The sequence below is a fragment of the Neomonachus schauinslandi genome, chromosome 3 (assembly GCF_002201575.2).
Source record: "Neomonachus schauinslandi chromosome 3, ASM220157v2, whole genome shotgun sequence".
Classification (NCBI taxonomy): domain Eukaryota; kingdom Metazoa; phylum Chordata; class Mammalia; order Carnivora; family Phocidae; genus Neomonachus; species Neomonachus schauinslandi.
The window spans coordinates 129,225,562-129,297,650 of record NC_058405.1 but is presented as its reverse complement, the minus strand read 5'-3'; the positions used below and the strand labels follow the sequence as shown (position 1 = coordinate 129,297,650).

Sequence of the window (72,089 nt, the reverse complement as noted above, 5' to 3'; positions counted from 1 at the left end):
AGAGATTAGCAAAACATTTTGAGAAACTGTAAATGGTTATAAGAAATTATGTAAAAGGATGTGCATTTGTTCATAAGCACTATATCAACAACAACAAATCAATGCAGGTATTAACAAAATTCAGGAGTAAAATGCATAATCTGAATATTACAACTGGTAACATAAATGTTATCCATTTGATAATAAATATTTATCCAACTAATGTTGTTATTAACTTATGACAAATATGTATTCAGAGTTGGTGATTTTGATGGCACTAAAACTGAACATGTTGGCTTGCTAAAAATAGCCTGAACAGCATTGAAAACTGCTGATATTGATATTTTCATAATTTGGACATTAACTATTAAACACATACTCACACACTAACATTCACACATACAAACATATGCACTTAGAGTATGAAATGTAGAAATTAAGACTTAAAAGAGGTCAGTTAATAAATTTTTTCATTATTTGTTCTTAGACATTGCCAGCATTAATTGTGTTTTATATATCATCTCAGTTACAAAATCACTGAAACTTTTATCATACAATAAATATTTTAGGTTGGATAGAGTTTAGGAAATAAATTAATTTGAAATTGGCTTTTTAATTAATTTGAGGAAATTTCTATATGGGCAAATAACGATAATATAGAAAGGTGTGTTCAACAGAAATATCCTTTAACCAGTTTGTCCTTCTCCTAAAGGAAATGGTTTAATGGGGATGAAAGGAACATCATGATAATTAATAAATAAACATCTGCCACCATCTTATAAAACATGCAGTAAATTAGAGGATGGACACAGTAGTGGTCATTACCAATTACTGCCTCTTTGAACCTTTTAAATCATCATTCATCAAAAACAGGTTAAGTTAAAATGATAATGAGATGGATGGATCCAAGCACAACTGGACACCTTCCCTTTGTTCCTGAAAAGAACCTGTGCTTGGTAAAGGACTTGCTGGCAAACTCACAAATCGAGTTGCATGCAAAGAGCTCAGAGCAAAACCAGTACATCCCTGCTCCTCTGTATCTGGCACATGCAAACTTTTCTTGGAACTGCTTAGCTAAAGTGCATAAATGGCTCTTGGGCATTCCCCCAGCTTTCTGTATTTTAGATCCCATGGGGTCAGGGTTGGGGGTCCATCAGCAGCATGAAGTGGGGTACCTGTGGCCATAATGTCCACACTGGCTGTGGAGTGGATCCACCAGCCTTGGAGAACCTACGCATTACAAGGGACTGGATTTTGTGTACTGTCTCTTCTTGCTGTAAGTAAACACTACACCACTAGAGCCTTCCAGTGCTCTCTCTTACTCTGACTCTTTGAATATAAGACTTGCTTTGACCATTAGAAAGAGGCAGAAGTAATGGTGTTCCAACATCTCCCTTTCTTTTCTTTTACTTCCGCCTTCACCATGAGAAGGGCATGCTCGGAACAGCTTACTGGTCACAGGAAGAGGATGAAAATCACCTAATATAGAGCTATTCTAGCTAATGTGCCCCAACCAAGCACAGCCTAGAACACAGTTCCCAGCAGACTTGCTGATGGTTGAGTGAGGCCAGCCAAGACCAGCAGGAACACCCAACTGAGCTGGAGAGAGGTGTCTGCATCATTTTTGAATAGAAGTGTGGATACTAACCCTTAATAGGTAGGAACATGCCACTTCTATAGGCTCAGAGGGTTCAGAGGATTCTGGGATTTCAACATTTTTGTTGAAAACTTATTGCCATCCATGTTCTGGATCCCATTCTTTTCCAAACAAGTCCCTGACCCTGGCAAAAACCTTAACTTTCCATGGGGGCTCAGCTACTTTTACAATTGTTGATTGACACCTTCAGCTTTTTGTTAATTTTTTTCCTAGAGTGATAGGGGTTAGCAATGAGCACTCAATTCAATTTTCATTGTAATTGCTATTTCTCCTCCATGTCTCAAATATTTGATACATGGTACCAGCTATGCATTTGCTTCAACCATTATAGGCATCCTTGTTTACTACTGCTGAGAATTTTAACAACTGCACAGCCATCTTGTGCCCCTTGTCAGCCAGGAACAAATAGTTCAGCTCTAAAATATCATCCCAGTGTCTGCTTTCTTGGGCCACTCCTAGCATCAGGTTGCCAAGGTTGGGTTCACAAAGATGTAGATTCTGAGACAGAGATTAATGTGGAGGAGGTTTACCAGGGTGTGCTTTTGGTATCAAGGGAAAGGAAGGGACATGAATAAAGCAGGAGAAGTTGGATGGTGACAGAGGCTCAGTGGAGGCCTCAGCCAACCCTATAGGGATATTTGACACTGGAGTGACCCTTCTGAGTTCTGTGGCGCTCTCCTTCACCGAACACTTATTGAAACAGTCCATGTGGGGGAAGTGTCTCTCTTCAGCTAAAGCAATCCTGGTTGGGGCCTGAAAGTTGAGTTTTCTGTGGGCAGCACTCCCAGCATCTGGGGAAGTCACTCCTTTATTCCTGAAGGAGGATCTTGATTGTGCATCATAGAGTCTTCAACCACATAATTACATTAAGTAAATTATGACTGTGGCACAATGAAGACAGTTTAGCTTTTAAACTGGAAATTTTTCACCTATTTATTTACTATTATTCTGAAGTCTTCTAATTTAAGAGAACTCTTTGTGGCTATACATTTCCCTGTGTTGATTCCTTCTACATACATATCAACTCTGATTCATTTTTTTGAATGCCTCTTTTTCCAGTTGGAGAGATTACATGGAATAAGCCATGATTTTTCCTTTTAAAAAAAGCCACTCTGCCAACAAATACCAAGGGCTCCATAATATTTGTTGAGTTGCTGTCGACTGGATGATACCACAATGTTTATTTGTCAGGCTTTCTATCCATTAGTTTACTTTCTACAAAAAAGTAGTATATCAAAAGATAATGACCACACTATAGAAATTCTACTACTATTATTTTTTTCTACCACCTTATTTGCATGCCTAAAGTTTTAAAATTTCTCATGGTATTTTGGGGAAAACATCTACAGTAAATGGACCATGTTAAATAGATTAAATTAGCCTTTCCAAAGGACTCTAACAGAGCTGAGATTAAATTACTTTTAGATTATATTTATCTAAAAATATCTTTTGTCTTCTATTAGAGTCAATTTCCAGGAGACTGAGGCTTTGCACTGATCAGCACCTCTCATATGCTCTCAAAGCTCTTATTTTGAATCTATCATGTCCATAGCCTATTTCTGATCTCCATGTAAATTAGATTTTTCTAAAATACGATTCCACATTACGGTTAATACCTGCAGATTTCAAAACTTTTACATTAGATTTGGAAATCACCCCTGGTTCTCAATAACATTTTTGGAGAGAGAAAAAAATATTGCACTTCTCTTTCACTTCAACATCTGTGATTATCTTTCTCTAAGTTCATTTTCTTGGCAACGGGAAAATTTTCTACTCCTCAATTGGATAGTAACCAGTAGCCAGTAACTATCAAAACACAGCCGAGAAAGTATTCTTTTTCCTACCTTCCATTTCCTTAAAAAATTGATGTGCCTTTAGAGATTACTCTAGAGATGTTTATAGAAAATTGTTAGTTTGGGGACAAATATGCCAGATGCACATGTTGGTTGCACATTAGGGAATGGGTGGTAGGTTTGCATTCCGTAGTTTTACTGCACTGTGGGAAAACCATTGTTCTAATCCAAAAAATGTGCTTCCCAGAGCCCCAAACGTGTCACAAGGATTGATTGTATGGAAGCTGCAAAAGACAATTCACAATTTTCTGGGGGATAAGACATTTTTACAAGATTCATTGGAAGGCCCAATCTCAGATAAATAATGCAAAGCCCCTTACATGCCAAGCTCTGCCATCACACAGCCTCCTCTGGTAAAGCATTTGGTCTATCATGGGCCCATTTTGACTCCTTTGAAAGAGAATTATCCTCCTGGAAATATTTTTTCTATAGCATAAATGTAGATATGATATAGATTTAATCTGTGATTAAATCCCAAGTGAAAAATAATTGAGACATTGTTTCATAACATTAACAGACAAATGTAAAAAAAAAAAAAAAAAAGACAACCCTAAATGTAAAATGTGGTTTCTTGATGTTATGGGTTGAATTGTGTTATCCTAAAGTTAATACGTTGAAGTCTGAACCCCTAGCATCTCAGAACATAACTGTATTTGTGGTCTTTAAAGAAGTAACTAAAATAAAAAGAGGTCACTAAGGTGAGTCCTTAGTGTGGTGTCCTTATAAGAGGAAGAACTTTGGACTCAGACCCATACAGAAGGAAGATCATGTGCAGAGAGAAGCTGATCATCTAAAAGTGAAGTAGATAGGCTTCAGAAGAAACTGACTCGCCAACTTGATCTTAGACATCTAGCCTCCAGAACTGTGAGAAAACAACTTTATGTTTGTTTAATCCACTCAGTCTAAGGTATTTTGTTATGGCAGCCCTAAAAAAAATAGTAATGTGAGTCTTAGATCTATTTGCTGAGAACATACTAGCAAGAATTTGTTATATTTTCTAAGGAGAAATAGTTTGCAATAGTACAATGTGTTTTCATACTTAATAGAAAGTCAGTGGTTTGTATTTACATTGGAGAATAGGGGATAAGGTCCGTTTTCACTATGTACACTCCAAATGAATGTGAAGCCACTCATTTATATTCACATTATTTTTTCCTCTCAGAATCATCAAGTGTATTTACAAGAAGGCAAAATCAGCAGAAAATTCAGAGGACAAATTTTCCAAAGACTGTTTTTGTAATGGAAAAACTTAATATCCATCAAAAAAGATAAAAAACCTGACAAAATGTAGTAATAATATGACTTGTATATTTATTGATTACATACGGTAAGCAATAAAAATGGAATGTGCATAATTTATTTAAGTAACTTCCAAAATCCTTGTCACTCAGTTGATTTCTGAGTATGGACTCCACATTACTTTGAAGAAAAATTGATATTTTTCATTAAATGTTTATAGATATATTCCATGATAATTTAATATAGGCAATTATTTTAAAAACATAATAATCCTCATGTCTTTAAAAATACAGAGCAAATGGGGCACCTGGGTGGCTCAGTCAGTTAAGCCTCTGCCTCTGGGTCAGGTCATGAGTCTGCTTCTCCCTCTGGCCCTCCTTCCTCTCATGCTCTCTCTCTCTCTCTCACTCCCTCTCTCTCAAATAAATGAATAAAAGCTTTTAAAAAAATAGAGAGCAAACAAGAAATGAAAATTTTATATATTCTAATAATACCATGTCTTTGATTTAGTATTTAGTTTTTTCCAGGATTATGTGTGTGTGTGTGTGTGTATGTGTGCGTGCGTGTGTGTGTGTGTTAAATACATGCCCCTGAATAGACAGTTCCTAAATTATGGAAAACATATATAATTAAAATGTCAATATATTTGGAAAAAAGTTACAGAGGTATTTTGGTTCGCACTCCAGGTGATTTCATTTTATTTCAGCAGAAATTATAGAGAAGGTATAAGAATTGTGATAAGTATCAGAAGTACAGCATCTTGCCAGTGATGTTTTCCATTATCCAGCATGTTGAAAAACAGAGCAATATCCTTAAGTGCCATATGACAGGAAAACAGAGCCATATTGTTTCATCTTTTCATTCCATTCAGAATACAAGTAGATTCAAACTGATTATGGAACACATTGTATAGCTTAACAGAAGGAAAATCCTGTTGTGATAGACATGAAATTTCTGAACATCAAGTTTACAACAAGTTCAACAAAAGGTTATCAAAATCTCTAGTCTTATTTCGAGACATCGATGTTTCTCAGTGCCTGAGTGTGGATGACAAGTGGCCCTCGAGAGATGTTTTACTCAGGGTCACTGTAGCACCTATTCCTTTTAATTTGCTCTTCCACAGTGAGTTGTTCAGACTGGACCTCCGCTCTGGGAAATGAAGGCTTAGCTGCACATTCACTGCTCAGAGCACCAAAACTTGGATTCCCATTAATGGGGGCTGTACCTATTGCTTCACCATGCCAATGTTTGACATCCTTCCCAAATTCTCTTAAATACAAACATGGCATATTTTTCATTTGGTCTACAGAACCTATGAAGTCAGGCTCAGAAGTATTCTCATTCTTTTTGGAAAAAGCAGCGATTTTCATGGTATTAGAAAAGAAGAAGTGTAGGTTTTTGTTATTTGCATGGTTTCTTTTGATGTTTAAGATATTTGTATCGGAAGAGGCTATGGACCTTTCTTCCCTTACTATTAACCCGCCACTGAGGCTGGGTTTGGGAGCAGACTGCATGGGACTGCCAGAAATAGCTCCGTCAGCCTGTTTTCGGAGAGCCATAGAGTATGCCTTTTCAGATTCAAATATGCCAAGTAACTCTGAGATTCTAGATGCACTTTCTAAGTTTTCAATTTGATATTCAGTTGCAGTGTAGTTTGCTTCCCTTGACAGTGGTAATAGGTTAGGAAATTCTAAAATAGATGTCTTCTGCCTGCAATTATTCAGACACAAGACGGCCACATAATTGTTATTATTATTCTTATTCAAATTCTCTTTATGATTTTCTGTCACCACCTCATCATCAGTGTTAGTAACCTGTAAAACTTCTGCACCATCAGGTTCATTAGTTTTTTCATTTTTCTCCTTCTCAGCACTCTGCACAACTACATTATTGTTGTCATTAAGATCCATTTCACTTTCCCTTTTATTCTTTGTGTCTTCAGCCTCATTCAGCTTATCTTGCACATTCTTATTTCCTTCCTTCTTCTCATCTTTATTTGCTTCATACATTTCCATTTCTTTGATTCCTGTAACATCCTCCTTCTGACATGTATGGATGGACTGCGGATATGGCTGCAGGAAAGAAACGTTATCTTGCTCTAGTCCTTTATTTTCCAGAGTTTTAATGTGTTCTATTAGTGATTCACTTGTGAATTCAGTGGATGTAGCGACTGTCATTTCTGGTGGCCATTTAGGTTTACTCACTTTGAGCTCTTCCTCAAGGGGGAAGGTTTTCTTAGGCATCTCCCTGGAAGGGGGCCAAATGATTTTTAATTTTCCCCTCTCCCTGAATTTTCTCAAATCATCTCTTTGCCCTTTACTGTTACCATCATCTAAATGTTTATTAGGATCCCCAAGTATGGTGGCGTTTTCTGCACTATTTTTACACATATTTGTTTTTTCATTAGGAGTAAAGTCCACTGAGCTGCTTTGATTTTTGCAATTCCATCGATCTTTATGTTGTTTGTGTCCAAAACCTTCATCATAATTCCCTTTAGATTTGAAAAGCTGGTTAAAGTGAGGTTTACAATATATTTGTCCATGAAGTGATGCATAATTTCCCAAACTGCCAAAAAGAAAAAAAAAAGAAAAAAAATGTTTAACATTCCATATATACACTGCAAATTCATAAGGAATTGGGTAACTATTTCAAGAATGAGTCAGAGATTCAGTGCAGTTAACTTACTGGCAATAGGAATGTGCTTATTAATTAAACATCCTTGTTAGATAATAGTTACCACTAGTACCCCACATGATACATGTTTTATAGTATTTAGAATTTCATGCTGTATGTCAAGTATTGATATAATAGGTATTATAATATAATGTATGTGTGGTTATAGATGGTGCAAAATGATAGGACTAAATCTCTGCTAATTCAGTGATTTATGTGAGGGGCCACAATTTTCAATAAATCCTGGATAGCACACACACACACACACACACACACAAATCAACCATTTAAATTTCCTCGTTAACTAGATTTTGAATGAATTGGAAAGCTTGCCTATGCAATTGTTTATTTGGCCTCTTTGGGGAGATTAACAAATAGTGTGCCTGTTTGTATGTGGAGATTGAGAGATATGAAAAAATGATGCCTTTGACTAAACTGATTTTAATTTTAACAGGCACACCAATTAGATAACAAAACTTAAACCCATGGATAAAATTTATAACAAAATTAAGTGACAAAGTATCCCCACCAACCCCAAAACACAAGGAGGAAAGAACAAACAAACAGCTATAGTAACATCTGTATAAGTGATAGCAGAGGGAGCAAGGAAGGTGTCTGAAAGACCAGAAAATATAAGACCACAAAAGAGCCATCCATTATTTCCTGGAAAGTATCACACACCAATCAGAGAATAGTAGCTGAAACGAGGAGGGATTTTACCTTCTCCATTAGCCAGTGAGTGCAAGGGCCCTGTGGTAGGAAAATCTGAAGAGGACAGATAAGTCAAACTCTCAAAGCTGACCAATCGAGATCCCCTTTTAGGACAAGACTTCACACTGACAAAAAAATATGGGAGTGGAATCAAATTGTAATTGGATAATGATGACAGCAAAGAAAGGAAGGTCCTGACTAACATGGGGGAGAGAAATCAAGGCAGGAAATCCCAGGAATCAAGCAATTATAGGTTTTTGGACAGTATATGAAAACTGGAAGAGGTAGCTCTTTTTTTTTTTTTAAGATTTTATTTATTTTTTTGACAGAGAGAGACATAGCGAGAGCAGGAACACAAGCAGGGGGAGTGGGAGAGGGAGAAGCAGGCTTCCCGCAGAGCAGGGAGCCCCATGTGGGACTCGATCCCAGGACCCTGGGATCATGACCTGAGCCGAAGGCAGACGCTTAACGACTGAGCCACCCAGGCACCCGAGGTAGCTCTTTGAAGTTTGGGAAAACCATCCTGAATTTTGCCTCCTTCTAAGATTTGGGAAAACTAATGCCATACAAAAATAAGCAACAGAAAAGTATCGAGGCCAAATATTATATAGAGTTATTATAAGAAAAAACAGAGTAAAGAGCATTTTTAATATCCCTACAGACAATGAAAACATGCTAGAGAAACATGTTCTCAACATCAAAATTTTAAAAATGGGCTAAAAGACATTAAAACATGATAAAAAGACTTGAAAGAACAGCATGAATTATAATTAGAAAATGTCATAAATGAGGTGCTAGAAATCAGGAAAAAAACAAGTAAAAGAAAAAAAAGTCAGTGATAAAAACTAAACTAAAAGAAATATAAGAGCAAATAAACACAATAGAAAGTATTTTAAGAAGAAATAGGGGAATAAACAGATGAAAATTTACAATCAGAAACGGAAGAGGAGAAGGATTTGAGAGAAAGACAAATATTAAAGATAGGCACAAAATATCCATGCATGGATAAGAGGAGTTCCTGAAGTAGAAAATAAAGCAATAAAATAGGTTAAATACTAAAAAGCTATAATTTAAAGAAACTTTCCTGGTATAAAGAGGTCGGAAACTGTGTACTGAAAGAGCACACTTGGCAACTGATACCGTTGACCCACAATGACTAACATCAAGAACTACTCTAGCCATATTACTGCAGTTTATCTTTATTTTTTTGGACTTTAAATAAAAAGAAAAAAGATCCTTTGTATTTATCTAAAAAGGAAAAAAAAGAGAACATATGATTTACAAGGGAAAGAAAATTAGATCATCAGTCATGTGCAACACTTTATGCCAAAAGAAAATGGAGTAATGCATTTAAGATATTCAATGAAAGAGGGGCGCCCGGGGTGGCTCAGTCATTAAGTGTCTGCCTTCCACTCAGGTCATGATCCCAGGGTCCTGGGATCAAGCCCCGCATCGAGCCCTGCATCGAGCCCTGCCTGGAGCCCCGCCTGGAGCCCCGCATCGGGCTCCCTGCTCAGCAGGAGGCCTGCTTCTCCCTCTCCCACTTCCCCTGATTGTGTTCCCTCTGTCACTCTCTCTCTCTGTCAAATAAATAAATTAAAAAAATCTTTAAAAAAAAAGATATTCAATGAAAGAAAGTGTGAGTCAAAGATTTTATTTTCAGCAAAACTGACTTTCCATTATCAAGATCACAGAACAGACTTTTCTGAAGGAGGTACTGGAGAATAAGCTTGCGTAACCAGAAAGGATACAGAAAGAGTGACATAAAGATGGGTGGCAAGTATTCTCTATATTGTCACCTATAAACTAAGATGAGATGAGGACAAGGGGCAAGATGGTGTGACACGTGATGGCTGTGTCATATGACACCTAGGATAGAGCACAGTTCTTAAAAAACGGGGTGTGCATGAGTGGGGAGCAAATGCCATTTTTTAAAGGTTTCATAATCAAATTAGGGTGCTGATAGTTTTGCTATTCCAAAATTGTTGTTCAAATGAATATGGGATATTCTAATTCTGTCATCTCCTTTGTCTTTGAGGACCAGAAGTCCTGAGGTGAAAGCAAGGAGACACACATGGAATAGAGAAGAGGCTAAGGCACAAGAAATTCAGTTTTGAATTCAATTTGGAAATATTCTTACAAATTCGTGATATATTTTTCCTTTACATATAAATATTTGCTAGCTCGTAACACTAAGAGAGCTTCAAAATAGTGACCAACTCAGTAGAAAAGAGCATGGAGATTGTAGTCTTGAAATGCCATTTCTCATGTAAAGAAACCAGGGTTTAGGGAAATGACTGATTCCAGGTCCAGGGGAAGTAAATGTACCAAATGAGCATGGAACATCTAGTTCTATCAGGTAATGAGGAAACTATCAAAGATTACTTAGATCTTGCCTAAAGGACTCAGGAAACAACCTGAAGAGACCAAGGAGAGAATAATTTGAGCTTCAGTAATAATAATAACTGCATCAGATTGAAACCAATCAAACACATGTAAATCTATGAGTTTATAAAGATATTACAAATATTTTAAAATTGGTTACCTCTAGGGGATAAGGAATCATTTCGTTACATTGTTAAATGGATAACTGATACATTGGCAAACGAGGTAAATAAAGGGAAAAAGTTACGCATGTATTCTGCCTTTCCCCTACCAACTGTACCAACAAGTAACCAAATAGGAGATGAGGGGAAGCATCTTCTGTAAAAGTATTCCAACTAATAATGAAAAAGAAAGAATAAAATGAGAATATCAACATTTTGCAAACATCAATTAATGGATATGGGTGTTAAGCTTCAATATCGGCTATGATCACAAAATCAGAGACTATGTGCTTACTCTCCTTGCCAACACTCCGTATGTTCCAGCAAAAGGTATCAAATCTAGATTCAGCTGACAGTTTGTTGGAAATGCAGGGGAGAAGGGAGTATGTGAACGGCACCACTAGAGTGCAATCAGCAAATCCAGACTGTGGAAAATTCTACAGGTCAGATATCTTGGGCTCTTCACAAATAAATTGCAAGGAATGAAAGAAATGGAAAGAAACCTTTTTAAAAGACTTAAAAGAAATGTCAAAGTTTAAAAAACTGAGCAAAACTAGTATCTAGGAGAGTATATTTGGATTTAAAAAACTATAAAAATGTAAGGAAGCAACGATGAAAAAGAATACTGTTCACTCAGAGAGTGTTTGGGTGGGGCACATGGAAGGAGCTTCTGAAACTGTTGGCAATGTTTATTTCTTGAACTTGGTACAGGTTACAAAGTGTTCACTTTATAATCATTCATTAAACCATACTTTAGCTTTGTTTTTCTATATTTGTGGCTTTTTGTACAATGATTTTTAAAAAATATCAGTCATAAAATACTTTCAAGTCCTTACTAGATGTCAGCCTTTACTAGGTGTTGACAGTCAAGCATAAACACATTTCCTACAGCTGGAAACCAATTACATTAGAGTGTGTTAAGAATGGGGCAAGCGCAGGGGATGCTCTGGGAGCACTTAGGAGGGACACCTGATCCCTATGTGGGGCTCAAAGCAGGCTTCTTTAAAGACATGAAGTCTCAGTTGAGGTCTGGAGAATGAGTGCCTATTAGCCTGGTGGAGAGCTGGAGGAGAGGCACAGGAAAACTCCTACAAGGAGTGCAAACCAGCACTCCTGGAACCAGCTAGATATGACGGAGAAAGATAATGATTTTAAGGACCTGAAAGTCTTCGTGAAAAGTAACACGCAATGGGAGGAAGGGATACTGGGAAAGGAGCTGGGGCAAGATTCTACGTTGCCTGTTAATCCGTAGTAAGATGCTAATTTGATGTTGATAGAGGAAACCATTATGTTTTAAACACAGAAGTGACCTCAGATTTACATTTTAGAAAGATCATTTTCACTACAGCATGGAGCATGGCACCGGGACAAGTTGGTGGTGGTGGTGATGGAAGCAAGAGACAGTGGACGCAAGGGAGACTAACTTGCTAGAAAGACCGTTGCATTAGTACAGGTGGGAGGATGCCTGCTCCGTGCGGATGGAGAAAAGCGTACAGCTCATGAGACATTTATGGGATCTTGATTATAGGACTTGGTCTTTGCTCGGACACAGGAAATGAAGAAGAGGAAGGAGTCAAAGGTAACTCCATGTCTCCATCATTGAGTCAATGTTATTTATTGAAGAGAGTAACATACAGATCACGAAGTCAAGGAAGGAATTTTGGTAGAGAGAAGATAATGGGGCATACTGAATTTAGTATACTTACGAGAAATGTAATTGGAGATAAATATTAGTAATTAAGATATAAGCATCCGATAGAGGACAGAACTGGGCTATTAGTACAGATTTCAGAGTTATTCCACTTGGATGATGATTCAAGTCATGGGAGTGGATGTAATAACATATATATATACATAGAATATAAACAGTGAGAAGAATAAATGGCCATAACAGAATTCTAAGGGACTCTAACATTTCAATAATGGACAGAGAGTCACCCACATAGGAGTCTGAGAAGGAATACCCAGGAGGTGGGAGGAAACCATTATACTCTGGTGTCATGGAAACCAAAGAAAAAACATGTTGCAATAAGGGGTATTTGACACCGTAAATTAAAGCCAAAGAAGATATAGCCTGATACACATTGGCTTTAGCAAAATAATTACAATTTCCGCATCTCAGATTATAGCCACATTCATTAAAATTCATTTGTAACTGTATTAATATGGTGCTTCTGTTGCACCAGAGCCGGGGGGGGGGGGGGGCAATATATCTTACCTGAAACTGACAATACTCTAAATTATGATTCTTTTTTTTACCTAGATGGAACACCCAGACCTTAGGTAAACTCCAGCCCGCCACCTGATTTTGTATATGAAGTTTTATTGGAATACAGTTGGGCCCATCAGTTTATAGCCACACTTTTTTGTTTAGTTATCTGTGGATGCTTTTGCACTCAATTGGAAAGTTTAGTGACGGAAATAGTATGGCCTATAAAGTCAAAAATAGTTACTACCTGGTCCTTTACAGAAAAAGTTTGCTGACTTTTTATCTAAAACCTAGATTTTAGGGGTGCCTGGCTGGCTCAGGCTGTAGAGCATGCTAATTCTTGATCTCAGGGTCTTGAGTTCAAGTCCCACATTGGGCTTACTTAAAATAAGGTTGAAAGTAGAATCTAGACTTTAGACCAAACTAATAACTTAAAAATCCTGATTTGCACAGCATTTCTTGATTTTTCTTATCTCTGTGCTCTCCAAGTTTGGACAAAAGGGACCCTTCTGGATTTGATCAGGAAAGCAAAATGTCAATAGGAAACAGGTCATGGCTAGCCTGAGAAAAACATAACAGAACCTGACCACATCCCCCTTTATCGCTGTTTTAGCTGATGGCAACAAGATCTAGACAAATTTGTATCTTCTAGAGACATGTGTACATTGCAGACTCCTCCAAGATTTTGCCACAGACCTCACAACATTTTACCTCAGTTTACTGTTGCAGTGGTGGCATCGGAAGCAGGACTTATGAAAACTCTGCTTGTCTGCTACTAGGCACTCCATTGGATAAACAGTCTTTTGACAAAGTATACATATTTCCTTGTCTTGGAGTAGCGGCTTCTAAAAATAAAAATTTACAAAAGTTTACAAGATATTATCTTCAATCACACTTCAAGCCAAACCAAACCACAGCACATTGACTGGCCATGCAGTTACAGTAAAAACTCTAAGACTGTTGTCCTCATCTTGCTTTTCTGGACATAGGCCTACCATCAGATTTGGGGTTCTGGTACAATCCAGAGCCAAAGTTTTCACTTTTTAAGGCATTCTGGAATGATTTTTCCAGAGTACCTACATATATTTTAAAGCTGAAGATATTGTATTTATTTAAATATTTCCGTGATGACTTAGTGTTGACTCTGTGACATCATTTCTTAACTTTAATACGTGAGACTCCTGAATACATTGAGATGCTCAGGTCATTTCTCCTCAGTCTAAATGGCTTTAGATTTTAGGGCTTTTGGATGCTCATGTTTGCCTTTTACACTTTTCCTAACTCTTCCCTTGCTCTACAGCACCCACAGGCCCAGGCTGCTGGGCTCAGGTGAGTTATATCGCTAGCCAGTGCTTAGATAGTGGTTCGAAACGGACAGAAAGCTTTTTACCTCAGTATTGTTTTGATCCTCACTACAATCCACTGAGACTAACGAACTAAGCTTTCATATTAGTTACATATAAAAGCATATATGCTCAGGGTTCTTTTTATAAATAAGGATGTACTTTAGGGCTTCGATGCTTGATTTGAGCTACTAAGTGATCTCCTTTGTTTATTCGTTCTAGTAGGACACATATTTCTATATTTAACACTGGGTGTTTTTGGTTTTTGTATTTTCTATATGATTTTAGCCAACTTAACAGAAACTGCGCATTTGAAATTAATTAGACAGCTTTGCTTGATTATGCCAGAAGCAAGCACATTGAGAAATCATATTAATCTGACAAACTAGACACATATGTTGCAAATGCGATAGAGGAGAAAATATTAGTTTCAGTAGTTTTTATTTTTGAGCTTGATATTTCTTTCAATCTGTTTAGAAGAATGGACTACTCTAATGGTACACATTAATTATGTCAAATCCTTTTATTGTAAAGCCTCATTAATTATAAAAAGTAGGGAAATATAAAGAAAAAAACTGTTCTCTGATGTTAAAAAATACTCAGTTCATGTGTTTTGAATCTCCCTCTAAATATATAATCAAATTTTTTAAATGTATTGTCCATATTCATCTGTGAATGAGGCCAGTTGAGCTCTCATTTGGAGCTTAAGAAAGGTGAAAAAAATTAGTTATAGAAAAAACTAGTGACATTAGAGAACGCTAACTCCATCCAACTTAGTAACAGTAATTAAATACACAAAAGGTCTAACTCCATACTTATACTTTTGTCAAAGATATTACGCAATAAAAATCATTGAAGAACATACGAAGGGTGTAAATTGTTTGTTGGATTATTACCAGGCTGTATTGAACTCAAATGCAAACACCACTTAAGTCTGGCAGTTAAAAATATGTCAATAGTAGGTCAATAGATATTATCTAATATTGTCTTAAGCAAGTGGATAAAACATTAACTTTTAATAAAAATATTAATAATGTGTTATGGGTGTGCCATTATTAAATATACACTTAGATACAATTATTAATACTATTACATTAACAATTATTATATCTGCTGCTTTATCCAAAGTCTTATTTACCTTGACAAATACAGGTCTCAATAACCTATATAATATCATTTGTTATTCTCACACAGTGCAGATGAATCCTGTATTAGATGCTTTTGTAAAAAGAAAGTAGTAAGAGCAAGCATTGTAAAGAGAAGGATATCCTCAGCCAGGGAAAGCTGTTAGTTTTCAGTTACTTTCAAACACCCTTTGAACCGCAAATCATCCTAGCTATAGACCGTGTGCCTTTAAATGGGTTAATCTGCACACTGCGCAAGCTCGGTTACCGCTTATAAAGGCTGATTCCTCTTGGAAGGTGGTTCTCATCTCAGTGGTAGAAGCATCCGAAGTTTCAAATCCCAGGCTTTTAAAAACGCTTTCACTCTCCTGCCACGCCTTTTGAAAATTCCTCCTGAGCTCTGTAGGTGAATCAGAAATATCTAAACTGTGGCCAGCGATGACATCTTCATAGGTTGGTGGGGCATGCTTGAAGTCAAAGCCAGATTTGCCAGCTTCTGAGCTATGTGACGAAGAGACCGTCGTCATCGTCGACCCAATACCTTGATCCTCAAACGCATCCACACCTGAGAAATGTTCACTCACAGACCTTGTTTCAGAGTGGACGCTGGGCTGCTTCACAGGAATTTTTTCTTGCAGCTCTCTAGGACGACTGCAAGAAAAGCCTGGAAAACTGGTGTTTTCTAGGTATCTCAATCCAAATTCCTCCTCACAAAACGAACAGCTTTCTTGTTTAATGTTATGGTCTGCTTCTCCATTTGTATAAACTCCTCTGTTTGACTTTGCTTCAAAAACTGGGTCAGCCTCAAATTCCCTGAACCATCTGTTTATTTCATTTTCGTGGTCACTCAGGAAATTCTCAGCCGTTTGGACAGTTCGGTTGGCGGCTTCATACCTCTGCGTGCGCTCTGTGCGTCGAGGCCCTTCCACCGTGCGGATGATCTCCACCGAGTCAAAACTCTCCGTGTCCGGCACCAGGCGCTGCGCGGAATTCACTGCGTCTTTGTGAACGTAAGTCGCCCTTTTCTCTACTTGCCTAACTCCCTCTTGAGCTTCCATGGATCCTCTGAAGGAGCCACCGTCTACATGATTTACACTAATAGGTATGGTGATTGTGGGTGGGGAGTCCCTACCGCGAGTTTCTATCTTAATTTGACGACGGAGTGTTGCAGGAGACGTGATGATCTCAGACCTTTTCTCTACTATCGGAACTGGGGTCACCGGTGGACACGGGGCGGCCCCTCTGGCTAACTTTGCAGTGGTGTCTTTGAGTTTGACAAGCTGCTCAGAGCGACTCCTGGGTGGAGAAAGGGAAGCGTTTGCTGCACCAACTCTGGATGTTTGTGACACGGGACTTCTCGGTGATGGTTCAGCAAAAGTGTCTTTTTTAGGGGACTGAGAGAGCTGGTCCTTAGCAGAGGTTTCTGGTCGCCGGGCAGTAGACTCAATTGTTATAAAAGTTGGTGATGGTGGGCGTGTTTTCAAGGAGGGAGGAGAGATCTTGCTGTCATCCAGTTTAATTTCGTGATGGCTTTTCACATGATTGTGAGCAGTTGCTTCATGATGAGTTGCTACTTGGCGGTGCTTTGTTTTTTCTACGATTGTATTTTCTTGCTGTTCACTAACGTTAGACATTTTAGAGAATGTTTCAGTAAGGCTAGTGGGTTTGTTTCTCTGCTTTTCTGCTTCGGAGGATATCATGGCTGTTTGAATTACATTCTCACAGGACACAAGCATATCCTCTGCTTGAGTCTTAATATGCGTTATTTCTTCTTTGATTTTTTCTATGTTATTCTCCATAGCAATGCGAACACCATATTGTCTTTTTTCTTCACTTAATAGCCATCCTGGAATAATATTTAGCAGTGTCTGAAATGTTTTAAGGCCATTTTTATCTGGCTCCACTTCAAACTGTTTTATCCTAGACAAAATCTGTTGTAGTTCTTCACGTTTTCTCAAGAATTCCAATATATTTATAGTACATTTTCCATCATCCTCCTGGGATTCTTTCAGAGAGGAAAATAAAGATTTGTTCTGTGTAATCTCTTGCTTTGAATCTTTAGTATTAGAAAAGACTTGTTTCTGTTGTATGCCCTTGACTCCAAGACATTTTTCTTCCTGCAGATTATTATATGGCGGGGGCAATTTTTTATGTTCAACTTGACTTTCACAAGTCTGTATTTGTGTTTGCTGAAAATTCTGCGTGTGTGAATCAAGATGTACATCAGTAACCTTTTGCTTGACTACCTCCTGTGCTGATTTATTCAGATGTTCTTGTTTTCTTTCAACTATTAGTCTCTCTTCCTTTGGACCAATCGTTGATGGTTCCTGATTTGTTCTTTCACTTCCTTGAGGTTTCCCACTCTCCAAATCTCTAAATTCTCTTTGCTTCTCAGGAACTATATTGAGGTTACTTTCATGGCTTTTCCCTGGGGGTTCTGCAGGCAGTTTTATTGTTACTCTTTTCTCCTTCTCAGGTAATTGATAATATTTTTCAGCTACAGATTGCTTATTACTATATTCAGTGCCTGCTTCAGTTTTCTCGGTTTTCTGGTACTGTTGTTTGCTAATGGTTTGAACATCAACACCAGATTGCTTTTTACGGCTTTCATAGATGTGGTCTGTTTCATTTGATTTGTGATCTGTGGTTGGAAGCTTGAAAGTTTTAACTTTGAAACTTGGGGAAACTGGTTTTCTTTGGGGCAAGTGCAACTCCTCCAAATACTTCTGTTGTGTTTCTTGTGTACTACACTCCTGGTGCTTCTGTTTAATTTCAGAAGCTGATATAGATTGTAACATGTCCCTTGAGTTCTGTAAAACTTCCTTTTCTGTGGTAGCTTTGTCTTCTGAGGCTGCTAGAACATGTTGGATCCCCTTGGTGGTGACTGTCCTCACTGGTGTTGTGGAAAGCTGGTTGTCAGTACACACTCTTAGTACTTGAGAATGACTTTGAGAGTTTGGGCTGGGTTGAACCAAAGTGACCCCTGAATCCATTCCAGGTAGAGGAGCCTCCTCATTTGTTTTTTGTAACAGTACTTCCTTTTGCAACTCTGACATGTTTTGATTTGGGCTTTCTGTTTTGACTATGTTGTAGCAAGAACGCTCATGTTTCTGTTTTTCAAGCTCTTCTCTTTGTTGTCTGTACTTTTCTTCAGCAATCATTAAAGGTGTCTTAAATTTTCTCATATAAGGTTTTGGACTTTGTTTTCCTGAACATGCTGAGAATGAATGAGATTTTATAAGAGGTGCCATTGTTTTTGCCTTGGGTAGTGAAGTTTCTGGAACCATCTGGGAGAGAGACCTCATAGAGTCCATAGATAATTGTTTTCTTTCATCAAGACTTCTTCTAGGTATGTTCTGCTTCATCTCTGTGTGTTCACTGCTAGTTGCCATTATTACTCTTTTCTGATCCTTTGAGGGAGTAATTTTATATTCCATATCTGGCAGGGAATTTTCCAATTCAACTTTTGGGGAACTGCAATTCTTTTTACCTTCTATCTGTTTGGGAAATTTGGGTTTGGGGAGTGTGGGAGGTGGCAAAAGTACTCCTGATTTTCCTGTTAGGACTTTAGCCTGAGAATGAGTTTGCTGAGAGCTTGAGGCTTCTTGGGAATATTGTATGAATGTTCCCCTATGCTTTTCTTGAACAGAGGAGGAAAGGAGATGCGCTGGTTTAAGAGATGGAGTTGGAGGAAGGGGAGGTGGTGGAAAAACTGATAGACATTCTCCTTCAGATTTATCATCTTCTGGTGGTGGAGGAAGAGGGAGGCCCGGGAAACTTTCAAATTCAGCCTTTACCACTTCTGGGGCATTTTTTTCAGGCAACATCACTAACGGAGGTGGAGGAGGAAGAGGAAATTCGATTTCAGATGATGCGTTGGAAGGTGGCAGAGGAGGTGGAGATGGAGGTGGGAGAGAGCACTCGCTTTCTTTTACATTATTTTCAGGGTTAAGGTTGATTGAATTAAAGGACATTTCCATTGCCATTTTTAAGTCTGTGGAAGTATTTGTCTTCATTAGAAAGTCCTGGCTCTTCAGATGAACATCAGCCTGTTTTTTGTCAGTTGCCTTAAATTTACTGTGGCTTTTTGGGGAGACTTTCACTTCTGTTATATTTGGTATGTCTTGATCTCTAGGCAAAGTCGGTTGAGGGTTCATGTTCTTTTTCTTTATATCTTTATTAGAACACTGTAGTTCTTGCTTTAACAAAGTTTGCTTCTGAAAGTCCTCTGAAGCTTCACAGGTCTCCCTGACTGTCATATTGACCAGACCCTGGGTTGGACTGGCCTTAGGGCTTTGTTTATCTGTTGGTATTTTAGTGTTTTTGGTAATTTTAGGACTCTTTACAGAGAAAGATTCAGTCTTCTGGTGGTCATCCCTCAGTTTACCAGTTTGAGTCTGTTGCCTTCCCACTGTTTTATCGATAGATTTAGTGGAGTTAAAGATAGCATTCTTCTGTTCTCTCACAGTTTCTGATTCCTTAGTTTTTAGATTTTCCTTCACTGACACAGTTGAAGTCAATTGTCTGCTCACATGTTCATCACTAAGATGCTGCTCTGTTGTGGTATCAGTCCAGACACCCATTTTGTCCCCTGATTCCAACACATTGTTAATAGCTTTCTGGTGTGAATTAGATAGTTTTCTCAGGCTTTTCTCCAGAGCATCATTGTTTTGTTCACGGCCTATGACAATCTTTACAGTGCCTTTGGGGGCTTTAGGGAGAGTAGCTTCAGTTCTTTCTTCTATTAAATTCCCATGATAAGATTTGCCTGTAGTTTGTTTGGGAACATCTGCTCCCCCTTGCCACCTGGCTGCTGGTTCAAATGGTCCTGGTCTTGGCTGAAGAACACTTTTTGTGTCCCTCTGGACAGCCACTGGATGAATCTTTGTTTTCTTCTCTTCTGAGGACCTTCCCATCACCCCTTTCACATCTTCTTTCATTACACCTCTTTTATCCACCTCTTTGAAAGCTCTCTGGGCTTCTTTCAGATTCCTTAATGATATTTCAAGGTCATCTCGGATAAGTTCCTTTTTCAGGATTTCTGTTCGTGTGTTTGTGGTCTTTTCAAGGCATTCAATAGCTTTGTCAATATCACCAGGGATGGCATTGGGCTGTTTAGATTCTTTCCATTGGTGGTTTGCTTCCTTAAGTGACTTGAGTGTGGCCAGCATGTCACCTTTTATAACTTCTTCTGTTTTCGCCACTGTTTTCTGATTTATGGCCTGGCTGAGGGAGTTTAGGGTTGATTTCAAATCACCTTTTATAATTTCTTCTTTGGGTGTCTTGCAAAATGTAGTCTGAGGCTCTGTCATAAAAACCTTAACTGTATTATGCACATCTCCTGGGATGATGTCAGTTTCGTTAACAGTACGTTCAACCTGAGACTGCCTTTTCTTTAGTAACAGCTTTGCCCCCTCCACATCACCACCAATTATTTCTTCCTCGCTTTCTTGTTTCCTAGCTGTCAGTGTCTCACTTGACCCCGTCTGGAGTTGTTTAAGATAATCCAAAGCTCCAGTTTCTATGCATGTTGTGAAAAACTGAACATTTCCCCTCTCAGAGGCATCGATTTTAGCCCTTTCAGATATCTTATTGTTTGATACAGAAGATAGCAAATTATGAATGGTACGTTTTACATCACCCCCTATTACTTCTTCACGCTCAACTGTGTCACCAGCGTTTTCACGAAGAAGACCATAGATAGTCATATTAATATCTCCTCTTTCATCTTCCTGAATTAAAATGCCTTTCTTTACAGATCTTTCCTCAGAGAACAGGTTTTTTATTGCTTGTTGTACATCACCACTCACTATTTCTTCTTTTTCAGCATGAAATTCCATCGATCTGTTTAATAATTGAGTTTTGGTCAAATTAACATTTCCCTTCTCTTCGTCACTAACCCAAATCTCCCTTTTTGTACAGTCTCTTTTGGAAAGCAGGTTCGCCATTATATTTCTGAGATCAACCCTGATAATTTCTTCTTTCTGTATCTGAGGAAATGCTTGATTCATTAGCTTGTATTTTGCCATTCGAACATCCCCAACTTCATCAGCTTCGATGATGATTCCAGGAGCCTCAATAACTTTTTGAGAGTAGAGTTCTTCTAACGTTTCCTTAATGCTCTTGCCAATAATTTCTACCTTCTCTACTCTATTTCCATTAAATTCATGAAGGGGTGTAGTTTCAAAGAGCCATGTAGTTGTCTTGACATCAGAAGGAGGGATTTCCTCCTTGATGATTTTTGTGGTGCTTTCATCTGCTTCCTTAATAGAATCCAAAGTTCGATTTTCAAAAAGCCATACTGCCTGCTTCACATCACCTTTCTGCATATCTTCCTGGGTGACTGTTTTGATATTGTCATATTCCGACCCTTCTCCTCTCAGCTCATCTATGGTGTGGGTTTCAAATAGCCAAGTAGATGTCTTAACATTGCCCTTCTGTATTTCATTGACACTTACTGTTCTTACATAAGTATTCTTACCACAATTTTCAGACTCAAAAAATTGTTTACTTGTCTTTACATCCCCACCTTGAATATAGTCCACAGTGGGCATAGCATCACGTGATTCTTCTGAAATCTGATCCAGTGGCTGGGTTTCAAATCTGTATCTGACAGAACTAACATCTCCCTTCTGAATGTCTTCCTGTGTGACAGATTTAATAACATACACAGTCTCTGACTGATTAATTGAGTCTAGTGGTTTTGTTTCAAAAAGCCACCTAGTTCCTCGTACGTCTCCATGAATTATCTCTTCCTTTTTAACTGTTGTCACTTCATGATAATACCCTTCTCGGTCTTGAATTGCGTAGAGTGGCTGGGTTTCAAAGAGCATTCTGTAGCTTTTTACGTCACCCTTCATTACTTCTTCAGTAATTGTTTTCTTGGGGCTGATACAGTCAGATTCTTCTTTAATCTCATCTAAAGAAAAAGTCTCAAAAATAAAGCACCCCTTTCTTACATCCCCACCTTGTATGTCTGTCACTGTCTTAACTAATTCATCACCTTCTTGGCTCTCTTTTATCATATCAATTGGTTGGTTTTCAAAAAGCCACCTACAATTTAAAACATTGCCTTTCTGAATATCTTCAGTCTTTAGGGCTTTGATCTTTTTCAAAACTTCTTCTGAACTGGAACTTATAGAATCTAAAGCTTGATTTTCAAATTTATGCCTCATGCTGGAGACATCCCCAGCTTGGATATCCATCTCTATGGCCTTGATTTCTTTTCCTTCTTCTCCTTGTATGCTGTCTAAATTTTCTGTCTCAAAAAGAAAACATGCTGTACGAACATCCCCACCTTGGATCTCTTCCTGTTTTACAGTTTGCAATTTGACTGTTGCTTCGGAGGCATCTTTTATGGTATCAAGTGGCTTAGTTTCAAAGAGCCAGGTACAGGCTTTGACATCTCCCTTATGAATTTCTTCACTGCCAGTCATTAATGAAACTTTTTCATAGAGAGACTCCATTGGTTGGGTTTCAAAAAGCCACCTACAAGTTTTGACATCCCCTTTAACAATATCTGTTGCTTGTTCAGTTTTACCTTCTACTTCTTCCATATTACTAAAATATTTAATCGAATCAAGAGGTTGGGTTTCAAATAGCCATTTAGCAGATTTCACATTTCCGGCCTGTATTTCTTGAGCAGATATTCCTCTAATTATCTGGAATTTATGAATGCTTTCATCAAACTGGTCAATGGGCCTTGTTTCAAAAAGCCACCTACAACTTCTTACATCACCTCTTAGGATTTCTTCTTGTTGGACTGTCTTGACTTGATGATATTTTCCAAGGTGATCTTGAATGGCATATAGTGGTGTTGTTTCAAAGAGTGATTTGTTTAACTCTACGGCACCTCTTGTGACTCCTTCCACCTCTATTTTATGTGATGCATCAAATTTAATTAAATTGTTTGATTCAAAGATATGTGTGTAATTCTTTACATTTCCTCTGTCAATTTCTTCAAGTTTCACTGTTTGTATGTACTCTTTTTTATCTTCTCTAATGTCTTCCAGAGGTTGGGTTTCGAAAATCCATTTTTGGTGTCTAACATCCCCCTTTTCTTCTTCGGAGGCAGTAATTTTTTGAAGTTTTCCTACATCGGGGCTATCTTTTAAAGCCTCTATTGGAAGTGTTTCAAATAGATGCTTAGTAGTTTGTACATCACCCCCTATTATCTCTTCAGATCTTTGAGGATCTGCATCAGGAACTTCTTTTAGAATGTCTAATGGCTGCGTTTCAAACATCCAACACTTTCTGGAGACATCTGTACCTATTATTGTTTCCTTTTCAATGATGACCTCTTCTGACTCTTCTTTGATTTTCTCCAAAGGTTGAGTTTCAAATAGCCACTTTGCCCTACTCACCCCACCTTTGACATTTTCTTCCATGGATATTCCTCGGACAACTTTAATTTCCATGATATCCTTGTTAATTGTGTCCAAGGGCAGTGTTTCAAACATCCAATGTGCTGTTCTCACATCTCCCTTTTCAACATCTTCTCTGTGAACAGTTTTAATTTCTAGCATTTGACCTAAACCATCTCTAATAACATATAGTGGTTGAGTTTCAAAATATTTTATACTTCTCTTAACATTTCCCTTAATTTCTTTGAGCTCAGACCTGAGTTGCAACAGGTGAACTTCATCCACTGAATGAAGCTGTCCAAGCTGATCCAGATGTTGAGTTTCAAACATATATCTCACAGTCTTGACATCCCCACCGGTTATGTCCTTTATGGCAGTTACCACTGATTCTTCTTGATGCATGTTATTCATTGAGTCTAATGGCTTTGTTTCAAACATCCACCGGGCTGTGCAGACATCTCCTCTGGCTAGCTCAGGAATTTTCTCAGCATTTTCTTCAGTGCCAGAAGAATTATCCCCCAGTGTATCTATGGGTTGGGTTTCAAACATCCATGTTGTATATTTCACATCACCACCAGCAATAATTTCTTGATTAGCAATGCCCTTGTTGATGTTATCTTCATCTGGAGAGCCATTGTTGATGGAATCTAAAGGCTGATTCTCAAAGATCCATCTCATGGACTGCACCTCCCCCTTCAGAATTTCATCCCACTCCAAGTGTTCTCTTTCTGAGTTCAGAGCTTTTTGAGAACTGTCATTCGTATTTTCAAAAACATACCGGGCTTGTTGCACATCTGCTGAAACTGAGCTCCCTGGGTTCACTTGACTAGAGACAATTTCAGAAACCTCACTGATATAATCTTTTTCTAAGTTTTTTCTTAACTCAGGATGCATGTGTTTATATAAACGGTTTAATTCGTACAAATTTCTTTGCTTAGTATATAATTCTTTGGGTACTGGTGGTATTCTAGGAGAGTTGGGGAATTCAGGGGACTGGGAAAATGCTGTCACATCTATTGGAGTTTGAAATATATCAGGTGAGGGAGGAGGAAATTCTTCTGCCTTTCCCATAGCGGTGGCATTAACTTGTACCAGAGTTGAGGAAGTGGCACTGTGGTCACTGTTTTTTGTGGTTGATGTTTCCTTCCTCTGGAGGGTCGACATGCAGGAAGTGGAAGAGGTACTCACAACTGATGATGGTTTTAAAGTCTCTTCATATTCAGTTCCGATCTTTAAGGGAAAGAAAGTCAAATCTTATAAAAACAGGTGTAGTGAAGACTACCTAGGCACTGCCCCTCACCTGTCCACCTGCTACGATATCTCCATTGGAAACAACAGGTGACAGACTCCTTTGAGAGACCTACTTAGGTTACTATATTTCTTATAATTCATTGCACTTTCAGAGTTATATTCCCCATTCGATACATCAGCAGCTCAGTATTTTAACATTTACACATAATCTTGATTATTCTTCCTCCTTTGCTTAATATGCTATGCTGAGTAATCTAGAGGGAAACAATAAAAGTCTTAAAGTACTTTTGAGGGTTGTTTTGTTTTCCTTGGAATTTTAAGCAGAGTATCTGACATTTAAAATTGACTTTATTATTTTATCTAATGCTAGTTATTAAATTTTAGAGCCCATATAATTTTTCCATTTTTTTTTTCTAGTGAGGAAAGTTTTAACTCTACTGCTTTTCTCATGTAGAATAATATCCTCCTTTTGGAACAGAAGAGTACTGGCTCAGGATTTAGTTGAAAAACCACATCAAACATTCAATAATTTGAAAATGCTATGCATTTACATCTGGTTTTTACACTTAACATATTTCTATGTAGAGAAATTGTCTTACTTTAATCTGCTTGGCTGGGGTCATCTCTTTGTCAGAATAAAGGACCTTTTCCTGGGCAGACTTTTCAAATTGCTCTTTTAAAAACTTAGTTGAAACCTTCGGAATCTCTTCATCCTCAGGTGTATCAATGACTACAAACAGAAAAGAATACCAGGGATGTGATATAACAAATAAACGTGATATTTGAGAAGGAAATTGCAATGCTGTAGGAAGCTTCTCACAATATGTGTTAAATAAAAAAGGTTCAAGGTACATATGGCACTCTTTCATTCTGTAAGTTAGTATATGTCAAGAAATATAGGAAGAACAGTGGTGGTGGTTGTCTCTGGATGGGAATTCATAAGTAATGGAACTGTTGTTTATTTTAATTGTATATATATTTCAAGTGTTCTATAAGCATGTTTTACTTTCATGCTTAGGAAAAAATAAAAGCTATAAAATAAGAAAAGAACAGCAGAAGAACAGAAAAGGAAGACCTACTTCCATTAGGAAAACCAAAATAAAGCCAAAGTAGTTAGAGCCAAGTAATGATTGGGTCACAATTGGCTTAAATCTTCCCTTTTAGCTCTTCAAGGCAACAAAACTTTTCATTCCCCTTTTGTAGGCAAGACAACCTGCATGGGTCTTATGCAAACTCACACAGATTTGTCTGTAGTTTAATCTCATATCTGTAAGTTGCAAAACTGAATTTAGAAGTGTTTAAATCTGTTATTAAAAGTAATACCATCCAGATAACATTTCTGTTCTCAGGGAGCTTGATGAACATTAAGTTTTATTCTAGGTCCCCGAGGCAAAAAGCAATTCAGAGGTGGCTGGCGTATCACCTTCTAGGCTTTTAGGATGAATTCATAAGGCTGATGGGCAGTGAACTATTTTAGAAGCTTATTGAATCTACTACCACATGCAGAACCTAATTATATATAGAAATACTACTCTGTCCCCTTTGGGACCATGAGTCATAGTCACTAAATGTACTCAGTGGGAGGGATTATGCTTTGGAAGGCTTCCATTCAAACACAGACACATCAGTGGGATAAAGGTATATGGGGGTCAAATAATAACAGAGTCTCACCTGTTTCTTGAACATACTGATGGAACTGAGAAGCTTGGCTTATTTCCTCAGTGTGTTTTTTAAGATGAGAGGCCTATGTTTAAAGATAATTTTAAATAAATAATTGTTTTTAAGAAGTCAGTTATTTTAGTACTGTACATATATTCTTCATTTCACAGTGATTTTCTTTCAAAACCTCAGTGAACATTGAGAGATGCTAATTAAATTTCTATCCCTTATTTTAATGCATGGGCTCACGTTATAACAGAATATATATGAATTAACATCTAAAGTGCACTCATATTTTTAGGGTGCTCATTTTATTTTTCAAAGAATGTCAGTTCCAAAGTGTGGAAATAGACACTGATATGTATTGATATTAATCTCATAAAGGACATTAAAAGCAATTGCTTACAACGAGGTCAGAATTTTCACAAAGCTTTGTAATCTGTTTGGAAAGTATTGTCTTTCTAAGTAGTTACCATTTCTGTTCCAAGAACATCACTTTTGGGTGTTTTGGAAGCTTCTTGTTCATTTCTTTCCATTTCCTGGCTGCCTTTTGAAATGTCGACCTGGCTGCTGTGGATTACCTCCTGAAAATAAATGAATGAAGAAATATACAATGTTTTAAGAAAAGTCTGAAAATTTTAACTTTTTTTTATTAAGGAAAAAATTAAAATTATTGAAAAAAATTAATGTTCCTCAGTGCATTAGTTTGCTTGGCTGCTGTAACAAATTATCACAAACTTAGTGGCTTGTAACTGCACAAACTTAATATTTTATAGCTCTGTAGGTCAGAAGGCCTGTCTGGGGGTGTTGACAGGTGTTAGAATGTATGTATTCCTTTCTGCAGGTTCTATGGGAGAATCTATTCCCTTGCCTTTTGCAGTTCTAGAGACTGCCCGTTTTCCTTGGCTCATGGCCCCACTCCTCAATCAGGCGAGGTTTTCTCACACTGCCAACTCTGATTCTCTCTCCTAATTCCCTGTTCCACTTTTAAGGAACTTTGTGATTACATCAGGCCAATCTGGATAGTCCAGGATTCTCTCCCTGTCAGAAGGTCAGCTTATTAGCAGCTGTAATTTTATTTGCAATCTTAATTCTCCTTTGCCATGTAACTTACATACTCACAGATTCTGGGAATTAGGACATAGATTTCTCGGGAGTCTTTATTCTGCCTACTACCCTTAGTAAGCTACAGTATGAGAAAGATGCACCTCAAAAAGAAAATGCAAATCCTTGATGAAAAAATGTATTTTTTTGTTTATAAGCCCACTTTACATGTTACAGAAAAGCGTTGCAGTCTTCAAGTTGGCCATCTAGTTTGATGAAACATCCAGAGTTCAAATGAAGAATATAACTGATATAAACAGACCATATTATGTTAGTGTCTCTCTCTCTCTCTCTCTTCACACATGGGGCTACTTTTGATTTTGGTTAAGTTAGCACAGGTGACCCTGGCTGAATTGGATGCTTTGAAGCTCCTGTTTATTTTGGTGATCCAGTCCTGTTGTTACTAGAGAATGTGATCTAAGTATATGACTGATTGATTGATTGATTGATATGATGAATCAGTTGGCATACTGCTAAAAATCTTAACATCAAAAAATAAGGATATGAAGAGATGACTCTTCAAGAACACGTGAATCTGAACTTGTTTGAAGTTGGGAATTCACTTTCATCTACTTGACCATCAAACACTATTTTTGAGATATGATTTTTAAAAAATTTGCCTTTGTAGAGAATAGTCAGGTGAACAAAGATCCATTATTATTCATCAAAAAGGAGCACTAACTTTTTTTTCACAAGTTAAATAGTTTTGAGCTGTCAAATTCTAATCCTTTAAACCAACAATAAGTTTAAAATTAATTAATGAGACCTTGACTTTCTTGTTTTTGTTTTTGTTTTTGTTTTGCTAGTGGACTTGTAGTGTGTGGCTTTTTCCCCCTAAGGGTAGTTGGTATACAGGGTAAAAGTTCTCATTAACCAAGCGGCCGTTAGACATCTGCTCAGAGATATATAGTATGATCTGATCTTATACTTTTCTAGGAAGGAGAATTAAGAAAAAAAGTTGGCATCTTCCTAAAAGTTCTACAGAGAATTGAAGGCAAATGTAGGTTTATACTTTAGAATGTAGATTATATTTCTTTGGATGTATTAGTTAACTAGAAATCCTTTCACAATGTATACATATATCAATCATCATGATGTATACTTTAAATGTCTTATATGTTGTATGTATGCTTTAAATGTTGTTAACTATACCTCAATAAAGCTGAAAAATGTAGATTGTATCTCATTAAATTGAATACCAGTGTAATTTTTTTCCCTGAAGCAGAATGGTTTTCTATCCTGAGTTAATAATCCATATATATATCATTATTAAATATCATTTTAATAACATGCTTGGCACACAATTTGTGCTAAGGAAAAGTTTACTTAATGAGTGGATGACTAAACTAGCAAACTTCTATTAATAAATTATTTTCATTCAATCTTCTATTTGCCAGAGAATGTCCTAGAAATGAGATGGAACAATAAGCGAGTCATGTACTTTACTTTCTCAAAAGGGAGTATAGAAAATAAATAATCGGGTGCCTGGGTGGCTCAGTTGGTTAAGCGACTGCCTTCGGCTCAGGTCCCGGGATCGAGTCCCGCATCGGGCTCCCTGCTCAGCAGGGAGTCTGCTTCTCCCTCCGACCCTCCCCCTTCTCATGCTCTCTCTCTCTATCTCATTCTCTCTCTCAAATAAATAAATAAAATCTTAAAAAAAAAAGAAAAGAAAAGAAATAATCCATAGCTTTTCCTTTAAGTTCAAATAATCAAAATTTGATGTAATAGGAAGCTTTGCATAATCAAGTTTTATTTAAGGATATCAGTAACATTAGGCTGTAGGGAACAATAACAATCATTGAAAATGCATGAGCACGAATAGCAACTCTTTCGGTGACAACTGTTTACAACTGTGAGAAGTCTTTCCATCTCTAAAGATACAATGGAAATAGTCTAGGGCTTTCTTATGATACTGATTAAACAGACAATGAAAGAGCAAAGGACAGTGGGAACCTGACCAGTACCAAGGTCCTTATTGAAGGGCATCATGATCTTACTATAGAATCATGTCTCTACTTAGAGTTCCATGTTCCATATGGCGCAGAGACATTCTTATTTGGCCCAATTAGTCTTTTTAAATTTGGAATTAGTTAATACCCACAAAAATCAAGATTTCTGCCTGCTTTTGTAAATTTTAAAGATCTGACAACACTGGGTTCATATTCCAACATGTGAGCTGCTTGCTGGAACAAAGTAGTGGCCAAACTTTTTAGTTGGGACATGCACTTTTCAGTTGGTCACTGTTCCCATCATTCACTAATAAGTAACACCAAGTTGACATTCAAAAAAAAACCTGCCTGGAACCTATAGAAATTTTTTTTTTTAAAGATTTTATTTATTTATTTGACAGAGAGAGACACAGTGAGAGAGGCAACACAAGCAGGGGGAGTGGGAGAGGGAGAAGCGGGCTCCCTGCTCTGCAGGGAGCCCGATGCGGGACTCGATCCCAGGACCCTGGGATCATGACCTGAGCTGAAGGCAGTCGCTTAACCAACTGAGCCACCCAGGCGCCCGGAACCTATAGAAATTTTAGTTTTTTTCACTTGCTGCTAATCATCAGGCTGAAAGAATAGAGTTAGTGATTTGAATCTGCATGTTGAGAAAGACAAATGCACACACTAGGAGTGAAAAACAGTAAATAAATGTATTTTTAACATATTTTGAAAGTTATTTTCTGGGCAGTCTATACTGAATGTGTATCTACTTGAGTAAAAACAATCCATGCCTGTCATGTCTACGTATATTTTCTTGTAGGAGATGACACAACATAAACAGTTTGAGGGTACATAAATTTAGAATTTAAGTTTCTACTTATGTGCTATTACTAAACAGAACTGTAATTGTTGCATTAGTTTGGTATGTTAGTGTCAATGCATCAATTTTACTGCCCCCAAGTTGCTGTAATTTATATAAAGTCTGTCTTAAAATATGCCAAGATTTTATTTCTATCGTTACTGTGTTTTATATTTTGCAACTAGTTTAGTTTGGATTTTAAATCTGACTTTCATTCTTCTCAGTTGCTGGTGTCTACAAAGTACAGGTTAGGTAAAAGGATGGATCATCATAATGTTCAAGAGAAATCAAATTACACAAATAAAATGTAATAAAGAATTCTGGCAAGAACACCATACATAAATGCACACAAAATGATTAATAAAATTGGTTCTTGAATATGAAAATCAAATATAGCTCAGGGTGCAAGAGACAAAATGCAGTCTTGTTCACAAGTTGGATCAACCAGGTGTCAGAAACGGGGACTTTGTATTAACTCTCTCCTCTACTAGGTATGTCGTAATCTTGGGTAGGTCACTAAATCATACTTAAACTCTTTTTTTCATCTCATTCATCCATTTATAGAAAGAAAAACAGATGAGATATGTGCTCTAATATTGGAATCTAAAGGAGGGAATGTGGCACAATCGCAAAATAATATGATGTTTGTATATCTCTTACCAATCTGATGTCAGTTCATATGTTAGACAAGTGTCTTACAAAAATCTATCCTTGATAGATACTTTTTTTTTAAGATTTTATCTATTCATTCATCAGAGAGAGAGTGCACAAGCAGAAGGAGAAGCAAGCAGGGGGAGAAACAGGCAAAGGGAGAAGCAGGCTCCCCACTGAGAAAGGAGCCCAAAGTGGGACTCGATCCCAGGACACTGGGATCATGACCTGAGCCAAAGGCAGCCACTTAACTGACTGAGCCGCACACGCACCCTTGATATGTACTTCTAAGGAGATTTCTCCAGCACAAGAAAGACTTCACGTTCTGCCTACCCAACTTGCCATTGTTATGATCATCATAGGAAAAGGCATTGTACATTTCTACCAATAAAAATTCAAACTCTTTCTAGCATAACAAGTAAGGAAAGAAGAGGACCAATTTTTTTTATGGTGACTCACTATTATTGTGACTCTTAGAAGTATACACAATAGAAAAAAATGTGATAAAAATTTGGCAGAAGAGTACGTAGTAACTGCCCCACTAGAGTGGAAAAAACGGTTCATGCTCAATGCCAATAATTCAGCTATTCACTAATCTCATTTTTAATAAAACTAGAAATAGTTATGATGTATTAATGCTCTTTGCATCCTTGTCAAACAGACATAAACAATACCAAAAATGTGCTATTTATGTTAGCAAAACTGTCAGAGGATTCAAGGTTTGAAAGAAAAGGCAGTTCTTTCTTTTAAGTGATGAACATAACAATTTCTGGTTAATATATTGTGTTTCTCTAGATTTGGATATATTCAAATTCAAACCTGTTTCTTTTGCCATGGGTTTTCTTTCTTTATTTTTAAAAAGTTTTCTTTAAAAATCTACAATAAAAATTTGATTTCCCTAGGGTTTGAGCTTCAGGTTAAGGCTTTTCTACATTCACTTATACATTTTTGAAATCATGGCTCAAAAATTATTTTCTGTTTAAAACCTTTCCTGACTTCTATAGAGAGTTACCTATTCATGCTTGTTTTCTGTTGTTGTATTCCCATCCTGTCAGTAAACATCTTTATTATCTACTTATCACATTTCACAGTCATTAGATAATATGAACCTCTCATTTAACTGAACTCATGCATCCTCACATCTCCATATTTAGCATCCTGACAGATAGTAGATGACTGCCCCCCCCCCCCGCCCCCACCCAAACACACACACTGCCTGCCTTAAATATCAAGGAGTAAGTGCATGGGCAAATAGTCACATTTTTTCCAAGAGTGTGAAAATTTTATAGTTTTAAATCTAGTTTGAAAATTGAGATTCTGAATTTTTTCCACATAATCCTATGGTTTTATTTTCTAGTATTTTAGCTAACAGTCTTTGATACTGAACATTTTGTAATTGGTGGAATTACTGAAGCCAATGTGTATAACAATAACATGTCAATCACTTTACAAAGTGTTCTCAGAAACAGGCCTCTTGACAACACTGCAAGGGAACAGAACATCTATGGAGGAATATGGGCAGAGCTGTGATGCTATAAGGAGTAATTGGCATCATCAGAGGGAGGGGAAGCCTGTACCAAGAAACCAAAAAATGCACAAAGACAACAAACATACACAATGGGATAGAACATTTCAAAATAGAAATATATATTTTCAAATAGCCTTTTTATAAAAATATCTGCATGGTGATGGGGCGCCTGGGTGGCTCAGTCGGTTAAGTGCCTGCCTTCAACTCAGGTCATGATCCCAGGGTCGTGGGATGGTGTCCCACATCCGGCTGCCTGCTCAGCGGGGAGCCTGCTTCTCCCTCTCCCTCTGCTCCTCCTCCCTGCTCATGTTCTCTCTAATAAGTAAATAAAATCTTTTTTAAAAAAAAGATCTTCATGGTGCTAAACAGACTAGTTTGTTTTTTTTATCCGTATATAGGCTTTTTTTTTTAGGTTATGTTAATCTCCATACATTACATCATTAGTTTTTGATGTAGTGTTCCATGATTCATTGTTCGCGTATAACACCCAGTGCTCCATGCAAAACGTGCCCTCTTTAATACCCATCACCAGGCTAACCCATCCTCCCGCCCCCCCTCCCCTCTAGAACCCTCAGTTTGTTTCTCAGAGTCCATAGTCTCTCATGTTTTTTTTTTCTAGTGAATTAGTATTCATTGAGTTGATGAAATTGAAGTGTAGTCAAGCATCATCTAGAAACAGCAGAATGCATTGAGCAGAATTACTATGACATGAAGAAATTAAGTTGAGATATTTATGATGACAATGAAAGACAATACTTTATCCTAATTTTTAATTTATACAAATAGGGAAAGATATCAAGGGGAAAGAAGAATCAAGGTGATTGCAAGTTCTGATTCTTTGTATAACTCAATATACTCAGAAGTGAAGCCTCCAATTTTATTTGGCTCAATAGTAAAGCTATGAGCATGTACTAGTTGGATTGTCAGATCCAAAAGATCGATGATGCAGAACATTAAAAGAAACTTAAAAAGTAAGGTGGTGACATTTTCCTTTGAAATCACTGCATCCCTAAACATAAGTGATCTTATATACCTTCACATATGCATTTATTCAACCAACAGCTCTTAAGTACCAAACAACCATCTCCATCACATTGTGCTAGGCATTTTCAGTATTGTTTTAATAAGAGTTTCTACAATTATACCTCAATCTATTTAAATGCCTATCAATCATCTATCTATCCATCTATCTCTGTATCTATGCAATATATAAAAATATATACATATATATTTAATGGAATAAAAAAGCTCAGCTTGAAATTCTCTGGAGGAAAGATTCATAATAAATACAGGTACATGAATTATGTAGTTTTATTACATAAATCTCTGGGAGAAGTATTATCATTCAATTAATTTCAACTTTTTTTCACTGAAAATAATTACGCTTTGGTCATATTTAGCTACTAAGAGCAAAACTTATCTTTTCTAATAAAAAATACTTGATTTAAAAGTCAAAATATTGGACTTCAAAAAGAGGTTTCTGCATTAGCAATGTCAGCTTTAACTGCTAGAACTCTGACTGTCCTCTTCTTTCCAAAAAATATTATTTATAGAGCCATATCCCCGCGTCCAAAAATGCTGAAGATTGGGCGCCTGGGTGGCTCAGTCGTTAAGCGTCTGCCTTCAGCTCAGGTCATGATCCCAGGGTCCTGGGATCGAGTCCCACATCGGGCTCCCTGCTCCGCGGGAAGCCTGCTTCTCCCTCTCCCACTCCCCCTGCTTGTGTTCCTATTCTCGCTCTCTCTCTCTGTCATATAAATAAATAAAATCTTAAAAAAAAAAAACCAAAAATGCTGAAGATTCATAAAAAGAACATATAAAAGATGCACTCTCAACTGGGCCATCAAACATATTAGTTATATAAATAATAATATATTATTTGACAAACTAAAAAAGCAGGATACATAAAAACATTCAATTTGTAGTAAAGGATGCCCTCTAGAAGTTTTATGTAGATGTGTGTTAAAGATACACATACGTATACAGTATTTCAATCCAACATAGACATAAAGCATCTTAAAACCAAAGTGGCATGAGGATATAAATAAACATAAAAGCACAATAAAGAGGCTAAAACTTTGAGTCTCAAGGAACACTGAAATTACAAATAAAAAGCTTGCAAGAATAATGAAAATATTTTAAAGAAAAAGAAAACCAGAGGTTACATGTATCTTATATTAATTAATGCAAACCAAAATAGAGAAACAGAAGAATTCTACCTCTTCATTACCACCCCTCCCTTACCAATATCCAATAGATCTATAAGCCCTGCCAATTCTATGTTTAATTATCTCTCGAGTCAATGCTCTCTTTACCCTAACCTTCTGACCCATGTAAGTCCTTGTATATTTAATCTATTTCAGTAGTCTCCTAACTCTTCTTCTTCCATCTAAACTTGACCCCCTTTATTTCAACACTATAGAGCCAGAAACATCTTTCTTAAGTGCAGATCTATTCATCTTACTCTCTCGTTTAAGTTTCTTCAAGGGCTCCTGATTGCCTTAGAATAAAGTAACAGTTCTTTAACATAACATAGAATTTTCTTTATTATCTGGGCTTTGCTTACATCTCCAGCTTCATGTTTCAATTTTGCCTTACTATATTCACAAATATACTATTTTACCTTTTATATAAGGTGTTCCTTTTGCCTGGAATGAAATTCTATATTCATGAAAAACTATTTCAAATCTCAGCTGGAGCATTCTCTGCTCTCAGATGTCTTCCTTGATCATCTTTCATTCAGAGTAAAGTTTATCACCTCCTTGTGTCCCAACAAACCTCTTTATATTGTCTATCATAGAATAATTGCACTTGAGTTATTTGTTATATGTCTATTTCTCTGATATAGTGAGCTCCTTGAGGGCAAAATATTATACTCATTGAATTTTTGTGGCTGACATATGGTGGGTGCTTAATGACTATCAGCTGAATAAAAAAATATATATATAAGGCATAGACTCCAGAGTCATCCTTCTTGAGTTGGGATCACTTCTCACTTTCTTTGGGCAGGTTACTTAACCCCTCAGTGTGTCCATTTCTTGTCCTCTCCCCCACCCTTCCCCCAAATAAAAAGGACTAATTAGGGAATAATAACAGTGCCTATGTCAGAGGGTAGTATGAGGAGTTAATATAAGTGAACACTTGGCTCATAAGTGCTACATTAGTGTTTGCTATCTTTACTTAATAGATATTCATTGCACACTTACTTTGTGTCAGCTATTTACACAGTCAGCAAGGCAAAAAAAAAAAAAGAAAAGAAAAAGAAAAGGTGGGATGAAAGTAGATTGTCTATGGCTCTGTCTATGAATTTTACCATTGAAATTTACCATGAATTTTTCATTATAGAACTAAGCCCAGAAACTAAAGAAAAAACAAGTTCTAATATATACATTTTTTTTCCACCAGAGAAGTAGTGGATTTCAGGGGTTTATTCAAAGAGAGAAAGGAAAAAAGTGACTGTGATATTATGACTCCTCCAAATCATTCTGGCTGCTAGGACGTGGAAATACTCTACAGAGACATGGCCAGAGAGTGGCTTTGTGATCACCTATTCACCTATTTAGTTTTTCTTTTTTTTTTTTTTAAAGATTTTATTTATTTATTTGAGAGAGAGAATGAGAGAGAGAGAGCACATGAGAGGGGATAGGGTCAGAGGACGAAGCAGACTCCCTGCTGAGCAGGGAGCCCAATGCGGGCCTCGATCCAGGGACTCCAGGATCATGACCTGAGCCGAAGGCAGTCGCCCAACCGAGCCACCCAGGCGCCCCCCTATTTAGTTTTTCTATGGTTCATCTTTCATGAACTAATACCTAGTGAATAGTTCATAGTGATTTACAATTATGCATTTCTTCCTCCCTAAAAGTCCTGTTGTATGACTATCATTTAGACAATAAATTAAAAATGTTAAGATTTGTATATTACATGTATATATTTTTTTTAATCCAGTCACAGCTCCCAGTTTCAAGCATCAGAGTCTGAGCGATTTAAACAGGAAAGGTAATTTGTTAAAGAGATATTGGACGGCAGAGGTGGGGAGTGGAATTCATGGAATCTTCAGGATTCCAGAAAATAAGACTTGGAGGTTTTGTAGCTGGTAACAGAGCTGAATAATGCTGCAGAACCATCTGGTGAATGCACCCATGCTGCTGACACTGAATAACAGACACATTCATTGCCAAAGCTATCAATAGTATATAATGGATGTTGCTTCTAGAATAGTTATTTCTTGAAATTGGATGTTGCTAATCTCCTGCCACCAGCCATAATTAAGATTAATTCCACATAGTCCCTGCTTCTCATGTCATTTCATCATTTCTTTATGCAAAGTCTGAGTTGGGGGTGTCTGATTTTTACAATCTAGTTCATAAGTCTGGGTCCTAGATACCAGGAGGTCTAGGACAATAGGCATATGGTATTTGCTGCTTCTCCTAGTGGAGGCTGCTTCTGCTCATTGGGCAGAGGAGTTCCCAAGTATGGAAGAAGTTTCAAGTGTCAAAAAGAATGACAAGTGTCCATTAACCCTGCTAAAAAGAGTATTATTCATGAATGCTGAGGTCTTCTGAATCAAATGGAAACCAGCTAAAAACATAAGTAAAGGTGTTTATTTTTTACAACAGATAGCATAGTAGAAAACACTATTCATGTCTTATAATGGAATTGATTTGGGCCTATTTCTTGGTAATATATATTCCATGTGATACTACAAGTGCATGTAGGAAGACTTTGAGACAGTACAATTTGCCTGCTAAGAGGTCGGAAAGAGTTCCTGTTAAACAAACCTTCCTCCTTCTTTTACTGTCCCTCTGAGTCTCTATGGCCATCAGTCTTGTTCACTGGGAGGAGTGACATTTTAAATCATTATATAAAATCCAAACAGAAGGAAGAAACACAATAAAATAGATTTGGCTCTGATGAAACCATTTCAAGATTATCTGTGCAAACAAGGCAGTGTAATTATCAGTTATGGCTACAAATAACTTATTCTGATCACTTGGGTTTTCTTCAAAATAAGGAAAAATGGGGAAAAATAAAAGGGTAACTAGTTGCAATTTCACTGGTCAATGTATCTACTAGCAACATGGGGAATGAAAAGAGATTGAAGTGGCAGACAGGAATATTAGATTATAGCTGGAGTTTGTCATCAATTCAAGAGAGAAATCAGGTAAATAAGTTACAATTAATTTCAGTCTCACTTAAAATCCTCATTTGTAATCTTTTGGGACAGAGAGTGGGGAAGCACTGAAGGAGATAGATATGAAGGGTTACCATGGATTGAGTGTTGTATGTATCAGGAAATGTACAAGGCTCTTCACACTTGTACAGTGTCTGATTTCTTTAAAACTCTACTGTTCGTAAAATCTACATGTTGATTACACATAAAAGAGAGAAGGAAGAATGATATGCAAGATTTTAAAAACACCAAACATATACCATGAATATAATGTTTTCATAAGAATTCCATCAGCCAGCTATTTTGAACCAATGTTTTTAACACCTAAAAGCAGTAAGTGATGTATTCAGTGTGCACTTATTATGTGCTTAGAGTGTGTGTAAGGTAGGGAAAAGAGAAAAGGAGATCCATCATCCTCAACCAGTTAAATATACTGAAGAACATCACAATTCTGAGATGCCTTCAAAGAATCCAAAAATTAATAATCATGTAGTAATTTGTATTGCATTAGCTCTTTAAAAATCACTAGGTCTTTCACTACAATATCCTTTTCACTACGATAGCAGGTAACTACACATATTTTCCTTTCTTTTAGGGCTGGTGATTCAGTGAAACATCTTTTCTATCAATATAATATTGGTCATCAAGTGCAAAGGTTTGACAAATACAAAAAATGCCAGAAGTTTAAGAGGTCTCAAAATTGAAAAGGGTTCTTACTAAAAAGGGCCAAGGACTATTTGCTTTAAGTACATGCTTACGTAGTTTCATTTTACATAAAAAATATATCAACAATTAGTAAAAATTTGAGCCATTTAACTCCTATAAACTTATAGAAAAAATAAGATGAAATGAAATTTAAGGACATACTCTGATCTGTAATGGATGTCCTCCCAATTAAGCTTATCAATGGCGGTGCACTGTAAAGGACAGAAAACCTATGCACCTGCTGGAGGCTCATAACTGAAGATCAAGTTTGTTCTTTAAGGATAGATCAGAGCAGATGAGATTCAAACAGGCATTGATGAAAAGGAATGATAGGTCTTTAAAACTTACCTCAAATATTCAGATAAATATTCAGATAAATATTTGATCACATATCTCAAGATTGTAAGAAGGGAGATTATACTGAGAGTAAGTGTCAAACACAGAGCCCATGATTATGAAATGATTTAACCTGCATTTTGTGTGAAAGGATATTGTCTGTCTCACCACTATTTTATAGGAACAAATCAACATATTTGCATTTGGTTTGCTGTAGAAAAAGTAGTTCTGTATGTGTCTATAATTCTCTCATGCATAGTTTCTTCACATTCCTTCCTCCCTGCAAATTATTGCTTCTTTTCTTTGTCTATTTTCTGGACCCAGACTTGATGGTATACTCTGTCATTATCATAATTTCCTTTAGTAATGAAAAAGACCTAGAAAAATAAGGGCATGAAGGAAAAGTTATTGAGGGGGAAAAAAAGGAAAATTCCGTTTTTAATCCTCCAAAACAAAAAAAAAAAGACAAATAATTTGGGGGGAACTGTTGTTATTTTTTGAATTATGGCACAAAATATTTATGATAAAAGGCTCACAAACTGAATCCCAGCCTGAAGTGCTGACTTCATCAAAGTTCCATCCATATCTCCCCAAAATGTATCTGAACACTGTGTGATATGATAAATTCTAGTATTCAGTTTTTGTAATTTGTACTCTGAAGACAAGGAATGAATTTCAAATGCCATAGCAGGATGAGGTCTTTAACATCCTTGGTATTTCCCCCAGGGTAAGGAAGATAGATTGAGCTCTTGGCTCCCCCTGTTGGTATCAGTCTGGTGACTGGTCTATAATGTGCCCTGTCCTGATGGGGTAGAAAATGAAGTGGCCTCAGCTGGTTCCTAAAGAGATAATAACTTGCTCCTTACCATGGTAGATGACTCTGGACAGAGAGGGATAAAGAATAAGGCTGTTGGAAGAAGATGTAATCTTTTTCCATGTGCTGTGATCTTGAGATCTGCATAGAAGCTGGAAAAAAATAAATTTCCCAAGCAATATTCCAGATAGTTATCTCTGCAATAGAATGGTTCTGAGGACAGAATGTTTTAATGTCTCTTCCTTCTCTCAGGCTTGTATTTTCTCACGTTTTTTGGGGGGGGGGGGGGGGGAGTGTGATCATTTGTAATTATGCAAACTAATAAATGAACATGCAAAAGAATAGACAAACGTGTCTCAATCTAATAATTTTCAAAGACCCATGAGGATGGGCTTATTTTGAGAAATACTAGACACAGAAGAAGTAGAAAGAGCTAATAATACCTTATGTCAAGTGCTTACAGAAAACACCTATTTTCATAAAAATAACCGTGGAAAAAACATTTTGCAGCTTCTACTAAGTTCTACAAGCATAATGATTCTGTAATGTTAATGTTTCTTTCGTTATAATTTTCCTTGCTCCTCAAAAACTAGCAAAGTCTATGAATTTAAAATCCCACAGCTTGCCATTCTAACAATTCCAACATAAAGCAACTTTAGTTAGTATAATGTATTGTTTCTTTATTTGAGAATTCTATTAAGTATAATTATACAAAGAGCACAGTTCTATTTTTAAACTAATATGAGACTTCAAATTGAAAAAGGGGCTATATCAATGCATTCCTTCCTCCAGCTTTCCCTCCGTGGCTCCCACCTCCCAGACAAGATGACATAAAATTCCATCATGTCCCGATGTCTGTGTTTTACATCTTCATCAACATCAGATACTTTTGGGGATCACTGGGAACATGAAACTCTGGGCCATGATTTTGTGTTTAGTGGGAAAGAGTCCAGGTGACACTCTCTCAACATCCCTGGGCCCTGAGATAAGAACAAACAATACCACTCCTTTTCCCCTAAAGCAATCCCAATTAATTTTACTTGAAAGGAGTGAAGGGTGTATCTGTAAGTGCACTTGTCTCCTGCAAATGAAATGGAAAATGGGTTCTGTAAGAACAAATAGGTTTACAGAAACCCATAATACCATTTAGAAGAAAAGCTGTGGTAAACATGGCCCCTGCAAATTCTATTTTGGAGCACGAGCAGGATGAATCGTAGACAGAACAGCGACCAATTTGGGATTTTTTGAAAGCACTTGCGTCTGTGCCTGCAGCTCAGTCTTACTTACAGGTTTTTGTACTAACCCCCGAGGCTCTGACAGCCTGAGAAACAGTGCCAGGGCACCCTTCATAGGCTAATATTTCTCAACCCCTCCAAGTCACCAGGCAGATTAGCTCATTTAGTTATTAATGGCATAGTAAAAAGGAGCCCAGGCTGAATGCATGCACCGGACGGACTGCACCATCTCACCAAGAAGACCAAGTTTCCACAAAGGACCAGGGCAAACATTTTGCCAGTGTCTTCAGAGCGTAGGGTTAGAATGAGTTTCCCTTTTTAGTGATGCACTGCAGTGCCCTACAGTGCTGCCCCAGCGGGGAGAGGAGTGAATCCCTCTGTGCACTAGCAGGAGAACTCACAAACCAACAGATTCTGCAGAAAGAAGCTGAAATTGGAAGTTGCAAAGGGACCATGACTAAGACTTTATGGTCACACCTCAGCAGACATTTCGTAATCACCATCGGCTTCATTTGGGGACAGCTGACTTTGAGAGTTACAGTGAGGTTGAGACATGGAATCTCTGAGGGAGCTCAGGTCCCTCAGGCTCCAAAGTAAAGCAAGTGATGTCAGCAGATCACAGACGTTAGTCTTAATCGTACTTTATGGGCACACCTCATGGCTTGGGAAAAGCAGACACATTGGTTTAGTTATGTAAAGAGCCAAATGACTATGAGCAGGCTTACTGCATTATTTAATAAAGTCCATCACTTTACAATTAAATCCTGTGTCTTTCAGAAAATAGTATTTGTATAGAAATATCGAAGGTACAAACTCAAGAGACATTAGGTGTACGGATTGTATAATCCTATAAAATTAAAGTTTTTTTGATAAAAGATGACAACAATAAGGAGTTAAATCTCAGTTTTAGTTAATTATTGGTACATTAGTAGGGCCTAAGCTAATAAATTCATTCATTTTTTAGTTTATCTTTGTTCTAATTGGTTTACCTTAAAAATTTTGATGTATCTTTCCTTATTTCATTTATATCATTAAATTATTTAGTTTATTTTTAATATTTAAATATAACCTGTGTATATGTACAAATAATAGTATTTCAATAGTGTCTGAAATTAACAAAGGCGCTAACAGGGTTTGGGGGTACCAGTAAATTGGCTGTTTGGCTGACTGACATTTATTTTATTCCCCATGATTTCCTTAAGCTCTTGCTTTCTCTGTTCTCCACAGTCTCTGTTCTATTCTTTGACCGATAACGTAGGCATCTCAAGAGAAATGTCAATATAAACAGTCTGCTGTCAGACTGCAGGAGGCTGAGGTAGGCAGAGGAGAAGCCTCGATGAGAAGCTAAGAGGGGAGTGGTCATCTCTGGGATTACAAATCCTGGCTCAGGTTTGCACTGCTGTGTTCATTGCTGCACATCAGAATCACCCGAAGAGCTGTACTATTCTCGAATCCCTGACCACAGGCCAGAACCATTTAGTCCGAATGACCTGGGCTGCCTGGAGAGTTCCAGTGTATTAACTTACACTTGAGGATCCAACCTTACTGAGGGCCTAGGTGACTCAGGGGACCTGAGCTCCCTCAGAGATTCCATGTCTCAACCTCACAGGGAGAATGGTTTGATTCTAAATCCTTATCTCATCAGAGAAGAGGTAGGAGGGGACAAGTCAAGGGCTCTGAAAAGCTGTCCTGCTTCAGGTTCCGGGTGATGTAGAAACCACTGGATGGTGGACAGAGGACTTGTTGAAGACCCCCCACCACTACATTGTTGTACCCCCAAACAGGGACACCTCGGGTAGAAGCATGGAGTAGGGGCTTCATAGGGAGTGTGGGGCGCACTTCTAGACGAACCAGGCTCATGCAGGCATGCATCCTTCCATTATGATGGAAGCTGGTTTGTTGGGACCTGTAGGTAAAACCTACCTACCTTCCTTCCTTCCTTCCTTCCTTCCTTCCTTCCTTCCTTCCTTCCTGAGAAATACAATTTCTTACGGAGTTTAGTTTGTGTTTCTGCTTTCGTTTTTATTATAGTTGGTACGAGTGTAATAACTGCAGTTAATTTACCTTGCGACTTGAGCAAGGAATTGTTTTTACAAAATATAATTCTTCTCGATTTGATTTCTCCAGAAAAAAGTAGGGGCTTCCCCCAAGACCTACAGAGCTCTAGGAAGGTAGACATGGATAGGAAGAGAAGAGACACGGATGGAGACTGAGTTAATGGGAAGGTCACCCGTGACAAGGTGGCAAGGTAGCCGGGGCCAGGGCACAGGTACGGAAAGCAGTAATGAAACGGCCCAATCATGAGCACAACAGAGATAGTTTTGAATGTAAAAGTAGAGGTGAAAAATTCAGTTTATCAAGTGTGCATCTCCAAACCCACAATTGGATCAAAGTTTGCATTTCTACCTCTTGCTGAACTGAAAAGGAAACTGGTTACTAGCGTAGAGCAAAGCTGGTTTGCTGTATGGCATCAGGAACTGGGATGTTTTTGTTAATAAATAACTCCAGTGAGCCAAATTCTGCATAAACCAGCTTGTGCAGGTCTGGCTCTTAGTGGGTTACAGACCTCCGTTGGTTGAGGCCCTTGTTTTATTGCTGGTTTTATTTAGCAAACTCTTGGTCTTCTGATTCTGAGTCAGCATTCAAAAATTAATCTTATTGTGTTCTTTTCAGTACCAAAGCCCACTCGCAATAGGTGCTGAGAGAGAGTTGTAGAAGATGGTTTAAATGGTTTGGAAGGTGGGAAATTTATGTGTATTCGCTGGCCTATCTGGAGAAAGGTCAGGATGATTCCCTGGCTGGTGTCAGGGAAAGAAATGGTTCTCTGGCAAATAGGGGCCCTTATTTCTTAGTATTTGTACATATTAGCATTGTATGTTGGGGGGGGAAAAAACCCACTATATTTTATTCAGACAACTGGAGGCATGTATTTTACCTTCATTGTTTCGAGGCACAAACCAGAAAATGTCACAAGGTGGGTTCTACCCCTTACGAATGTTTTTCTCTCCCTTCCACACATCAGCTAAAACAAGCTGAGAAGCCACAGCTCTCGTAGAGATGGAAAAAAATCAGCACTGCCTCAACTCATTCTCTTTTCCTCATTTATTCGAGCAGGGTAGGCTTTTTTCTCTCTTGCCTGATTCAATTCATATATTAATTATATTTTCCTCGCAGTGGATCATGTCACACAATACTGTGAATAAAGCAGTCTTCAAAAGCAAATGCTATGTTATTCACTTGCTCCCACTTGAAAAACATGCTTTTATTCATTATGGCATCCCGAGCTGCTGTGTACCTGTGCGAAGTGCAAAGTATGTCCCACACACATTCCTCTCTTCGGCTTTCCCAGAGATCCCCCTCATCTTGTCATTTCCTAGAGTTGGGGTGAAGCACTTTTTCTTCAAAAGGAGACCTGCTCTCACAATTTTTAAAATATGCACTAAAGTTACTGACTACTCCGGAACAACAGCTACCCAAAGCATTCAGAGGGACGTTAATTTTAAACTAATCTTTAATTACTTAATGAGCTCCTAGGAAATTATTCTGTCTCCAAAGGCCAAAGAACTGGGGGAAAAAAAAATTGAGGTGTGTGAGGTGTGAGGCATAGAGCAATGTTATCCTTCTTTGTCTTTTTACATATACATAGAATGTTTATGAATCATATTCTCCTTTGAGAATAATTACCACTTGATTATGCTGCCTTAGCTTTAGTGACAATACTGCTGATGAAAATAGCTGGTGTTTACTGAACAGTTCGTATATGCCAGACATTTTAGTAACAACTTTACACAGACCATCTTATTTTATTCTTAAAACACACCTGTTACTTCATCCTCATTTTTCAGAGATCAGGTGGCTAACTCAGAGGATTCTAACCCAGGCTGTCTGGCTTTGGAGCCAGCAGGCCTAACCATCACTCAAGCTTCCTGTTTGAGGGATGTTACTTTAAGTTGTAATAGTCATTAAGAAATAGTATACGCAATTAAAATACAATACGAGGCACGCTTTTGATCACAAGCTTATCTGTTGATAGAGATCCAGGTCAGGTTGGGGCTGTTAATAGGAATCTATGACCTTGAAGAACTATGTACGCGGCAGAAAGCTAAAGGTAGGTTTAAAGCACTCACAGGAGAAATGCTTTGCAATGTGGACATTTTGCCGACAAAAAATATGTTTAGTCTGCTAGAAAATAATTATGGGTCACCTTTAAAGAGTCTAAAACACACAGACGTCAGATTATATCTGTCACAAGCTGTCAGAAATGTTTTCTGTCAACCTACAGTTGTCTAGGGATTGTTTCAAACCCACGTAATCTTACAGAGTGCTCATGTTTACATTCGGGTGTTTGAGACAGCGGCTATATGCAGGAAGATACATACTGTCTCGCAGCTTCTCTTGGTCCACGTGAGAGGTGGCTGCAGGGGGTGAAGGTCCAGAATACTTCACCTTCTTGACACGGATTCCGTGCAGCCATTTTCACATAAAAGCAATTGCCTAAGTGCTGTATTGCACTGATGACTTCCAAAACTTTTGGAGCTCCTTCTGCTCCTTCCCACTTGAGCCACTTAGGAGAAAAAAAAAAAAAAACAACCAAACCAAGCAACCCCAGAAGAGTACAGGCTTCCAGGACTTCAAAATTAATAAGTAAAGAAGTACTTAGGATGGCATAAGTGTGGGGGAAAGAAAACAAGGACATTCCTATGAGAAGATGAAAGTCAAACCCTGGGGCGCCTGGGTGGCTCAGTTGGTTGGGCGACTGACTTCGGCTCAGGTCATGATCCTGGAGTCCCGGGATCGAGTCCCGCATCGGGCTCCCTGCTCGGCAGGGAGTCTGCTTCTCCCTCTGACCCTCCCCCCTCTCATGTGCTCTCTCTCAAATAAATAAATAAAATCTTAAAAAAAAAAAAAAAAAGAAAGAAAGTCAAACCCTGAGTGTGGAAATATGGCACACAAAGGAATGTCTTAGACGGCTAATGGGTCCAAGGTTTCTCTCGGGGGTGAAGGGGACCGGGAACATCGGATGGCCAGTGACACTGCACGGCTCTGTGAATGTACTACACAGACACCGAGTTGTACACTTAAAATGGGTGGCTTTTATGGTATGCAACTTATATCTCAATAAAGCTGTTAAAAAAGAAAAAAGGAGAAAAGGAAAGTCTTGAAAACACAGAAACTGTAGAGGCAAGTGAAAATGAACTCAGAAAAGAGATGATGGCAGTTTCACATCAATAACCATGTATTCTTTTTTTTTTTTTAAGATTTTATTTATTTATTTGAGAGAGAGAGAATGAGAGAGAGAGCACATGAGAGGGCGGAGGGTCAGAGGGAGAAGCAGGGAGCCTGATGCGGGACTCGATCCCGGGACTCCAGGATCATGACCTGAGCCGAAGGCAGTCGCTTAACCAACTGAGCCACCCAGGCACCCAATAACCATGTATTCTAATACCTTCTGCAGCGTATTTCAAAGCACGCTTTTAAGGAATCAGGAAAAGATTAAATAACATTTCCCCAAAACATTCTTTTAAGAAGCTGAACCCTCGCTCCACGCTTCCATCACCCAGTGGCTCTGATGGTCCAGAGTGGCTGCTTTTTCTACTTTACATAAGGATACTCCACAGGCTAGCAGTGATGCTGCTAACTTAAACAGGCAGAACCATGAAGCATGACAAGTCTAGAATATATAAATAGGACACTATCTCAGATTTTAAATGTCTGGCATAAACGAAAGTTCCTATATTTTATACCTCTTTTTTTTTTCTTTTTCAGAACCCCTTTTTGAATAAAAGGTAGTCTGATAAAATAGTCTGATCAATCAGCAGACAGAAGGGATCTTTAACCTGAGAGATAGCTTAATTTCCAAAACTTGTCTACCCCCGTTGCTCATCTCCCAAACGACTACCAAATAGCTAATTACCCTGAAACCTCTGACTTCAGTATATTAGAAAGGAGAGGGGCAGATTGAACCTTAATTATCACATCTTACAAGATTATTACTAATTGTGATATTAAATATTGTCAGAAATTCAAAACAAATGTTCTTTCTTTTAACTCTAATCAAACTTGGTTTTCAAATTAATATAAATTTTTATATATTAACAAAAAAATTTTTTTTGGCCTGGGGCAGACTTAGTAGAGAGATAAATCTCAAGTACTTTCAACAAGCAAAGACTGAAAATACCGTCTGGGTGGGCACCAGCTTAGGTAAAACAGAATTAAGTATCCACCTCTACCTGTAAACATCCTCAATCCCCACTGATAAGAGAAGCAAATTTTAGAATGCATTTAATAACTTTAAAAGCTTAAGTGAATATCTAAGACATGGTTTCTCTATGTTTTCCCCCTCTATGACCAAATTTGACATGAATCTCAAATTTCTAATAAAGATTATAAATTAGTCATTTCATTTTCTAAGGTGTGGATGGCTTTTTTTCTTTTATCTATTTCTCACAGACTTCAGTATACAGTTCAATAAAAGATATTTACTAGTTTATTCTAACATGTTTCCGTTCTATATTATTTATCTTAGATGGCATTATGACCTAGGCTTAGTCATTCCTCATGGAATTATTGGGTATTATTAACATGTCTACACGTAGATAATGAAACTGAAGTTCAGAGAGGTCACTACAGGCCCAGAGTCCTGCAGATATTCAGACTTCTAGTGCATGGTTTTATTTATTGCACTCAATTGCATTAATATTTCATGTTCCAGAGTAGGGGCTACAGATTTTAATAATAGATTACATTTCCAAGGAGCTTATAGCGGGGGTGTGTGTGTGTGTGTAACATTTGTATGTTGCTGCTGTTGGTTTTGTTTTTACCCAGTATCCATTTATTCTCCCTTGATAACTGAATGCTGAGAACTTGCACTTAGGCCAACAGGTACAGAGGCTTCAGCCAACCAATGTCCCCTGGCTGTAGCAATTAGTTCTAGGAAGAACATGAGTGTTCCATTTAGAGCCAATTAGATGCAGTAAGGCTTGTTCCCAAAACTGCTGGGAAAAAGATCTTACTTTTTCTCTGCATCTATTTTACTACTATCTGGGGGAAACCTGGGTGAGAATGGGACCAGCCCAAAAGAAGTGAGGTTAAAAAAAAAAAAAAGAAATATGTTCAAGATGATACTTATTATTTTTTTTTTTTTTTTTTTTTTTTAAATACACACTGTGTAGTGTTTAAAATGGGCCAGGCATGGTCTTAAGCACTTTACAAATATAATCCATTTAGTCCTTTTAACAAACTTATGAGGTAGGTACTATTATAATCTTGACTTTATAATTGAGGAAACTGAGGCACAGATAAGCTAAGGAACTTGCCTAATGTCACACAACTAATAGATGAAGGAGTAGGGATTTGGATGCAAGTGATCTGGCTCATTTTTCTGCTCTTAGCTACTATGCTATGTTGAGCCCTTACATTAATGGTAAGGAAATACATATTTAACAATGGGTTCTCAAGGAAAAAAAAAAAAAGGAGAGAAGGAAAGGAAGGAAAAAAGAGAGAAAGAAAGAATACCCCTGATTTGTTGTATTTGCCAATTTCTCTATTTCAAATATTCTCGCTGTGGCGGATTTCAAGCTATTAACTTGACATTACCTGGTTTGCGACATTCCTAAACATTGGTTGGTCCAAGTCAGCTCCTTCAGGAAACCACTGGAGCTGACACCAGATCTCCCTTCCACAAGACTGCATGTTTGTGAATCTATGATGTTCCTTTTGGCTTAAGCCACTTTTGGTTGGGCTTTCTGTCTCTTGCAATATTAAGGAGTCCTAACTGACCTCAAGTTTCATGGGTAATGAAATACTTTCACGGAAACCACTCTTTGTCATATTAGACCTCCACAGTAACCTCATGAGGTGGGCAAATCCCTCGTCAGTTGCCCCATCTTAATCAGAAACTGAGAGTTGAGGGTCGATGAATTCGGTCTATGTCGCACTGACTACATAATTTTCCAGACCTGGTGCAAAATGAGAATGCCAGGCCCGGGTCCCTTGTTCCAAAATTATTAAGGATTTCAAGATGATGATAGCAAAGCATTAAGCTAAGTGCGGGGCCCTTCTGAGAATGGGGCCCTGAGTGACCACCCAGGGCCATGCGCCATGAAGGTGGCCTTGCGTCTGTGTCACTCGGCTGGTAGGTGGCAGAGGCGGCCTCTGAACTCAGACCTACAAGCCCCATAGCCCTCACACTCTATCACAATGTTTCCCCGCAAAACAAAGGATCTGTACATACATAGATCTCTATGTGGGCCTCGTTACTTAAGTTATCAACGATCCTAACAACATTTTGTATTGTTGACCACTTCCAAGCAATCACACAACTGACTCACTTAAAGACTCCTACGTTGTTGCAACAGCTATGTATTAGACCACAAGTATATCCAGTCTTAATTTCTTATTCACATTTTGTTTCCTTCAGGCAAAGTTAAAATAAATCTTAGCACTAATTCATTGAGCTATTTATATTGTACAATTTTTACTTCTCAGACAAAGCCAGGAAAAGAAAACAAATACTATTTCACAGATCAGATTTTTAATCTATCTGATATACTTCCCCCCCCACCCATGCGATACCACACAATTGCCTTAATTTTTAAAACTTAGGTAACTCCAAATATCCTAGGGATTTTTCTTAAAACAAAAACCAACCAAACAAAAAACTACCTTCTATTTTCCACTACAAAATTTTAGAAGTACCCCAGTTACTCTCTTCCTCATGGAAAACATGGACCTAAATACAGCTGTTTCAAGTGCAATTACTATTTTTCAAAGTGCCAAGCTCAGTCTAATGGGTTTTATTACTGAGATTCTCACATTCAAAAATCATTATAACCCATGACAATATTTGGTGATATATGATAATGGAGGAATGAAATGGGGGAAAAAATCTTTTATATAAGATAAAACGTAGAAGTTGCATTATGCAGTTTTATGTAGCATCTGGGTTCTACTACTCAATTTTTGATGATTTTAAAGAACACAGAAAACTCACCACAATGATCAGCTAGATAATGCTTCACATTTAATCTATGCAAACAACCAGCAGATAGTTTATCATGAATTACAACCTAGAAGCAGAGGCTCAATACAAACGTGGCTCTCAACATTTCTATTTACCTGTTGACTAACCCAGGCTATTTAATTTTCATTTATGTTTGAAACATTAGAAGCTGAGAAGAAAAATATTCCAGCATGGTTCCCTAGAAACATGACAAAATGCTCCAAGTAAGTAAATCAATACATTGATATGCTTTAAAGATGATTTTCTAAAGCATCTTAAAATTACAATATTTGTTAATGAGTAATGAAAATAAATGTACCACTGAACAGGGGGCTTTCTGCATTGGCACTGAAATTAGAGCACTTCGACCATATGTGATTTATCCATTACCTGCAGTTGCATTACCTGCTCAGATCTGTTGTGGGGCTGGTATTGGTACTGAGACAAGGTATTACAAGAAGAAGCAAATTTGTCCTTCTCAAATTGTTTCTTCACTCTGGCCAAACCACCAGGCACTGTGCACATTCTGGATTCCTCCATCATCTAAGACAATTTAAGAAAAAGGAAAATGCAGCTTTATATCTGTTCAAGATGGGATTTACAAGCTATTATTTTTTATAGTTGACAATTATTGATGGATGGTATATTAAAAAAATATGAACATAAGCAATTATTTCAGTAGGCCCTCACAGAAAACCTTAAAAAAAAAAACTCTCCATGTTGTTTTCTCATTTATCAGTGTTTGATATAAAGTCAGAAGGAACTTCAAAATATTGAGTTAATTCTCCTTATCTCAGATAGATTTGGATATCTGGAGATTAGACCTGTAGGATGCATTTCTCTAATAATACACAGACTAGTAGAAATTAGAATAACGGATTCAATTTTAACTCACAGTAAGGTTGTCATTAAAATCCCAAATGTCTACATAAGCAACACATTATTAAGAATATTAAAAACATTTGACTCATTCCAAAATGTATTTAAATCACTAAAGATGAATAAAATAAGCCTCTCTTAAGCAAAAATGTCAATATCAGTAATAATAACAACTACTTAATACTCATGCTAAATGATTTCTATGTGTTTACATATATCTTGTCATTTGATATTTCTCCATATTCTGTGAGATATGGGCATTTATTCTCATTTTAAAATGGGGAAATTGAGGTTTGGGTAAGTAAGGCAGTTTGTTAAGTTCTCAGAGCTGGGGTATGAGTAAGAAGCTGGTATTTGAACCCATATCTGTTTTAATGACTGCAGTCTGTCTTAATCACTAGTACTAAAGGACAGGCAGAAAAACAACTACTCTGGGGTTGGCATAGCCCAGGACTTAGCTTAGAAGGTTTAGGGTTAGAAGGATTCTAGGCTATTGTTGGCATTTTGCAGAACAGAAAGCCTAATTCAGTAGGCATCATTTGGAGCAACTTGAAAAACACTGAGGAGCCTTGTCAGATCTTATGCCCCTGTGGGAAGTGCAGTAACTTAAGGGCTTTGGTTTTGATGATTCAACAGACTCCCCAGCCCAGCAGGCACTCAAGCCCAGATGGGATGACAACTCTCAAGCAAACAGGCCCCATGCCAACCAGCCCTCCTCCAGGAAGCTTCTAGGACTGCTTAAGACTGGGAAGAGATTCAGCAACTCTTCAAATCACAGGAGGTCTCCTGAGGTCTGGCCCAGTCCTGATATAACCCTGAAGCCTAGAGACCTGGAAGAAACTGGATGCCCATGAGCTGAAGTTCCCCTAACATGGACTGTGGACTCCGGGAATCCTGAAATCATGACCCAATATGTAGTTTCTCAAGCAGATCCTAAAAATACAATTATAATCTTGGGGTTTCCCACAATATTGGAGAATGAATTAATAATCGGGATTATGTGTTTTACTAGCAAATTCATGTGGTTGCTTTATCAGATTCATAACCTTTCCCCAGTTCCATGCACTGTCTGATATCTAAGAATATGTATATTTGCTGCATGGGAAGAAGGGGTAAGAATGTATACTTATATGTTTTAGATATATATATTCTACCAAATTCCGCAGCAAACTTCAAATGTAAATCCTGGTCAGTTACTGCCGTTTGATACATGTTAAAGTCATGAGAAAGTGTGGCATCTATTTTGAAATTTAAGGTAAAAAAGGGAAAGGCTGAAATAAGGCCACAATATTTCTTATACCCCTCCCTGACATTTAATGTACATAAGTGGCCTTCCTTGGATTGATCAAACATAGATAATATATGAGTATTAAATCATGGAAATTAAGGCAATTATTGTTAAGAAGAAGCCTACTCTTTCCAACAACTATAAACAATGTCCAAATCATGCGCAAATTAATCTAGTAAGCCTCAATAATTATGCTAATGACTGAATACTTTCCTAGTAAGTGCATTTTCACAAAGATATCGTTTCCTATACTGAACATGTTGCCTCTCATCTACCAAATGTTATAAAAAAACCAAATATACCCATTCCTTTCCTTCAGCATTGCGCTTTGGAATCAGACCATATTACATGTGTAAAAATACATATAGTTAATGAATCTTGTCAGTAGTCCTACTGTTACTGCTGCTCACCCACCTAAGTGAGGAAGTCCTTTGAATTGTAGTTTAGTGGGGGTGATATGGTTTCTTTCTTCAGCTCAGCTTGTACATGAAGGTTTATATATGTGGTATTGCTCAAGGAGCAGTCTGTGGGCATGAGCTGGAGTGATGTTTCCTTGCTCCGATGGAGACCATGCCTGGGACTTTGCCTTGTTTAGCCCCGTATGCTATGAGGTCAACTAATCTGTGCTATTGTAAATGACCACCTAACAGGTTGCTTTGTGTTAAACATTTTTATGTTTAACCTTATTCATTGTTCCTTATTCTTGGACTCAGAAGTAAGATTTGGAATCTAACGGGTATGCCCATAATAATTAAGTCATTTTATTAACAAGTTAACATAGAACCTACTTAATATTGAGTTGTTTTAATAATAAGGTAATTTAACTACCTAACACTTAGCCAGGTTAATATATTACACAATTATCTATTTTCTTTACGAAGAACTGTCCTTGGGTCCTTGCACATAGTAGAAATAACATAATTTGGGGAGTTGGACAAATACTGATTCTAATCCCAGTTCTGACACTTAAAACCTTGGAATAGAGTTCAGGTTTTATTTCTTATAAACTGGGAATAACAATATATTTTCCCTATATTTCTTGCGTTAAAAAAGATAAAGGAAATAAAATTGCACAGCACAGAATCTGGCATTTTAATTCATTGCTTAACAAATGTTACCTCCCCCTTCTCTTCTAGGACTCTCCTGCAGACCACCGCCTTTCCACGGCCATGACTTTTATTTAGGTTCAACCAAATGCCATCCGGCTGAGGCCAGGACCAGGCGAAACTGATCTCAATGTGACTGAAATATAATGGATTCAGTTTGGGGCCGAATCAGAGACCTCCAGATTTTGCGCATCAAATACTTGGGTTCTTTGTGTAGACAGAAAGGTTGCTAAAGGCAGTTTCCATGATTTTGTAAGTGAACAGACATTTGATGCATCTCACCAGATAAGGCAGTAAGGCAGTTATTTTGTTTTTCTTTAGCTATTTATCAGGATTTATCTGAGATAATATTTGTGCTCTTTCTCCCCCTTCCCCCCTGCCCCCGCACAATATTAATTTAGGGCCAAACCAAATAATAGGGCATTTGTTGGGCCACAGATTCTTTCTTATATGAGAGGCAGCTGAATTCAGTTAAAAGAGCACAGGAGTCCAGAGACCAGGAATTTAGTCTGGTTTGTCACTAATGCATGATCTCCCATAAATCACTTCCCCTCAGTTTGTTTTGCCTGTAAATGGGCAGAGAAGAGAAGGATTATTAAATTCTTTATGTGTAGGCTACCTTCATAATAGCATTAACGTTGTTTTGTTTTTGTATTAAATAATGGGATAATTAAGTTTTCTTAGTGCTTAAATATTCTCTTTTTAGCACATTATACATACCAATTTGTCTTATTGTGTATTCTCCTCGTGTCTGTAAAGATAAAAGTCTTCCTAAATTAAAAAAAAAAATTGTTTACTAAATAACCCGTCTCTCACTCAATGCTTTCAAAATCCGTTTGTTTCCCCAAGAATCTTTTTTCCAATTTCGAACACTGATTTGTAGTGACGTTCCTTAATGATCCAGCAGGGGGTGCTATCTAAGAAGACTGGCAGGAGGCCCTGGAGTGATACTATTTATTTTGGAAGAGCTGGAGCTGCTTCTGTGATTTCTGTACATTCATTCAAAATCCATGCTGCATCTAAAATGGATTTTAATGACTATGTAAAAACTTAAATGTCATTTGGAATTACAATATTGTTAATGAGTTTGGCACAGTCAGCCTTGTCTCTAAATAATTTGTGAAGAAGAATGTTAAGAGTTAGCTATTTTAGAACACCACCCTTCTTGGCTATTCTTTCTCTTTCTCTTTTGGTTAAATGAACAACTTTGCTAATTTGGAGATTATAATTATAAAAGAGTATCCTTATATTCCATTAAACTATAAAGCTGCTACTAATAAAATGACTCATCAAACCCTGTGGATTGAAGGCCACAGATGATGGAACCCAACAAATTCTTTTGAATATGACTTTATTATGCTTTGGCTCCAAAAATTGGTGGTCCTACTGAATCCTGCTGTTTCCTATAATCATAATTGGTTTAGCAGAGTGCCTACATTGCTAATCTCCCTCATTTCTATGTTGATTAAGCTATTCCTAATGGATTTAGAGTGTACAGAGAAATGAGAAAAGCAAAAAAAAAAAAAAAAAAAGATACTTCCAGTGAATTTAAATGAACTAGACATGAGACCGAGGAGGGTGGCATGCAGACCCACATTATTAAAATCTGAAATTAATTCCCAACCTTCCTGAGGAGAATAGCCATAGGTTAAATGATAATGATGGCAATAATAACACATTTATACCCTGCCTTATGGCTTCCACGTAAATTACCTCTTTGACTTCTCTCTAAGATCCTCTGTGGTAGATGGCTACTCCCATTTTACAGTTAAGGAAACTGAAGCTCAGAGCGGGGTTAAGATAGTAGCCCAAATTCACACAGCAAGTAAGCTCTGACTTTGATTCACACTATGTCTGTGCTTTCTCCACTTTATCCCACTGCCCAGTGGTATTCCTGTATCGCGATGGAAGGAGGGTATGTGAAGGGCAGACCAAAAGCCCACTGCCCCGTGCAGAACCGCCGGGGGCAGCTTACATTGGCGGAGAAGCTGCGGCAGTCACCCCTGGAGACAGCTGCCTGGTACCTCTCCATCCGCTCCTTCAAGGACACCACTTCCTGGAGGTCGGACACGCCCTCGCTCTGGGCACCACCGTCTTCTGCAAATCCACTCGCAGGCTTATCAGGGCCAACAGTCACTGAAAACAAACGTAGCATGCTCAGATACGTGTTTCAGGCTTTGAAGAGCAAATAGCATCACTTTATGAACAGTAAAGGCATTTTAAATACCTGCTCTCATAAAACAGACTGCAACATTTCACAGTGCTGTGTTTTCAATGTCCCACAGTCACCCTCTTCTCTTCAAGCTTTCAAGCAAAGCTACAAAATGCCCATACAGGAGCATATGCTTATGCGCATGTCAGACAAAAACATTGTCTCCACTCCTACTCCTGTGATTATTCTGATGAAAAATAGTTATTAAGAGCTTCATAATGTTAATAATGAACATTCCTGAGGCACCGTCTGTTGAATTTAGGCTAAATGCTGTAAGAGCATGATCTCATTTGCTTCCCTAACAACCTCATGAGGTAGGTGCTATTCTTTTCTGAAATTTATAGATAAGAACATAGAGAGTCACAGTGGTTAGAAACCTTGCCCATGACCACACAATTAATTAGAGGCAGATTTGATGGGTGGACTAAAACTTTAGCAAGCCTAAAAATTGCTCTTTGCTTCTCTCTCCACCCCTTAACACTCGAGGAGAGAGATCTAGCTAAAATCAGCCCTTGCCCTGAGAATTAGACTGTGGGTTTATTTCTTTTATTCACAGAGACATGTGTTACATGAGAGAGAAATAATAGCACCGTTAGAAAAAGCTTTGTCAGTCACCCATTTCAGATGGTCTGTTATTTTCCCATTTAAGCCATCTACCTGACAAAAATACAGGGTAACAGGAATTACATGCTTGGAAACAGAGCAAAAGACTGACTGCATGATCACAGAATAACAGTTGTTAGAAACAGAAGGTCTTAAAGATCACACAGTCTAACCTAATCTAACCAGCTCCTTTTAGGCATATGGAAACCTGTCTAAATGTTTCCTTGTATGAAAGGAAGACAGGGACTCTTCAGGGCTCTTCAGTTATATATGCCAAAGCTGGTCTCAAAACTAGATTTTCTTCTCTAATCTAGTATTCTTTGCTGTTATCACTCTGCTTGATGGTTTACTATTCACTCTTAAAGAACTCTAATTCCAGAATCATGTGCAAGGGCTCTTTCTGGGACCAATCGGGGTATGGTACCTATCTACATACAGATACATCCATACATGTATGCCTGCATGCATGTATTATGTATATTCATTACTCATTCATGCACCCCCTGCCTTTGACCTTAGGACTGGTAGTTTCTGGAACTCATAGAGTAGGGCTGGCTCTTCGGGGTACTTTGTTATTTGGACCGGTCTGATTTAATCACTGTACACTGTACACCAAGACCCAAACAATCCCAGGTGACAGATAACCAAGCTGTTTCTTCCCTTTCCTGTTCTTCCTACCTCCTCCGCCAGCTCCCACATCGAGCCATCTTACAGAATTGTTTTCTTTTTCTTTTCTTTTTTTTTTTAAATTAACTTATTTATTTGACAGATAGCACAAGTAGGCAGAGTGGCAGGCAGAGGGAGAGGGAGAAGCAGGCTCCCCGCTGAGCAGGGAGCCAGACGTGGGGCTCGATCCCAGGACCCCAGGATCATGACCTGAGCCAAAGGCAGCCGCTTAACTGACTGAGCCACCCAGGTGCCCCTTGTTTGCTTTTTCTATTTTTAGTTTCTTTTAAGGTTTATGTACACAACCGAAGATGAGCACAACTTCTGTGATCCAGAAAAAATTAAAAATCCTTTGTTTTGGTTCCATGAGTATCTGGTTTTCCATAGGGACTTCGTATTCAAATAAACATTTTCACATATTTCAATTAAAATTGTAAATATATTTTACTTACCATAAATACAAAATATACAGGAATATGAAGTTGTGATATATGCACGTGATGATTGTACAACGCTGATGTGTATATAACAAATGTCAGTTATTTTTGAAATTCGCCTGTCATTCAAAACCTCATACCCATACAAAAGTACATCCCTCCAGTTGATTCTGATAAAAACACATTCTCACATGCTACTGAAAGTTTTTCACATGATAAAGAAAATATATCTCTATTTTCCCCCATGGATTACCTATCTACACAGATGAATTCAGTTTATATTAACTATACTACTACTTTCTTGTGAATGATCACTATATAGATTTTGCTGAACATGACTCCCTAAAGTTTTTCCACATTAAAATAAAAATTTCATTTTGTGCATTCTGTTCATAAAAGATGTCATTCTTTTATTTATCTTAACAGAAAGTCAGCAGTTTATTTTTGCTAAAATTTACAGATGGCATTTACTTTTCAAATATTTGACTTTTATCATTTTCATCCTACTGGCAAATGCCCAAGATTAATGGTCAGGAAATCAGTGGCCTGATTATTAAGAGATTTGGATTCCATTGCCTTGTGGACTTTCATTTTGATCACAGAAAAGACACTACATTTTAATTTCTCTCTCTTTCCCATCAGTAACTTTGCCTACACAGGTAGTCATAGAGTAGAAAACTACCTTGAGTTAATAAGCTGTGTCCATATTGTTTCTTAACCTTCTAAGTCAACATCTATCCTTTCTTCACCTCATAAACAAGTGATGTTTCCTGCCCAGTGTACTCTAAGGCAGTGTATCTATCTGCTCCTATCTTGATGCTGACGACACCTGATATAACTTTTTAAGGTTGATAAGACAGCCCCCCCTTTTAAGATTTATTTATTTATTTTAGAGAGAGAGAGAGAGTTGGGGGTGGGTAGAGGCAGAGGCAGAGGGAGAAGGAGAGAGAGAATCTCAAGCAGACTTTGTGCTGAGCACAGAACCCTGCGTGGGGCTCGATCTCATGACCCTGAGATCATGACTTGAACTGAAACCAAGAGTCAGTTGCTCTACCGACTGAGCCATAGACAGCCCCTTTCTTAGGGATAGGTGAGGAAGAAGACAGGGACATTGGTCCCCTGACCTCCTACTGTGCCATTTCAGAAGGCTTGAATGTAATTGGCTTGAATGTAACTGAGGTTGGAGAACAGTATGAAATGAGTTGAGGGAAACTTTAAAGAGAGAGGTGACACACAAGAACAAGTAAAGATGCCCTTGTCATAAAATACCTATGGAGGGGCGCCTGGGTGGCTCAGATGGTTGAGTGTCTGCCTTCAGCTCAGGTCATGATCCCAGGGTCCTGGGATCGAGCCCCACATCGGGCTCCTGGCTCGGCGGGGAGCCTGCTTCTCCCTCTGCCTCTGTTTCTCCCCCTGCTCATTCTCTGTGTGTGTGTGTCTCAAATGAATAAATAAAATCTTAAAAAAAAAAAAGAAAATAAATAAAATAAAATACCTATGGAAAAATAAGGGGAAATTTGCATACATTTAAGTATGGAAATCATACTGTGAAAGACCATGCCATAAGGCTAAAGTGGCCTGTGAAAAAGGAAGGGAAAACGAACTTTTCAAATGACCATTTCTATTAGAAAGCATTATAAATATTAACATCACAAAATCATTGTACTAGAAGTAACTTGTCTCTGGGGCTTAGTGGCAATTCATTGTGCAGATGACTAAACGAAAATCCAAAGAAGTTCAGTGAATTCTCCCAAATCTCCAGAGTTAATGGCATAGCTGGACATAGAATCCATTGCAGCCTAAATATCAACTGTTTTCTTTTGTTTGCTGATGAGAAAATAATTGCTAATCCACCCAAAATAGTCCTTCTTTGTAGAACAGAATAAATCCTATAAAGCAGAAAAAACATAGAAGGAAGCACTTTGAAAGAAAATAAAACACTAAAAAATACAAGCTGTTATCATGAAAATGATTATATGCCAAGGATAAGAATGTCTTTTATAAGAAGAGTTCTGAGGTTCTTAGGGAAAAGATTTATATTATTATTTTTTATAATATACTACACATAGATCTAACTTATGTCCACTTATGTATACTTATGTATATATACAGATGTATACAGATACATACATATGTAAGTATACACTTACGTCCACTTCCTATTTTCTTAAATCATGAGAGATGTGTGACTACAAATCTATTTTCTTGAGCTTGAAACATGTACTTTTCTTCTGCAGTTTTTAAAAACAAGGTAACTAAATCAATCAACCAATAAAATTTGCCCAGTTACAAAACTCATTATACCTTCCTGAATTTTACTTTTTATGGAGAGTCCATGTTTAAAGCATTTTTTAAAAAGCAAAGTAGTACAATATAAGATAAACTGCTCTTCCTTTCCAGACCAATTATTCACATGCCTGTAGTCAGTCACAGAAGGATTGCATAGTCACTTTTCTGTGTTTCTATGGAGTAAAATAATAGCTTTAAGAAGTCAGATATAGAAAACAATGAGGAATAGTCAATGTAATTAATGCACTCTGGGATTTTCTTCTCATTTCACCACTTCTATTATCAGTGAAAGAATTCTTAGAAATATGCACAGATTAGTATTAACAGGTATTTCAAAAGGGTTCATTATTATGAACCATTCTTCTAACCAGCTGTTCAGGAAATTTTAAGTTTGGAATTCAGTGGTTTATAAAAGGGTATGTTCTTACAACATTAACAAATAGCAGGTCTCTCTTCATTTCCCATTAAACAAATAATTGTCTAGAACTCTGAAGTAATAAATTATATATATGATCCTAAGATCTTCATTGAGTAAGAATTTGGAAATAAAGGTCAATGGTTTGATACAATAGTGCTGGGATCACTGCGTTGCTCGAAAATATGGTCAGGGCGCCTGGGTGGCTCAGTTGGTTGAGCGACTGCCTTCGGCTCAGGTCATGATCCTGGAGTCCCGGGATCGAGTCCCGCATCAGGCTCCCTGCTCGGCAGGGAGTCTGCTTCTCCCTCTGACCCTCCTCCCTCTCATGCTCTCTGTCTCTCATTCTCTCTATCTCAAATAAATAAATAAAATCTTTAAAAAAAAAAAAAAAAAAGAAAATATGGTCAAAGTCAGAAAAATGTCTTTTCAGAAAACACCCAGTGTGGAACAGGTCACAAAGCCAAGTGCTCTGTCATGATTTTATTTCTAAAGCAAGATTCCACCTCAGCACATTTTCTAAATGTAAATATTTCTTACTTCCAAAATATGGCAGACATATTTCTAAACTGTAGTTGAACTTGATATAAAGTTTTATGGAAAGGATGACCATACAACAATACTATAATGGATGTAATTGGATGAAAGGTAGATATTAAACACCAGGGCTATCAAAACTGGCTTACACAAATATTGTTTAAATTTTTGTGAGTCACCTTATTTCTTATCTCTTTTGCCCACCCAATATGGATTATGTGGAAGTCTGTAGAATAAAGCTCCTTTGACCTCTGCATCTCATTGACAGACCACTTGCTAGTGTTACAAAGCTGATATTAGCTGTGTCTGATTTACAGCAGACACCTAGCTTAGGTAAAATCAGAAGAAAAGAAAGCTGTCAGAGATGAGAAAAGAACTAGGGGTATTAAAGTTTTTAGAAGAGTTAAAATACACACTGGGGGCAGTAAATAGAATAATACATGCTGTGGAAAAGAAAATCACTAACATTAACAGCAATGTGAAAGGAGATGACAGAGAACAGAGAGAACAGAGAGCAAAATCCAAACTGTAAAATGATGAGTCAGAACAAATAAGATAAATTTGAAGAAAAATTGCTAAAAATAAAATTTGGGCATAGACTTAAAATATTTACCATAATCCAGAAATAAAATTAAGTTTGAAACACCAATATAACAGTAAATCCTTGTAAAACATTGCAAGTTTTACAAGGAGAGAGAAAAATTCTACAATTATCTAAAATTATGAAGAGTTTCTGTGATGAAGAAACCAAACTCAGATATCCTTAGATGTCCTCTTTATCACACTGAATACTAAAAGGAATTAGAAAATTGGTTCCTGGTTACTGAAATTTTAGTTTTGTGAGCTAGAGTCTGTATGAATCCAAGCTGGTACTCGAGTGAGACGTCAACACAAACTCAAAGACAGTCTGTATAACAAAAGTCACTCCAAAAGAAAACAAAGGGCCTTAACATATAATACCTAAACAAGAAGGTAGAAATAAGATCAGATGTAATAGTCATAAAAATAAACACAGGTCAAAAATCAACCTAAAACAAAACACAAAACTTAAAAAGAAAATATTGGGTAAAAATGTAACAGGCAAATATAAAATGAAGAAAAGTCATTGTGGCTATATTCTTTTCATGCAAAATAACATTACAGAGAAAGTACCCTAAATGAGATAGCAGGGCCATCAGTAGTTGGAAGACACTGATCCCACTATGAAGCTGTAACACTGTAGGCCTCTGGGTGCGGACTAGCCTAGTACAGAAACATACAAACACCATCAATAACAAGAAAAAGGAGAACTCTATGGGAATCTAATTACTGTGGGTGACATTCACATATCTCCCTCCATCTTTGCCATTTGAAATTTCTTCCTTTTTTTAAAAATATTTTATTTATTTATTTGAGAGAGACAGAGATAGTGAGAGAGAGCACAAGGGGGAAGGAGGGAGAAAAGCAGACTCCCCGCTGAGCAGGGAGCCCGATGCGGGGCTCGATCCCAGAACCCTGGGATCATGACCTGAGCCGAAGGCAGACTCTTAACCGACTGAGCTACCCAGGCGCCCCACCATATGAAATTTCAAAAGGAAATGATTCACACTATATAATTAATAAGCCTTCTTTTAATATATTTATTATCATTAAACAACTATTGGTTATCTATAGTAAGCACATGATGCATTCACTATGCTCCCCAGCTTTCAGACTAGTTAGAAAGAAAAACAGGCAATTACAACCCAAGAGTTAATGGGTTTGCCCCTGGTGAGTTGAGAGCCTCCGGGGGAGGACATAATCTACTCAGGTGTGTCAACGAGCAGGTGTCAGGGAAAGCATCCTGAGAAGTAGGACATCTGCACTGAAACATGAAGGAGTTGGCCACATGAGTATGTGGAAGAGCAATGGGGTGAGACAGCAGCATTACCAACAAGTCATGTTGGGGAAACTGGCTAATGCTTTTGTGGAAAACATCCAACAGTTCCTCACCTCACAGCACGTTACAGGGTATTAGATGGAGTGAAGAACTAAATGCTTCTTAAAATGATGAAAAATCTTCAGAGAAGTAGAAAATGATTTCAATTAGATTTTCTAAGCATAAAAAAAGTGTAAAGTCAAAAATCTTTTAAACAAAAATAATTATAAGACAAAAGGAAAACTGGAGGGGGCAGTTATAATAAATAGGCTAAAAGCATTACCTCTTCAGTAAAGAACACGAACACGTCAGAAATAAAACTGCAAACATTATTGAACAACAGATAAAGGACTCAAAAGAATGACTCAAGTAAAAAAACAATAGCAAATATATATGAAGTGTTTTCTATGTGTCAGACATTAATCCATGGAGTGCTCTCAACCACCCTATGAGGTAGAGACTATTTTTATTTTTTTTTATCTCCATTTCACAGATAAAGAAACAGAGACACAGAAAGGTTACAGTACTTGCTCAAGGACAGGTGGCTGGTGAGTGTGAGACCTGGAAGGGAAAGCCACACAGTCTGGCTCCACGGTCTGTGACAGTCCAGGTCTGCGCTACTTCTCAAGGAATACACGGGTCCAAAAACCAAAGCCAAACCCAAATAATCACCTTCCCAGTAAATCGCTAAAGGAGACTTCAAACGACAAAGAGATGCCTTTTTCTGTGGTGAACTGCCTCTTATTGCATGTACAATAAGAACATATAAAAAATAGTGCTAGAGAGCTAACCCAATGTATAATTATGACTCAAAAGAAACTCTAAGGTTTAACAGTAACTTGAACTCTTGAGCAAATAAATGAGAATTTAATGATTTTTTTTCTTTGAACTTTTCTAAAGTTAATCCAAGAAATCTTTATTCAGTCCAAACTAAGAGCCGGACAGAACGCTCGCATGCCTCTCAGGCCCACAAAGCTGACGCGAACATAGAGAGCAGCTTCAAGCAGGCGAACACACTTCCAGTGCCACATCAATAGCCTTGCGATTGTATTTTGGATGCATTATAAAGAAATCAACTGCTTAGTACTTGGAAAATTAATGTAGAACTAAATTGGGAGAGTGATGAACTAAATTCCATCAAATCTAAATATATGATCTATAACCCAGTTTGGATTTGTGAACGGGATATCATACCGATGGACATAGCATTGGCTCACAGCCATTAGCATGAATAAGTTTTCTATAATTCTTAATATTTGCATATCTCAGCTAATAATGAAATTCATCTCTCTTAAACATTCAGAATGCGGCCGCCAAGTCAAATTAAAGGTTTTATTTTATTTTATTTTATTTTTTAAGATTTTTTTGTTTATTCATTTGAGACACAGAGATACAGAGAGAGAGAGAGGGAGAGCATGAGCAGGGGGAGAGACAGAGGGAGAGGGAAAAGCAGACTCCCCACGGAGCAGGGAGCCCGGTGAGAGGCTCGATCCCAGGACCCTGGGATCGTGACCTGAGCCGAAGGCAGACACTTAACCATCTGAGCCACACAGGCGCCCCAGATTTTTATTTATTTTAGAGAGAGAGAGAGAGAGAGAGCAGGGGGAAGTGCAGAGGGAGAGGGAGAGAGAGAATCTCAAGCAGAGTCTGTACCCAGTGCAGAGCCCATCAAGGGGCTCGATCTCACGACCCTGAGATCATGACCTGAGCGGAAATCAAGTCAGACATTTAACCAACTGAGCCACCCAGGCGCCCCTAAATTTGTAATCAATTTGAGTTTTATATATTTTACTCCATTTGAATATTATAAAACCAAGAAATGGAGAATAAACTGAAAGAGTAAGTATATAGTACAATCTTGCATTAATTTACAGTTCTTAAAAATAATGGGGAGGAAGGGCAAAGAATAAAATGAGTGGAAGTGTATGCCCCACTTCCACACAAAAACTGTGCTGTGGCATCCATCCAGCAAATGAGCAGAGTGAACCAGATTCCATTTTTTATTTCTTTTTTTAATTTTTTTTTAATTTATTTATTTGACAGAGAGAGACACAGCGAAAGAGGGAACACAAGCAGGGGGAGAGGGAGAGGGAGAAGCAGACTCCCAGCTGAGCAGGGAGCCCGATGCGGGGCTCGATCCCAGGACCCTGGGATCATGACCTGAGCCGAAGGCAGACGCTTAACGACTGAGCCACCCAGGCACCCCTAGATTCCATTTTTTAAACTAACCTCCCTCTAGTCCTATTCCCTCCAAATGCACTGTGTTGTTGTGTGTACACATGTCACCTCCCCCCAAATCCATTCATTCATCTGATTTCATCTGCTCACCATGCTTTGTACATGAACAAAAACAGATAATCTCTCAGGGTTATAAAAAGAATTAGTTCTTGCCTCCTCACTCACCCTTCCCTAACCAGTACGCTTCCAGTTCACCAGATACTGGAAGAGATCCTGTATTTCCAGTTGCCTCTTACAGGAAGAGAAGATTCAGCAATGTTGAAAGCAAAATATTGGTCCTCCAAAGATGTTCACATCCTTCTCCTTGGAATCTGTAAACGTATTATTCTACATGGCAAAAGGGACTTTGCAGGTGTGATTAAGTTAAGGGTTTTGAGATGGGGAGATTATCTTGGATTATCTACGTGGGTTCCATGTAATAGTCTCAAGAGTGCTCATGAGTGAAAGAGAGAAGCAGGAGAGTCCCAGTTAGAAAGAAAAGGTGATGACAGAAGCAGAGGTAGGGGTGAGGGAGAGGGGCTGGCAGGACAGTACAGATTCTACATTACTGGCTCTGAAAGTGGAGGAAAGGTCCCATGAGTTAATGAATGTAGGCAGCTTCCAGAGGCTGGAAAAGGCAAGAAAACTAGATTTCCCCCCTGGAGCTTCTGGAAGGAACTTGGCCCACCCAACACCTTGATTTTGGTCCAATGAAACCCATTTTGGATTTTGGACCTCCAGAACAATAATGTAACAAATTTGTGCCATTGTAAATGACTACTTTTGTGCTAATTTGCTGAAGCAGCAGTAGGAAACTAACGTGAGCATCCACCGTACACGTACATGCACCTGTCCAAGTCACAAATCACCACACGGTAGATCTGTTCCAGATCGTGTTAGTTCCAGATGCCCCAAATCACACCGATCTATATATGCAAACCACTTTGCAATAGAAACGTCCTTGAAGTTATTCTTCATGCCCCCCAAAAGAAATATCCATCTTCTTAGAGATAAGACTGGGTTTAAATGTCCATTTAGATTTTAATCTCTCTGAGTAAGAGAACAGCCATTTCTAACTGTAATGTCATACAGACTCATCCTGTTTTCCGCAGCTCCTATCATCTCCTATCATCTCACAAGAAGTACTTCTTGTACTAAAGCAGAATGAATAGAATTTAGTCAGAAATTAGATAATTATTAGTACAGTAATAGTGCCAGTTTGGGCATATTTGGAAATTTAATCACATTGCTATTAAATATTTTTAAATTAATTGTTTAGTTTAAAGAATTGCTCAGTTACAAAAATCAATAATTGAATAAAATGACTTAAATTTCTTTGAAATGATCAAATAAATTAGAACCATTAAATGTCTATCGATGGTGCATATTTTTACAACATAAGTCCCTAGCATAATCAAATTTATATTGCATTATAACAATGATAACTATCTGTTAATGAGTATTGATTATGTGTTAAGCATTTTATGTATATTCTGATTCATCTCCACTTTACATCTAATTTTTACAGCAACCATATCTGATAGGTGGTATTATTTCCATTTAGCTGATGAAGAAAGTACATTCAAAAGATAAAATCATATAGTAAGTGGCTGAGCCTAGAATTGAGTTCAGGTGTTTCTGAACTACCTATTCAAGTCACACAGTGTCTTATGTAAATATTTTTAATTAAAATATAATGTTTTATTAGAAAGTACATTTTAAATTGAGGCTATATGAATCCTCCTTTCTGCTTCCTAAACATCTGTCCACAAATCCTTTCTAAACGTTTACTTTAGTGCATGTAGGGATAAGTCCAAGGGAGACCAATGAAGTTGAGTATCTATGGCTCTAATTGGTTCTTTTTTCATCCTCATAAGCTTGAGTTTAGAATGAGAAATTGAAGCAAATTCTTCAATATTTCCTTGGTCACTACAGGGATCAAACTTGAGACAGGGTTAGGTATCAATCTGAGCAAGCGGGGAAAGGGATGAACTTCAGGGGAAGAGAGATGCAAAGCAAGGACCACTGCCCTAATTTTCTATTGATCTATTCTGCTCCAGGGCATGAGAGTTGGTGTCATGCTTCCATCACAGTGTCCTCTTGTTTAAATCTGCATCTCAGGTATACAATTAAGGTATTTGATAATCTCTCTTCTTAAGGATTCAGTCATGCATTAAGTAAACATCTACTGCCCATCTACAGTGGGCCAAGCACAGTGCTCAAGGCTGGGCATGAATTATATAAAGTCCTGCTCTACTTGAAGAGAGAAGAAAAGAAAAACACGAGAGAGATCCTCAAGAAACACAGTATTATAACAAGTGTTGATCTGGCCTTATCTCTAAAAACAGAAATACAACAGGTTGCATCATTTCAACATGCTGAGTTCTGAATAAAACAAGCTCCCAGATGGCTGGTCCTGCAAAGGAAGTTGGCTTGTCTGAAGATACACCAAATGCAGCCCTCCTTAGGAGGGGAATCTTGAGGAACTTGGTGGCACACACTCCATATCCCCACCCCCCAAACCACATTTATTTATACTGAAATGAAATAAATTAAGATGGATCAAGCCCAATCCTATTTGATGGGATTAAAAAGCCCTTTACAGATAGCCTGCCATGAGGCTCAATTTCCCTTCAGATTTCCCCCACTTAATGCAGGCAGTGAGTAGCGCCCTCTACTGTGCTCTTCCACCACTTAAAAATTACACTTCTGTTTGTATGACATTACTTTTTAGTGTATCTTTGAGGTCCCCCCCGCCCCGCCCCCACTTCTGTCACCTTCCACCAAAATGTAAGTCCCTTCAGCCCAGGGCGGAGCTAAGTTAATTTTGTAAACCTGTTCCACTCTAGGCTCTGTCTTGGGCTCTTATCCAGCAGGAGGCTGATCCACACACGGATTAACCATCCACTCTGGACCCAGAAAGCCCAATATTTAACCTATTTCTGACACTCACTTTTGACTTTAGGCAAATTGCTTAACTTTTCTAAGCCCCGTCCTTCTTCCCTATATCATGAGAATGATAACAGAACCTAAGGATTGCCTGTGAAGGAAATCTTACGAAAGTAGAGTTTACAGAATATCTTGCACATAGTAAATAATAAATGCTCACTAGCTTCCAGTCACTCTAAGTGTTATTACATCTCCTAAGTGTAATCATCCAGATAAGCCGAGCTGATACAAGTCTGAGAATAATAAAAGTTATGAAACTTCCCAAGGCTCAAAGTTGTAAGTAGAAAGAATAGGACTTAACTCTGATCCACTTAAATCTAAAGCCTTCTGTAAGGCTATTCCATTCCTCTTTATAAATCAGGTATCCACCATGTTTCCTGAAACAAGGAGAACACAACAATCATGGAGGAATGGATAACTACATGTTGAGATTGAGGCAAAGAAATCGGCACAGTCTTACTCATACAGCCACAGAGATGAAGAAAATATATGAAGGTGGAGAAATTACTAACTCAATGTATATGATATTCAAAGTGTGTCCTGGCATTAGCTGATGAATCACCAATTTTCCACCAGCAAGCAACAAGGTAGTACTCAGCAAATGTGAAATTCATGAAAATCACCCTAGTATATCACATGATAGGGACAAATCGATTCTGTTTCCCCCCCAAAAATACTCCTCATGGTTTCCCCTGTTCTACATAATTTAGGTAAAATCATGAAACCATCACTCAGTTATTTAACTTTTTTCATTTCCCTATGCAGCCTCTGAGCAGTGGGCACGGTGCAGCGAACCCTGGTCTGGACCAGCCAGGTGGTAAGGATCGGGCCACTCCTTTGTCTCTGCTGCCCGGTGGCTGCCTACCACAGGCAAGAAGAACGGTCCTAGATTTCCTCATCTGTGATCCATTCCATTGTTGCTGGCTAAGTACCTATGCGATACTAAGTACTTCTGCTAAATACCTCTACTAAGTACCTTTATTTAGGTGTTAACTAACCCCTAAATAGAGGTGTTGCTATATTCATTTAGTTTGACTATAGGTATTCTTCCTCTTTGAGTATTCCTTCTATTTAAATTTAATTCCTTCCTTTTCTTCTTAGACTCTCTATTCTAGAAAATCCCAATTTTATATCATTTTGCATTATTCCATGTCTCCCTGAGTTGCTCCCTTTTTGATAGAACTCCTTTTCCTCACTCATTATTCCCTACTGTACTCCTTTTTTATTCCTACTGCTTCATTACTGCTTTTCTTTTCCCCAAACTCCCTGTGATTGCCCCGTTTCCAAATGTCTTTCATGCATGGCTCAGTTACTAGTGGGCAGTGCCTTTGTGAGAAGAACGTCGTTTTCTTTCTGTGTCTGTGCGTGTGTGTTTTTGTTTTTGTTTTTGTTTTTTTTAGGCTGGAACTTGAGAAATGGCAAGCAAATGTAATCACTTCTCAACCACAGAGAGAGAGTCATCAAGCTCAGTCTGTGGTGAGCAGCAAACAAACGTGCCTCTGAAAGCCAGGGCAGGAACAGACTAGTCAAGACATCCACCAGCACCTCTAAAACCATCAGGACCTCCAGATTACACAAAAGTGACTTCATTCTGGGGCTGAAGCAATTTGTTGGTAGATGGAGATGACTCATGCACACTAGCTCAGAATCTGCTTTTCCCGAAAATGGTCTGCTTTTTTCTCTCATAGGCTTTGTAAAATTCCATGTGCATTGAGCTGTTTTGTTGAGTTCCAAGTATACTGTTGGCACTCAACGGGTCAAAAATGAGCAACAGTAATAGGGAGATGATGACGCTTTCATAATCCGCAGCTTTGAGAACCATCTCCCTGGCATACCCACCTTTAAGCTGTTTGCGTGAGGGCAGAGACGGGGAAGTTAAGTCCGTCCCGATTATTACTTTAAATCATTTCTGTGCTAGTTGCATTCTGGAGCAGCCAGAGTTTTCTGGATCTGATTTGGGGAATTCCCTGATACTTGACGCTCTTTCCAACTTTCCCCTCTCTCCTGAGGTGAGCGTGTGACAAAGGCTATTAAAAGAAAGCCCAAATCATCAAATTCTGACTCTCACCAACTTAGGTGATTGATGCTGTAGCAGCTTTTATCCTACTAATCACCCTTTTCCTCTGAATAATAAAATATATTAAATTTAAGCCTTTGTCTTACAGAAATTCAGTCTCTGAATTTACACAAACTCTTTTCAAAGACCTTACGTCTTTCTTTAAAGTGCTTTCTCTGCCCAAGTCTACAAACAACAGATCCTTTGATATGTTATTTTTTTTCTTTCGAACTTAATGGCTGAAAGGCTTGATCAAAGAAGGGAAACCATGCTGATTCTACATACTTTCTTTACTGAATATTTTTTGGAAAAGCTAAGCCATCGAGGGAAAAGAGAAAATGTTGAGATAATGTAACATATTGCTCGATAAATACCCGACTCCTCTGGAAGTAAGTTCACTCTTTCAGAGCAGTGATGTACTTAGAAAAATTCCACCTAAGAAAATGAACGCTTTCAGAATGATGTGGTCTTTAATCATTTAATCTCGGGTAGGAAGACGAAAGTGCTAATGTTCAGCAGATATGTTAAGAATCCAGGTAGGATACTGTTTTTCTTCCCAAAGCTATAGATTTCTCTAACGCTCTCTAAAATGGAAGGCAATCGGCATCTTGTTCAAACGTTTGTACTGTCCCAAATACTTTCTGGTCACTGTCCCCATAATTGTAGGGTGTACTAGAAAATGCTCTATACATTTTGACCAGTCTTTTAAATATAGAACAGGGATGTTTATAAGTTAAAGTGTAATAATTCTAATGTATCAAAACTTTGAAATAGAACAAAGATATTTATAAGTTAAAGTGTAATAATTTTAATGTATCAAAACTTTGAGTCAGTCAGGTGCTGGGTTGTTCTCCCTGTCACCGTTAAGGTGCCCTCCATGCCCTTTGCATATAAATGCAGACTGTAACTTCAAAAGAAAAAGATGATGTCCGTTTCCTAATGAAATTCCAGTACTAGGATCGGTCCAAAGAGTGGACGTAATTTAATAATAGTCTGCCCTGCTTAAGATACACATGAAGTACATAGTTAGTCAGTCTCATCATCCCTTAATTTATTTATACTTATTTATCTTTACATATTTGGCACTGACATTTGTTTCTTTTCTCTCAGATTCAAAACCTAATCCTGTAAGTGCACCATCAGCTTATGCTGCTTACTTCACTCCTGGTTTTAAAGGGTGAAGTGTAAAAATCACCCTTTAAATGTTATTCAGATTAAAACTTGCTCTTTCCATGCACATTAAGACAGTGATATCTGTGAACAACAAAGAATTTAATTAAAACTTGCAAACAAAAATTTTCCTAGACCAATGGTATTAAACTCAAGTGTAAAACAAGGTGAAAGGAGTGAAGTTGGGGAGAGTGAAATGTAAAAAAGCAATTTAAAAACTACATATTGTGCTTCACTGTAAAATTCCATATGAAGCTTTAAAATAGAATCACTTCCCCAGACTATTCCTTTTAGGCACCAAAAGCCTTGGGCAGACGGACAAGTCATTTCAACTTAGTGTGACCTGCCATTGTATTAGGACAACTCACCTGAAAGGAAAGAACTGAGATTTATTCGTCTTTAGATATTATTTTTAAAATTTTAGACACAGAATGACAACTGCAGGTTATCAATGACTAGCCAGGAGCTCAGCATCAGTTTCCATCTAAGTCTTGCCTGCATGACCATATCTACCATGATTTCGGTCAAAGAATCTCTTAGCTTCATCAGTTTACAAAACGGCAAGATGTACAGTGTGAATATGGTAGGAGGGCCATCACACAGTGGCCAGAAATGCTCCTCATGTGCCCTTATTTGGGAACAGGAGGAATATAAAGCATTTCTAAGAATGATATGCTTGTGCTTTCCCTAACAATGAGAGGCAGAGCTTTTCCTAACATTTTTGCAGAAGCGGTTATTAAATTTTTATTATTATCTGAAACTAAAATTCTAGATGGACAGCTGAGATGAAGACAGCCAACTTCATAGGTATTTAACATTTGGCATCATGACTGATACACAGTGGCTGACCATTAAGCATTTTTCAAATGAATTTGTCTAGAAATAATAATGCAAGATTCAGTGCCCATCTTTTGACGGTTCCTGTTGACAGATTTTGTTACTTTCTCTCTCCTACTTCTTTTTAAAGGGTAGAAAACAAGTTCCAAATTCTGTAACAGAAGTTATTTAAGCAGCCCGGAGATGTGAAAGTTAGGATTAGAGCTTCCAGGAGGAAGCAAAAATAAACTTTTGCCTGTGAACCTGTGAGTCTCCCACAATGAAACCCAGCTCAGCACCAAAAATGCTCCGCAGGATACCACATGAGCAAGGGAAAATTAGAACTGCACAAAAATGTTTGCTTGGAAAGTGAAACCAGTCAACGTTTGGCTTTCTGCCAAATTAAATTTCTGCCAGAAATTCTCCTGTTATTACATATCTGCAGAAAGCAATTAGAAAAATATTGTAGCTAAAAAATTCCAGATACATTCATGTCTCCATCACAGTTCGGTCCAGAAGAAAATATTAGCCTCCCCAGCCCAGTGGGCCAAGCACAGGAGTATAGGAAGAACATGCAAACACTGATATATACACATTTTCCCTTGGAG

At 37.8% G+C, this 72,089-nt stretch overlaps 1 protein-coding gene across 1 annotated transcript; it reads right to left on the bottom strand.

Annotated features, from left to right (window-relative positions):
• Nucleotides 1-13,617: 13,617 nt before the first annotated feature.
• Nucleotides 13,618-55,360, bottom strand: XIRP2 (xin actin binding repeat containing 2). Its single transcript, XM_021703023.1, has 7 exons — nucleotides 55,193-55,360; nucleotides 50,350-50,487; nucleotides 27,081-27,191; nucleotides 26,620-26,692; nucleotides 25,548-25,678; nucleotides 15,603-24,927; nucleotides 13,618-13,712 (listed from the first exon to the last, which is right to left on the bottom strand). The coding sequence occupies exons 1-7, from the start codon at nucleotides 55,247-55,249 to the stop codon at nucleotides 13,618-13,620; spliced, it is 9,930 nt and encodes a 3,309-aa protein (XP_021558698.1). The 5' UTR covers nucleotides 55,250-55,360.
• Nucleotides 55,361-72,089: the final 16,729 nt, after the last annotated feature.

Coding starts and splice junctions, on each gene's coding strand:
- XIRP2 (XM_021703023.1), bottom strand. CDS start 55,249: ATGGAGAGGTACCAGGCAGCTGTCTCCAGGGGTGACTGCCGCAGCTTC. Junction 50,488..55,192: donor GCCGCAGCTTCTCCGCCAAT/GTAAGCTGCCCC, acceptor AAATTGTCTTAG/ATGATGGAGGAATCCAGAAT. Junction 25,679..26,619: donor TCAGTATGTTCAAGAAACAG/GTGAGACTCTGT, acceptor TTCTGTTTGTAG/TCATTGATACACCTGAGGAT.